The 72,089-nt window shown below is 39.4% G+C and overlaps 2 protein-coding genes and 2 pseudogenes across 2 annotated transcripts in view; 3 read left to right on the forward strand and 1 right to left on the reverse strand.

Moving 5' to 3' along the window:
• The first annotated feature begins 18,096 nt into the window (after positions 1-18,096).
• SPESP1 (sperm equatorial segment protein 1) lies at positions 18,097-57,085 on the forward strand. Its single transcript, XM_045546228.1, has 4 exons — positions 18,097-18,303; positions 41,068-42,036; positions 47,964-48,048; positions 56,989-57,085. The coding sequence occupies exons 1-4, from the start codon at positions 18,240-18,242 to the stop codon at positions 57,083-57,085; spliced, it is 1,215 nt and encodes a 404-aa protein (XP_045402184.1). The 5' UTR covers positions 18,097-18,239.
• LOC123643028 lies at positions 27,224-29,647 on the reverse strand (annotated as a pseudogene).
• On the forward strand, positions 31,069-31,661 carry LOC123623481 (annotated as a pseudogene).
• Positions 57,086-66,403: 9,318 nt separating the features above from the next.
• Positions 66,404-72,089, forward strand: part of NOX5 (NADPH oxidase 5) — a gene marked incomplete at its 5' end in the record, with an annotated part of 14,882 nt that continues 9,196 nt past the window's right edge. Inside the window, 8 exon segments of the mRNA XM_045546331.1 lie at positions 66,404-66,419; positions 67,730-67,823; positions 67,825-67,899; positions 68,102-68,208; positions 68,211-68,257; positions 69,233-69,286; positions 69,289-69,493; positions 70,897-70,987. Of these exon segments, the coding sequence (XP_045402287.1) occupies positions 66,404-66,419; positions 67,730-67,823; positions 67,825-67,899; positions 68,102-68,208; positions 68,211-68,257; positions 69,233-69,286; positions 69,289-69,493; positions 70,897-70,987 (689 nt within the window).

A 72,089-nucleotide genomic window follows, 5' to 3' on the forward strand; every position in this document is an offset into this window, starting at 1 on the left:
CTGCAAGATAAGAAACTAATTTGGTCCCAAATTTTAAAAGATGTAAACACAGTAGACAGAATTGCTATTTTTCTCTGATATTAATATTTCTAGTATTTTAAATTATCTTATTAACTTTCTTTCATGCAAGGAAGGAATGAAACATGTTTTAAAGTGGCAGATAAGATGCAATGACAAAAACAAATGTTAGAAGACTGGAAAAACAAAGTTTCTACAGATGGTTATGGCATGTTTCATAATGTCACGATTATCCATAACATAGACGAAGATCTTGATGCTACACATCTGCAAAATGTTCTCGTTGAATGATTGACAGTGGATCAGCTTTGTACCAGAGGACATCTGTGTAAGCCGTGCAGCATGGCAAGGGGGCCACGTGGAAGGCATGCATGGTTCCTTGGAGGTCCAGATGTATTAATAGATTTATACAAAATTTTTGAAGAACAATTTGACAGTGTATATCAATATTTGATTTTTTTATTTTGAAGTATAACATTTACCAAAAAATGTGTAAGACAGAAATGAAGAGCCCAATGATTGGTCACAAAAGGAACACCCATGTATCTTGTCCCCAGGTCAAGATAAAGGGTAGTGCCAGTGCCCCCAAAGCCTGAATTCCTTCCAGTCCCCTTGGGTGGTTCGCTCCATGGCCTCAAGTCAGTTTTCTGCTTGCTATTGGAGGGGGATCCTCTGACAGTGCCTTTCTGTGCAGCTCGCTCCTCCTTGGTTCTCTGTCCTGCAGAAAGGGGGCACCGCAAGAGGGGAGGAGCAACAAGAAGGCTGGTGCAGGAATGGGTCAGGCGAGACATTTCAGAGAGGCCATGGAACTCAGGGAGAGAGCAGCAAGGCTGGATTTCAGATTGGCTGCTGTTACAAAATTCCACATTTATGAAAACACAGCTCTGAGTTCTTAATATATAAAATGATGCTCCCCCTCAACCAAGAATAGATGCTAAGTCTAACTGAGTCTCATTCCCATTCCAGCTTGTTATACTGGAGCAAGTAGGCAGGTGGTCACAGGTTTTAGGATTGAATAGAAAAATAATTTGGAGCATAGATCACAGAAATTGTGCTTTTTAGCTAGTGCCTAGAGGAGTCTACTTTGCATATGTGTGCTAATCTATTAAATTGCCTTATAAATTAGTAAGCAAATGAACAAAAATGTCAGATTATTCAAGCCAGAAGATTTAACCTTTTCAGAAAGACAAGAAAATGACAACATTCAAAACTTTTTCCTTAGGGGCCTACTGTGAGCTAGACCAAAATTTTATACATTAAAGTTAGAATAATATAGCTACCTCAATTTGTCATATTTTAATAATGAAATGAAAATACTACATTTTTCTTTACTGACTGTGAATTTATATTATAATTCTATTATTTTCTACTCTATGGGAAAAAGATGATAAACTCATACATGTCTGTCCTTGAAAGCAGGGAGGTAAAATGTGCTTCATAATACCTGAATGATTGGTAGCAGCAGGCCAGACTGCATCTATCAAGAAATTAAAAAAGTTTGCAGAAGTGTGTCCCTTCACTGGGTGTGTAAAACACCTCTACCTGTTAATGTTACTGGCTATAGTTTGGGTCACTCCAAAGCATAATATTTTTAGACAATATACAATATCTCTAGAATGTAAATACTGGATCTAGATAGAATTGGCTTTATGTATTACAGATGTTTAGATAAAAAATTTTCAAAAGGTGCATTTTTCTAAAATTTGCTAATTTAGGGCCAGGCGTGGTGGCTCACGCCTGTAATCCTAGCACTCTGGGAGGCCGAGGCGGGTGGATTGCTCGAGGTCAAGAGTTCGAGACCAGCCTGAGCAAGAGTGAGACTCCATTTCTACTAAAAATAGAAAGAAATTATCTGGCCAACTAAAATATATATAGAAAAAATTAGCCGGGCATGGTGGCACATGCCTGTAGTCCCAGCTACTCGGGAGGCTGAGGCAGTAGGATCACTTAAGCCCAGGAGTTTGAGGTTGCTGTGAGCTAGGCTGACGCCACGGCACTCACTCTAGCCCGGCCAACACAGCAAGACTCTGTCTCAAAAAAAAAAATGTGTTAATTTATTTTTGTGGTAAAAAAATACATAATATAAAATTTACCATCCTAACAATTTTAAGTGTGCAGTTCAGTAGTGTTAACTGTATTCATATTGTTGTGCAGCAGATCTCTAGAACTTTTTCATCTTGCAAAACTGAAGCTCTATACCTATTAAACAACAACTACCCTTCTCCCCCTCCCCCCAGCCCTTCTGTTTCTAAGAGTTTCACTACTTTAGAAACCTCATATAAGTGAAACCATTTAGTATTTGACTTTTTGTGACTGGGTTATTTACTTAGCATAATGTCCCCAAATTTTGACCTAGAACAATCTGCTGACTGTGCTTATTTCAGTATATCTATGCCTTTTGGTGGGAAAATAAACTAGTTTTTTTTTTTTTTTTTCTTAAAAAAAGGACAGCAGGTAACGCTGCAATGCCCAGAGCCTGATTCCAATGCTCCGTAAGTATCCTTTGTGGGGCTAATGCCGCTGAGCAGTACTCCTGTCGGTCCTCTTCTCCTCACTTTTCCTTTTCTTGGGACAGTTCTCCTCCATCAATGGCATACCTAATTATTTAACACTCCTCGTCCTTTATATGACAAGATTATCTTCTGTAACAATCAGGAACAATGATTTTCTTGATTTGTTTAGTTTATAACAACTATTTTAAAAGAATAAATATAAATGTTAAAGATATTTAATGTGTGAACTAAAATTTGCAATTACTGACAAAAATAGTATATCTCATGATTTGCACTATTTCAGTGTTTTCCATTTTAAATACAAATAAAAACTCCAAGAAGTCTCAGAGAATGACAGGATTGAAGGAACTTAGGTTCTGCATCTTTGTCTTTATAATAGTGTGGCATCATTGCTCATGTCAAATCCACCATTTCAGTGTAGGGATATATTGTATCACATGAGCTGAGGAATATTCTGCACCAGAGAGAGCAGGAATGATTCCCAAGTATAAGCAGTCAACACATGTGCTAATTCACAGCTTTCATGTATATGCTTAAAACTCAGTAATCACTGCTATTGCTTAGAATGTAGACTGACAATTTTTTTCAGGAGGGATTATTTTATCATTGACATTTCTTGGAGCTGCCAATGAGTAGTGATTATAAAAAGCAGATCAACTTTCAGTTGGCTTTATTACTTTATAAATTATCTTCAATGGTCCCCTATTGCCTGCACCAGGGGCCGGCTTACCTGGCCCTTGGTAATTCACCCTCCTTAGTGTCTTGCATTTTGCCAGTTTAGTGGTGAGATGACCACTGACTCCTTCCACCCCATCAGAGCCTGCCATGGCCCAGGCCTCACAATCACGGAGGGCCTCATATGTATAATTTTAATGTATCATCCACATGAGGATATTCCTATAGTCCCAGAGATAGACTAACAAGAATGAAGGAAGGAGATGTTCACTTGACAATTTTTAACTTACTCCATTAGAGGACTGCTACGTGTAAATTAATATTGTTAAAAAGTCTGAGTTTTTAAAATAATAGCACAAGTATAATGAATTATATGTTTGAGGTGTTATAAATAGGTTATTTTAAAAAATGTAAATGTTAAAATATGCCACAACTTTTTATAACCATTTTGTCATTGCTACAAAATGACAAAATAATAGATGTCACTGAGCCCGTTTGCACTGCTAGGGTGACCAACTGTCTGGGTTTATACAGGCTTAAGGGATTTCCTGGGATGCGAACCTTTCAGTGTTAAAACCAGGACAATCCTGCCCAGGCAAACCACAGTGGTTGGTTACTCTACCTAGGCCCTGTGCACCCTGATCTTATAGGATGGCTGATTTATTAGCAACTGAGCCTGGAAATCTTTTCTGCTGAGGAACAGAACAAGCTAGGCATTTTCCCTTGATGCTGAAACAGACACTTGGACTAGGAGAATTTAGTCTAGAAGCACAATCGCCAAGAGGCTGCCCACTCCTCCCCAAATCAACCACTACCTAACTCATATAGGGCCCTGAACAAGAACAGTAACAAAAGCAATTATGTAATATCCTTTTTAAAGTCACAGTAGAGTGTTTTATAAACTAAAAATAAGACGATATAAAAATTTACAATTTTCTTTAGACCTGGGAGAGATTTCGCTTTCTAAAACTCACCTGGTGGCTGTTGCCACATGTATTGGTATAAATTAAGAAAGACCTGGATTTAGAGTTCCAGCACTGAAATTTTAAGTATCCAAGAAAGTTGAGAAATATATACCTTTGAACATGTAATGAAAATGTCTAGAGAATATTATTATGGCCCTGCTAAAACTGTAGCCCAAGTGAGTTAAATAAATAAAAAATCAATACATGTTACCAACAGCCATGCTATTGTATTGTGGGATTTGTGTATTTGGTGCTGAAACAGACATTAGTAAAAGATAATGGTGGCGTTTTTCATGGATTATATGTTGTCCTCCAACCAATGGTATGGTCTAGAGAATCCATAAATAATGATCTATGGTAGGACTTATATCTTAAAATGAAGTCATTTGTGATCAAGTTTGGTTAATGTCTTTGCTTGTTGCTACAAAAACTAAAACCAAACCAAAACAAAACAAAACAAAATAAAAAAGACTTCTAGACCTGAAAGAAAAGTATCAAAGTGTTAAAAGAACAAAAAGATTACAGAAACTTCATTAACTGACCATGTAAGACCTGGCCATTCACAGCACCAGTAAGATTTAAACTGCAAGTCAGTAAAAAAAAAAGGCAATTGTAGTGCGTGAATGATTGAAAATGGATCAGCTTTATCAATGTGGAGAGTCAAATAAGAAGGTCCCACCACAAAGATGTGGTGAAATAAGCACTCACACTGTCTGTGTTTGTGAGAAAGTAAATTGGTACCAACTTTTTGGAGGGAAATTTGACCCTATGTACAAAATTTTAAATATACATGTACTCTGATTGAGTAAGATCATTTCTAAGAATCCAGTCCACTAAAATATTTGCAGAGATTTGCAAAAATATATGAATAAGGAAAACTTATTGCTGAATATTTATAATATTTGTAACAGTTAAAAGTTGACAATCTAGATGTCTAACAACACATAGAATTAAAAACTTTATTGTAGATCCATACTGTGGAATATTATTCAGCCAACAAAAGAAGGTAGATTTGTATATATTGACATGGAAGTAAATCTGGTATATGTATGGGAGAAGAAAACAAGTTGCAGAGCATCATGCATAGTATGATTTCATTTTCTAAAATAAGAAAATCTGAATAATGTGTATATGTGTGCTCATAAATAATTCAGGAAATACGGTATTCACAACAAACCATCAAGAGTGGCTAGAAAATCAACATGGAAATGGCTACCAAAATCTCTGGGATACAGAAAAAGCAGTGCTAACAGGGAATTTCATAGCACTAAATGTTTACATCAAAAAGACAGAAAAATAATAAATTAACAACCTAATGTCACATCTCAGGGAACTAGAAAAACAAGAACAAATCAAACCAGAGCTAGCCGAAGACGAGAAATAACAAATATCAGAACTGACCTAAACGAAATTGAAATAAACAAACAAAAAAAATATACAAAGGATCAATGAAATGAAAAGTTGGTTCTTTGAAAAAATAAACAAAATTGACAGATCACTGGCTAGATTTACCAAGAAAAGAAGAGAGAATTCAAATAAGCTCAATCAGAAATGAAAAAGGAGACATTATAACTGATACCACAGAACACAAAAGGTCACATGAGACTACCACTAAGCACACAAACTGAAAATCTACAGGAAATGGATAAATTTTTGGAAATACACAAACTCCCAAGCTTGAATCACACACACACACAAAAGAAAATCTTGAACTGACCACTAACAAGTAGCAAGATTGAATCAGTAACAAAAATCTCACAACAACAACAGAAAAGCCCCAAACTGGACAGATTTACAGCCAAATTTTACCAAACTTACAAAGAAGAACTGGTGCCTATCCTACTGAAACTGTTCCATAACATCAAGAAGGAGGAAATCCTCCCTAACTCATTCTACAAAGCCATCATTACCCTGATACCAAAGCCAGGAAAGGACACAACAAAAAAAGAAAACAACAGACCAACATCCCTTATGAACACAGATGCAAAAATCATCAACAAAATACCAGCAAACTGAATCTAACAGCACATCAAAAAGATAATTCACCACAATCTAGTGGGTTTCATGTCAGGAATGCAAGCATGGTTCAACATATGCAAATCAATAAATGTGATTCACCACATAAACAGAATTAAAAACAAAAACCATATAATCTTCTCAATAGATTTAGAAAAAGCATTCGATAAAATCCAGCACCCCTTAATGATAAAAATCCAGAACAAACTAGGCGCAGAGGGAACATATCTCAAAATAATAAAAGCTCATATATGACAACCCCACAGCCAATGTTATTCTGAATGGGGCAAAGTTGAAAGCATCCCTCATAAGAACTGGAAGAAGACAAAGATGCCCACTTTCACTACTTCTATTCAACATAGTACTGGAAGTCCTAGCCAGAGCAATCAGCCAAGGGAAAGAAAGAAAGGGCTTCTAAATAGGAAAAGAGAAGGTCAAACTATCCCTGTTTGCCGATGATATGATCTCATATCTAAAAAACCCTTCAAAAGACTCCTTCAAAAGACTCCTGGATTTGATAAATGAATAGTCTCAGGTTACAATATTAATGTACATAAATCAGTAGCATTTCTATATGCTAATAACAGCCAAGCTGAGAATCAAATTAAGAACTCAGTATCATTTACAATCCCTGCAAAATAAACAAATAAATAAAATAACTAGTAATATACTTAAACAAGGAGGTGAAAGATCTCTACGGAAAGAACTATCAAACATTGATGAAAGAAATCATTGATGACTCAAACAAATGGAAAAACATCCCATGCCCATGGATTGGAAGAATCAATATTGTTAAAATGTCTATTCTACCCAAAGCAATTTACAGTTCAATGTAATTCCCATAAAAATACCAATGTTAATTTTTCACAGAATTAGAAAAAATAATCTTATATTTCATATGGAATCAAAAAAGAGCCCAATTAGCTACACAATCCTGAGCAAAAAGAACAAATATAGAGGTATCACATTACCCAACTTCAAATTATACTACCAGGTTATACTAATCAAAATAGCCTGGTACTGGTATAAAAGTAGACACATAGACCAATGGAATGGAAAAGAGAACGCAGAAATAAAACCAATTGATCTTTGACAAAGCAGATTAAAATATACACTGGAGAAAGGATGCTCCATTTAATAAATAGTGCTGGGAAAATGGGAGTGCCACATGTAGAAGAATGAAACTGGATCCATATCTCTCATCATATGCAAAAATTAACACAAGATGGATTAAAGACTTAAATGTAAGACCTGGCACCATAAAAATTCTAGAAAAAAACTTATGAAAAACTCTTCTGGACATTGGTCTAGGCAAAGAATTTATGACTAAGACCCCAAAAGCAAATACAACAAAAACCCAAAAATAAATGAATGGGATTTAATTAAACTATTAATATAAGGTTTCTTCACAGTAAAAGAAACAACCAACAGAGTGAATAGACAACCTACAGAATGGGAGAACATATTCACAAACTGTATGTTAAGCAAAGGACTAATATCTAGCATCTACAAGAAACTCAAACAACTCAGCAAGAAGAAAAACCAGCCTTACTAAAAAGTGGGCAAAAGACATGAACAGGCATTTTTTGAAAGAAGATATACAAATGGCCAAAAAAATTATGAAAAAATGCTCAATGCCACTAATCATCATGGAAGTGCAAATTAAAACCACAATGAGATACCACCTTATCCCTGTCAGAATGGCCATTATTAAAAAGTCAAAAAACAATAGATATTGGTGCAGATGCAGTGAAAAGGGAATGCTTTTACACTCTTGGTAGAAATGCAAATTAGTACAACCTCTACAGAAAACAGTATGGAGATTCCTCAAACAACTAAAAGCAGACCTACAATTTGATCCAGCAATTCCACTGTCGGGCATCTATCCAAAGGAAAAGTAATCACTATATCAAAAAGACAACAAGCACTCATATATTTATTGTAGCACAATTCACAATTGCAAAGATATGGAATCAACGTAAGCGTCCATCAACTGATGAGCAGACAAAGAAAATGTAAGATGTATATGGAATACTACTCAGCCACAAAAAAAGAATGAAGTAATGTCTTTTGCAGCAACTTGGATGGAACCAGAGGCCATTATCCTAAGTTAAGTATCTCAGGAACAGAAAAACAAATACCACATGTACTCACTTATAAGCAGGAGCTGAGCGATGGGTATACATGGTATACAGACTGGTATAATGGACTTTGAAGACTCAGAAGGGGGAAGGTTGGGAGCAGGCTAAGGGATCAAAAATTACATATTGGATATAATATATACTATTCTGGTGATGGTTGCTGTAAAAGCCCTGACTTTACCACTATACAATTTATATATATATATATATATATATATATATATATATATATATATATATCAAAAAACCACTTGTACCTCTAAATCTATTGGAATTAAAAAAATTATAAGTAGCTTAGAAAAATGATATGAGAAACCTAGGTATGATAGTTTATTTATTCAACAAATATCTGAGTATATTTTTGTAGGTGTTGGAGATAAAGCAGGTAAAAAAAAATGGGAAATCCCTGCTCTCTAGGAGATTACTTGCTAGTGGGGGCATACAGACAGTAATAATATAAACCAGTTGATAAATAGTCTATCAGATGGTGAGATGTGCCATGGAGAGCAATGAAGGAGGGTAATGGGGAAAGGAAATGCAGAGGACAAGGGAAGGTGATTGTTTCAGTAGAGAGGTCAGAGGAGATCTCCCTATAAAATGGAAGCTCTAATTCCTGCCTTACAGTGACGATGTAAGAATATGGGATAAAGTGTGCAAAGCTCCTCTGCCAAGCATTGATGAAGCTGCTGTTATATTTTGTAGATGAGAAAATAGATGTGGCTTATAGAGGTCAATTTCATTCAGTTGCTGCTAATTGGAAAAGCCAGGATTTGAACTTAGGTTTTCCGATTCTGGGATCTGTGGTCTTTCCATTACACCTTTCAGTTGTGTTGTTTCCTATGGGTGTTGATCACACTTGTACAAATGGACAGATGTTGAAGACATTGTTCACCTGTGGATGAACCTAAAATAAAAGCTCATTTTTCATTAAAAAAAAGGGTGGTTAATACTTAGGAATGGGACTAGGAGTGTGTGTCATTTTAATTTTTTAGGATGCACTTATATTACTTTTTGTGTTTTAAGGGAGAACTCCTTTAAAAAAATTTTTTTTAAACCAAGGAGTGTGTTGTCTGTTAGGTCCTGACTCTGAACATTATTATACTTCCTCGCACCAACCACATGAGAGACAAAAGGCAGTGGTGATTGTATATAAAAAGGTACCATGGACCCTGCAAATAAATCAGGCATCTTCACACCATTCTATGTACCGGGATGGAACAACAACAAAAAGCTGATCTATCCTACTGTATTTTGAGGAAAAGTTTTCAGTTAAGTAACATATTAAGGTCACTAATCAAATAAGCTAATACATTGCTTAAAGAATTAAAGTTACATATCTGTATCTATTCATATTGCTCTATTATAAATATAGAGGGGGAAAAAAACAAAGAATGCTTTTCCTTCTTCCCTAAGTTATTTCTTACTCCCTTGGGTTTTCCAAAACCTACATCTGTCTCTCTCTAGATACCATCCAAGTAAGTTTTAAGATATTTTTAAAGCAGGAAGCAGAAGCTGTCTGTGAGTGGCTCTAAAAAAATTTTTATTTCTGGAATGTTCCAAATGGCCTGGGGGAGTGAAGTGGGTCAGGACTAATAAACAAATTTAGCAAAGTTGCAGAGTACAAGATCAAAACACAAAATTCAGTCATGTTTCTATATATAAGCAATCTGAAAAGAAAATTAAAAAATTTTATTTTCAATAGCATCCCAAAATTAAAACACCCAGGAATAAATTTAACCAAAAAGGTAAAAGACTTGTACACTGAAAACTACAAAACATTGCTGAGAGAAATTAAAAGAGACCTAAGTAAGTGAAAAGACATCTGTGTTTATGGGTCACAGACATAAAAAAAATACTCTGAGTAGCCAAAACAATCTTAAAAAAGAAACAGTTGCAGGACTCACACTTTTAGATTTCAAAATTTACCACAAAGCTACAGTAATCAAAATAGTGTGGTACTGCCATAAGAATAGATATATAGAACAATGGAATGGAAATGAGAGTCCAGAAATAAACTCACACATCTATGGCCAATTGATTTTTGGCAAGGGTGGCAAGACTGTTCAATGGGGAAAGAATAGTATCTTCAACAAATGATGTTGGAACCACTGGATAGATCCTCATGCAAAAGAATGAATTTGGACCTCTACATCACACTATATAAAAAAATTAACTCAAAATGTATCAACAATCTAAATATAAAAGCTAAAAACTATAAAACCAATAGAAGAAAATGTAAGGGAAAATCTTCATGGCTTTGAATTTGGCAATGGATTCTGAGATATGATACCAGAAGCATGAGCAACCACAGGCAAAAATAGACAAACAGACTTCATTAAAATTAAAAACTTTTGATATAAAAGACATTATCAAGAAAGTGCAAAGACAACCTACAGAATGGGACATAATATCTGCTAAGGGTCTAGTAGTATCTAGAATATATAAAGAACTCTTACAATTCAACAACAAAAGGAGAAGTAACTCTATCAAAAAATGAGGAAAGGACTTGAATTGACACTTCTCTAAAAATATACAAACGGCCAAAATGCACCTGAAAAGATGCTCAACATCATTACTCCTTTAGGAAATGCAAGTCAAAAGCTCAATGAGACACCACTTCACACTCACTAGAGTAGCTATAATTAAAACAAACAAACACACGAGAAAATAACAAGTTTTGGCAAGGATGTGGAAAAATCTAAACCCTTATGTATTGTTGCTGGGAATGCAAAATGTCCAGCTGCTGTGGAAAAGATTGGTGGTTCCTCAAAAAGCAACATAAAGAATTACCATTTGATCCAACCATTTCAAAGAATTGTCCCAAAGAATTGAAAACAAGTACTCAAACAAACACATTTACAGCCATGCTCACAGCAGCACTATTTACAACAGCCAAAGATGGAAAGAACCCAAATGTCCATCAGCAGATAAAAAGACAGACTGTGGTGTATACATATAATGGAATATTTATTTTGCCAAAAAAGGAATTAAGTACTGATACAAGCTATGATACAGAATAACCTTGAAAACGTCATGCTAAGTGAAAAAAGCCAGTCACAAAAGGCCACACATTGTATCATTCCGTTCATATGAAATACCCACAGTAGGTAAATCCAAAGAGACAAAGGAGATTGCTGTTTTCCAGGGGTTGCAGTGAGAGAGAAATGGGAAATAAGTGCTTATCAGGTATGGAGTTTATTTCTGGGGTAAGAAAATGTTTTGAAACTAAGGCCAAGAGCAGTGGCTCATGCCTGTAATCCCAGCACTTTGGGAGGCGGAGGTGGGAGACTTGCAGGAGTCCAGGATTTTGAGACCAGCCTGGGCAACCTAGCAGGCCCCTGTCTCTATAAAAAATTACAAAAGGAAATGTTTTGAAACTAAATAGAAGTCATAGTTGTGCAACATTGTACACTACAACATCGTAAATGTACTAAATGCCAATTAGTTTATTTTAAAATGGCCAATTTTACATTATATGAAGCTCACCTCAAATTTTTTTTTAAAGCATCAACGAGATGCTGACTTTTACTCTTCTTTGCTCTCCTACTCAGTGTGAGATTAAAGGGAAATAAAGACCTTAAAATCTGGTCTGGCTTTGTGTGGCCACCACTGAACCTTCTATGGGCAGCACTGACTACCAGGGAGACCACTAGCAGTATTTGCCAATTTCAACATAAAAAACTAAGCATTCATCCTCTGTGATTGTAAATATAGCTCACCGGCAGGCAAGTTTTCCATCTTCATTCAATCAATCTATGCTTACTAGGGTCACTGCACAGTGCTGCTCAGCTCTAGCTGTGTAATAGAATCACTTGCCTAACATCTTCTATACCCTCTAATTCTTTTTAGAAATCCAAATGTCCAGGCCCCACCCCAAAAATTCTGATTCAGTTGGTCTGGGATGGGGCTCAGCTCTGTTTTTTTTAATTAATCTTTTATTTTGAGATAATTGTAGATTCGTATGCATTTGTAGGAAATAATGCAGAAATATCCCATGTGCCCTTTACCCAGTTTCCCCCAATGGTAGCTTCTTGCAGAACAAGATGTGTACAATATCACAGCCAGGATATTGACTCTGATACATTTACATCACCAGAAGGATCCCTTGTGTTGTCCATTTATAACCACACCTCTTTTCCTCCTACTTCTCTCCCTTCTCCCATCTACTACTTTGGCAACTACTAACCCATTCATTATTTCTATAATTCTGTCATTCCAAGAATGTTATATAAATATACAATATATAAAAATATAACATGTAATCGTTGGGGATTGGCTTTTTTTCACTGAGCATAATTCCCTGAAGATTCATCCAAGTTGTTGCGTGGATCAATAGTTCATTTATTTGATTGCTGAGCAGTATTCTATGATATGGATGCACCACAGTTTGTTTAACCATTTGCCTACTGAAGGACAGCCAAGTTGTTTCCAGGTTTTTCGGTTATGATAAATAAAATTGCTATGAACATTCATGTACAGGTTTTTGTGTGGACATGTTTTTAGTTCTCTTGGGTAAGTGCCCAAGAGTGCAACTGTTGAGTCACATATTTGTTGCATGTTTAGTTTTATAAGAAACTACCCACTGCCTTGCAGAGTGGCTGTACCATTTTACATCTCACCAGCAGCATTTGGTATTGTTACTCTTTTTATTTTAGTCATTCTGATATGGATATAGTGATATCTCATGGCAGTGGTTTTAATTTGCATTTCCCTAATGGCTAATGATGTTGAACATCTTTCCATGTATGTTGTCATCTGTATGCCCTCTTCAGTGAAGTCTTTGTGTCTTTTGCCCATTTTCTAATTGATTTTTTTTTACTACTGAGTTTTGAGAACTCTTTATATTCTTGATACCAGTCCTTTGTTAGATTTATGGTTTGCAGATATTTTCTTTAGATTTGTAGCTTGTCTTTCATCCTGTCAACAGGGTCTTTCTCAGAGCAAAGGTTTTCAATTCTGATGAGGTCTAATTTATCAATTTTTTTCTTTGATGAATTATGCTTTTTGTACAAGTCTAAAAACTTTTTGCCTAATCCTAGATGAGGAAAATTTTCTTCTATTTTTTTTACTCAAAGTTTTATAGATTTACATCTGTGATCCTTTTTGTATAAAGTGTGAGGTTTAGGCTGATATTCATGTTTTTACTTATCCATGTCCAATTGCTCCAGCACCATTTGTTCATAAAGCTATCTTTCCTTCATTGAATTGCTTTTTCATTTTGTAAAAAATCACTCGGACATATTTATGTGGTCTATTTCTGGATTTCCTATTCAGTTCCATTGATATATGTGTCTATTCCTCTGCGAATACCACGCGGTCTTCATTATTGGTTATTTTTTTAAAAGTTTCTTCACCAATTCTCAGTGAGGTAAGAGAATCATTGATGGAGACAGAAGAAAGGTTCCAAGAGACTGACTAGTCCAATTATCCCTTATCCAGACAGGCACTGTGAAAATGTGCTGTACTGAGAGTCAAAAGATCTGGATCTTATAGTCTTAGCTCATTAGGATGTGGCTGGGTGGCCCAGCTAAGTCATTTAGCCTGAGTCTCAGTATGGAACTGGGATGCTAATACAGTACTTGTTCAATCCACTCTCCCAGTACATTTGTGAGTGTAAAAGGAAATATAGAGTCTAAAGTTTAGACTAAAGCACAATTCAAATATAAAGGGTTATTATTTCACGGATAAGCAAAATGAGATCCAAAGAGATTAAGGTCCTCCTTACCCAAAGTCACCTTCTATTTGATTTGGTGGTGCCTGCCAGAAAGTGTCACATATTATTCAACACATACTTACAGAGCCCACACTCTGCTAGGCACTGTGAAAAGTCCCTGAGGTACAAACAGAAAAAGACATTGTGTCCTTAAGAATCTTTCTATTCAGTGGGGACATGTTTCATTTTTCAAAAGTTAAGTGAATCCAAATTAAATTTGTGTTGAGGACTCTTTTAAAATTCCAGGACACTCCTAGGTGGATGGATCCAAGAAACAATAAGTCATTGTTCTGCCATCTCTGTAAGTCACCAGCTACCCTCTCAGACTTTCATGGGCCGCACATTGACTTTGGTAGAGCCAAAAGGAAAGAGAGGGGGTTTTCCTGGACAGAGCTAAAAACACTCTGAGGCTCACATGCTTGCAACCCCTTCCCAGCTATCCCCACCCACATTCCAGGATTGTTTTGCCATCCACTTATTAAAACAAAAACATCCTGCGAAGCCAATTCAGAGTCCTGGACAGTGAATAAAAAAATGCATTTTGCCTACCTCAGGTGGGGCAGAACCCGCTGAAAGAGAGCACTCCCAAGGGCCAGCCTGCCTCTTCTGTGTGATCCTGGGTCTCATTTTAAGAACTGATTTTAGCCCTGGACAGTCTGCAATGTAGCTGCTTATGAATTAGCTTTAACAGTCAGAGAAAGACTGGACATGCAACATTCCTCTAGATAGCTGGCACTGAAGAAAATCTTATTTTGGAGAACAAAGTCTATTATTATTTAATCATTTTAAACATTATTGCATGCTATTCAGTGCATTTAGAATGCAAAGCATGAGAGTAAAGCAAAACACACAATAGCAAAACTTGCTGTAGCCCAGCAAAATTAAAATCCAGTTTCTAGTCTCATAGTTCAGAGATGCTCTGAAGTAATTCCGTGCACCATCCTTGCCATTGGTGAGGCTCTGCTGCCCCCAGGTGGCTGAGAGCCTTCTCTGACAAAACCACTGGCGCTGTCATGCTCATAGTGATTTTCAGAAGGGCAGTGTGGATGGATGGATGATGGATGGACGGATAGAGATGGGTAGATTCATTCATTTACCTATTAATTTAATATGTTGAATTTCAACTATTTTCCAGGAACTAGGCCAAGTGCTATTAGAAAGTAACATTTGAGATCTGAGATATAAAAAATGCATTGTGTTAAGTAGGCAAGTGCTACAATCAGAGCTGCCCTGTGCATTGGTCCCAGGAGAGTAACTGGGGTGGCAGAAAGGATTGGGGAAGTGATCTCTGATGATGGGGGAAGGCCTTCCCATACATGCCTCTTCCAGAGAGACAAACATATTGCTGGCTAACCATAGCCTATTCACTCAAATCCACTGGGTTAATAAGAAGAAAGAATGAAAAGCAGCAAATGTGGTCTTAGATATACACTTGAAGGAGTATAGGGAAAGTCCAAGGTGGGGACAGAGAGAGGGAGAGTATGTAGAGCCCTTTGCTTCACTGAAAAACACTGTCAAACAGGCCGGGTGTGGTGGCTCACACCTGTAATCCTGGCACTCTGGGAGGCCGAGGCGGGAGAATCGCTCGAGGTCAGGAGTTTGAGACCAGCCTGAGCAAGAGTGAGACCCCATCTCTACTAAAAAAAAAATAGAAAGAAATGATCTGGACAGATAAAAATATGTATAGAAAAAAATTAGCCGGGCATATTGGCGCATGCCTGTAGTCCCAGCTACTCGGGAGACTGAGGCAGGAGGATTGCTTAAGCCCCGGAGTTTGCGGTTGCTGTGAGCTAGGCTGACGCCACGGCACTCTAGTCCGGGCAACAGAGCGAGACTCTGTCTCAAAAACAAAACAAAACAAAAAACAAAAAACCCCAAACAAATAAAACATGAAACAGATTATACCATATTTGACATGGCAGGTCCTCAAAGATGATGCCACCCAGTTTCAGTAAGTGACTATTCTATTGATGGATATGGAAACTGGTGCATTCCCTTTGACACAGTGATTTTGCAATCAGGAATATACTGTCCAGAATTACTTGCAAGATATACAGAGAAAAGAGCAGATGAAGCTGCATGTTATTTGTTTCACCTTAACTAAAGGCATCAAGATGCTTCAAGATGAGAATTTTCTTCTGGAGACTGAAAATTGTGCTGGAAGTTTTCTCTGTAGCTGGATTACTATATCTCCTTTCAAGATTCTCTAAAAGCCTATGTAAAAATTCCCTAACTTTTAATTTTAATTGAACTCAAACAAGCATTTATTGAGCACCTGGTGAATACAAGATTTGGGCTGGGCTGGGGAGGCTGCAATGCAGGGATAACTTAGACCTGGCTAGAGAAGATTGACTTGTAAAAACATAAAATACAGTATTTCAATGAAATAACAGCTATAATATAGCATTATGGAAAGAGGGAATAGAGATGACATGGTAATTCTAATTGGAGAGATGGTGGGGATTCCCAGAAGATGTAGCATTTGAGCCTTAAAACACAAGAGGATTTTAATAGCTCTTGGGGGGAAGTGCTCTTTTCCTGTAGTTTGGAAGAGCATGACTTATTTTTTATTAAGTCTTCACCGAGCACCATCAAGGTACTATGTGAAATAGAGAAGCAAAAGAACTACTATAAATGGGAGATTTAAAAAAAATCACCAAGAAAAGACATATAGTAAGCGATACTGTGTGATTAGTTATCAGAACAGTCTACAGAATGCAGAGGTGAAGAGGAAATGCAGGCTAAATACTTTTTCTGTGTAGTGAATTTGTCACTTTAAACATATTTCAGTAAAGTCAATAGGAGAAAGCATGAGTCATAAGAGACATATTTCTACTATTGGCCTGCCTTTCTCCAAGCATCTAGCTTTTAAAAAAAGTTATTGTTTTAATTTTTATTAATAATGACATGAGCAATGCATAACATATACTATAATTTTGTTCAGAAAAAATTGAAGAGATAAGAAAAGTACTTTGAGTAAAAAGCAAGATTCTCCCTTCGAAATCCCCTGTTCTCCCTTAATCTCGTATCTCTTCCTAGAAGCAAGCATTGTTATCAGCTTGCTGTGTTTCCCTTCAGAATGATTTCTGGTGAATCCTGTAAACATACAATTGTCGTGTGATTTTGCATAAATGAATATATGTATTTTTCTGCACTCTGCGTTTTTTTTCCCCCCACATATTTTGGAGCTTTTTCTATGTTAGCACATAGATCATAGAGTACAGGGAGTTAAAACACTTTTTTTTGAGACAGTCTCTTGCTCTGTCGCCAGGGCTAGAGTGCCATGGTGTCAGCCTAGCTCACAGCAACCTCAAACTCCTGGGCTCAAGTGATCCGCCTGCCTTAACCTCCCAAGTAACTGGGCCTACACACATGCACCACTATGGCTGGCTAATTTCTATTTTTTTTTTTTTTAGTAGAGATGAGGTCTCGCTCTAACTCAGGCTGGTCTCCAACTCCTGACCTCCAGCAATCTTCCTGTCTGGGCCTCCCAGAGTGCTTATAATTACAGGCGTGAGCCACCGCGCCAGGCCTGAACATAATATTTTGAAAAACAAAACAAAAATCCCAAGCCCCTTATGGTGCTATTAACGCCCCTGCCTACCTCTCCTCCCTCGCCTCCAACAACTACTCCCGCCCCGAACTAGCCTGAACTATTTTCAGTTCTGGGGGCGCTCCAAGCCTCCCTCCCTTTAGACAACCTCCCCACCCCTGTTTTGGGGGTCGATCTTCCTCCGCGCTCTACAGAGCCTAGTGCTTCCCCCACTGTAGCCATTTCACGCTGTTTCAATTGCCAAGTTATTTGCGTTTCCCATCTCTGTCTGTCTCTTCCGCGCAGGGACCGTGTTTTAGCCGTGGCTACACCCCTAGCGTGGAACGGGCCCAGCCCTCCGCCCCGCAGCCCACACAGGGTGCAACCCAGCCCCAAGACGTGCCCGATCGCCCCGCGAATGCAGCAGACGGCCACTGAGCATGCGCACCAGCCGGCACGCGGCCCGGGGCGGGAGTGGGTCCTGGCCGCCCACACTCCCCTCCCCCACCCTGCTGCGCTTGCGCGCTGCGGACAGCCGTTGCGGGGCGCCCTGGGCCCTGAAATAGGACGGTCGGAGCCCGCAGCTCCCCTTTCGGCCCTGAGGTAACCTGGCCTGGTGGCCCCAGGACGTTCCCGGCGCATGGCGGAGTGCTGCGGACAACGCCCATGAAGCCCTTAGTCCTCTTAGTTGCGCTGTTGCTATGGCCTTCGTCCGTGCCGGCTTATCCGAGTGAGTGACCGGCCTGAGGGGCAGCGACCTGGGGACACCCCTCCGGGAACCTCCCGGGTTCCGGCTCTTCCTTTTCCCGGGTCGGGCTGCCCTCCCACACCCCGCTGTCCAGGGTTCTGGCCTCGGCGCTGCGGCGTGTCCCTCTCCTCCCCTCGACCCTCTGCGAGGCCGGGGCGCGGCGACGGGAGCGACGGGGCCAGACGGGACGGGGTGCGCTCGGCGCGGAGGGCCTCTCGGGCTGTCGACGCCTCGCCTCCGCCGGCGACTTCCCCAAGTCACCCTCGTCCTCCTCCCTGCGGTCCGTTGCATATGTGATAGAGCAGGGATCGGCAAACTGCGGCCAGCCAGGCATGCCTGTTTTTGTATGGCTGGCCGGCAGAGAATGGTTTTTACATTTTTTAATGTGAGTATGAAATGCACTCCTTCGTGACATGTGAAAAAGGATGAAGTTCAAATTTCATTGGTTATAAATAAAGTTTAATTGGAACACAGCCACGCCCATTCCTTCATGTATTGCCCATGGCTGCTTTACCTGTTGTAACTGCAGAGTTAAGTGGTTGCCACACGTAGTCTGGCCAGCAAAGCCCAAAGTATTTACTGCCTGGCCCTTTACAGAAAAAGGTTGACGCCTGTTGTAAAAGTTGGAGAGCATGAGGATTGTGGGGAGCGACCTGACCCAGGACACTCACTGACCTGAGGATGCACTCCCCTGAGCATCCTTTGGTGCACAGGATTCAAAGCCTCAGTCAAGCAGACTTGTAACTTAGGACTTCACAAGGATCTCTTTTGGCCTTCCTGGAAAGCTGGAAACCAGAAAGGTCAAATTCAAGCTGCTGAGACTTTACTGTATTAACAATGTCACGTGAGCGCCTAGAGGGATTTAAGTATTTAAGTCGGTTATGTGAGGCTTGCCCGTCTAGTCTTAAAAGTTCATTATAGCACTGAATAATGCTGGAGTTTTGTTTAATTAAATCAATAAATAAAACTTAACAGGTAAGTGTGGAAAAAGTCCTGTAGTGCATGCTAATCATGCAAAGCTATATTTTAGAGTTGTTAAAAGGTCTTAGCTAAAAATGACATTTAGAAAATGAAAATACAACACAACCTAAATTATCATGAATAGTAGTGGAAGTTCTGGAAGAAGTAGCCTAGATAACTAAAGTTAGTTCTTCAAATACTAGCTCTTACAATTTTTAGCTGTTTTAAATAAAAATCTTTGTAAAATTTTCCTTCCTGGCCATAAAGGACCAGAACATAATGAAGGTAATATTTTTTCTTGATGTCTGTTGGTCATTATTACTAACACCAGTTACTACATAGCTGTAGATCAGTAGGTCATAACTGACCAACATATATGGAGACTTTAATTGAGGTGACATTAATACTTTTACACAGTGCACTCTGGGACTGCACGGTAGCAGTCCCTGGATCCTCACTTAACTCAGTACAATCTTCTGTCTGACTTCGTAATTTCATGACTTTTTCTTTGCACCTTCTTCCTTGAGCTTTTCTTAAGGCTTATATTAAATGAAAACATACTTCTCATAAAAAAGAATGATTTTGTGTTGAATAAATAGATGATATAAGATGTAAGGAAACTATATACAGGTTGTAGGTCATAGAAGATACCTTGGAAAATGTAATTTACCGCTTTTCCACAGAAGTGGATTAAGGGATTTGTAGGGCAGTGTTACATGGCTACTTTCCCTGTATCTGTCTTATTCTTTTTCTCTCAGTAATTTTAATTTTGTTTTTTAAATAAGTATATCAAAAGAAACCAGGCTTATCATTATGTTTGATTTAAATCAGTTATATATTGTTTTATATGGTCACTATTGGAACAATTGTTGGTGAGTCAAATGAAACAAAATGCTCCATTATGTCAAATATAAGGCACATAGGTTTTTATTATGAAAAATACAACTTTCACAATTTTTTTCCTAGACTAAGATAGTTTTGAGCTTATCTTAATACAAATATCACAGGCATGTTAAGTAAATACATTTATTGAAAGCCTTAGTACTTCTTGTAACTGCTGGTACCTTTTTAACAGGCCCAAGCCAAACTTACTAGCAGTGGGTTTAATCTAAAGTCAGCTTGATATGAATGAAGCTTGGGTAGATAGAAGTTAATACTCCTCTACATACGAACATCCTGATGGTGCTGGATAAACACTTTTTTTACTATATACTTAAACTTTTATATATTTAATTAATTTCCTATATCTAATTTTTCTGTAGTTTTAAATAATTTCCAATTTTTTTAATTTATTTTTTTACTTTCCAATTTTTAAAAGCTTGCTTCTTTAATGTATTTTCTCTGTACAACTTGCTTTACTTCTTAGTGAGAATTCTTTTTGCTTTTAAACAATTCTCAATAACTTCTAGAGTAAAATTAACATAATTATGCATTTAAATAATATTAACTACTAATTTAAAAGTATATAATTTGCTTTTTATAATGTTAAGTCGCCAAATATTTATGGGCCTGAAGCTGCAAATACAAGACTGAAATATTAGCATTGGGGTTTTTTTTTTTGCTATCTCCTGAATAAATTATTTTTTCCAGGTCATCTCTTTGGATAGGTTAGCAAAAATAGAATTAATGGTGTAGGTTTAAGTCTAGGATGACAAAACCTTTTAACTTACTTCTCTAGATAGGTATTAAAAGAGGGCTCAATAATGAGTCTTTGGCCTCTATCATTGTCCTTAGTAAGACCTTTGTCCTAATGAGCCACACAAGGAGAGGGAAGTACTAAGGTAGCAGCTAACAACAATTGTTCAAATCTATCACCAAATGAATTCAAAGGAAAAACAGATTTCTCTTATTTCAAATACATTGTAAAGGTAAAAGTCACTTGGTTCTGGTGCTGCAAGTTCACTTTATGCTGTTTAGTGCCTGAGGGTATAGCATTTAGGGTCTCTCAAACCTGTGAATGGAATGTCAAGACACATTTCATTAATATTTGAGATAATGAGGAGCATGTAATCTAATAAGGTGAATGTTTAGAGAGTAGCCAATGGGAGAGTAGCAGGCAGTTTCGTTAGCCTAGCCATTGATGTTTTATGGAAAAAAATGATTCTTTTTTTGTTCTTTTGATCATATTAGCCCTTATATGTATATACTTTAATCTCCTGGTAATATATGTAAAATTAAACATAAGCAATAATTTTTTATATATGAATAAATACAAATATAATACTAGTTATTTGAAGAGAAAATATTTTCTTTTTTTGGTATCATATATCTGTGGCTTTTTGTAAACACAACATTTATTGAACTTAACTGTAATTTTTTCCGAGGCTCAAATACTCGTACTTGACCGTTTGGAGCTACTGTGAACTGCCTTCTGTGTTCTTTTGGTATGATTCCATATGTTTTTAAAGACTTCTTGTTTTCTGACATTAACTGGTTGTTCCAGGCCCGCTTTGTATCTTCCCTGCTCTGAAGGGAATCAGCTATCCTTCTAAGGAGACATAATATTAACAGAACATTGTCTTAAAGACCAAAGTGCTTGGGATACATACCAGACTTATGGGGTGGGGTGATACTATAATTTTGGTATCTGTTTAGAACTAGAAGAGATATATTTAAAAGTCATGAGTTTAGTTTGGTTCCAGTTAAATTTTAACATTACTCATCTGATAACTTCTTAATTTTTAAGTGTTCATCCAAACTAAAATCGTATTCCTTTTAAAAAATATACTATAATGAGGCTGTTTTGGTTATCTATTATAGCATAAAAGACTGTCCCCAGATTTATTATTTCTCAGGATTCTATAGGTTGACTAGACTCAGCTGGGCAGTTATGCTTTATATCAGCATGGCTGAGGTCACTCATGCAACTGCATTCTGCTGGAAGTTCATCTGAGATGGTATCATCCAAGATGGTCTCTCATCCTCCAGGATCTTTCTCTACATGACCTCTTATCTTTCAGTAATCTAGCCCACGTTTCTATACCATGGCAGATGGCTTCCAAGAAGGAGATTTACAAGCCCCAGCATGCAAGCTCTTATCAAGCCTATGTCGTGTCAGACTTGCCAATATCCTACAGGCCAAGACAAGTCACGTGGGACAAGCCCATATTCAACGTGGGAGGACACTATGGAAGAACATGAATAGCATGAAATGCAAGGCCATAAAGTGACATTTCTTTAACTGTAATACTTGATTAATATCAACATGATTATTTGTTTACTTGTCAACAAAAATTAAAATTTGAATTAATAATAATAAGTTATAGGAAAACTGATGGATGAATAACAAGACATAATGTTTTCTTTGTGACCATTCTTTAAGTATACTTCACTAATGAAGCACAGGTACTACAACTTTGATTTGTGTTGGAAGTACATTACTTCAGCTCAGTTATTTAAGTTCATTTTAATTTGAAGGTGTTAGCATTTTAACTGGCAGTTCCTACGTGGTGACAGCTTTCAGGTATTAATTCTTGTAGCACTTAACTGCTGTAGAATAAGGGAAGTTCATTCTTTGTGATTCCATTTCATGACATGGATGGAAAATACAAGCAATTTGTTCTCTAAAGTTAAGGACATTTAGCCAGAGTCTGGACCATCTATAAGTTGATCGTTGCTTGGGTATGTTTAAGTTTTACATACGTGAGTTCTTTATGGATAAAGGCATTCTATTTTTCACTTTTGTTGTAGTATTATAAAAATCCTGGTTTTATTTGAATCTTTTATTGAGCTTGCATAATTCTTTGTCAAATTGAGTGCAATAAACAGTTGCCATATCAAGGTTACTGGCTAGAGCAAAGTAAAAATGTATAAGTTCTTAAAGTACCAAGATCAGATGTATTCCATTGCTCTTTAACTTTTTGTTAAGTTAAAATTTTAAATTCAAAGTTTTAAAATTCATCTTTTCCTATTTACTCAGCTACCAAGTTTCCCCCATTTTATATAGTGTTTTGCTACTACCTTTAATTTACCATATATTTTTTGTTATCTCAAACCACGTGTTTAAATTAACGATATTTTTGGTTTTCAATCTTAAGTTTTTTAAAACAAATTATATTTAAACACACAGTCAGCATCCATTTTTATATTGAGAGGTAAACTTTTTTTTTTTTTAGAATTCTGTTTTGATGTTCAGCATTTTTGAGTATATCTCTTTTGATAGCCTAGGTATTATATTATAGAAACATAACTTATCGCAGTCTATTGGTGTCACATTTTATTAGTTTGAGTGAAATGTAGAAATATCACCTCCCTTTATGTCCTTTTACCCTTCCCCATTCATAATATATTATTAATCGTCTTAAATATTTCCTTTACATACATTCAGTGTTATAATTTTTGCTTCAATTGTCAAACATGATTTGGGAAACTTAAGAGGAAAAGAAAAGTTTATTGCATTTACCCATATTTTTGCTCTTCTTTTTATTCTTTCTTCCTTTCCAGTGTTCCAGAATTTTTTCATTTGTCATTTACTTTCTGTTTAATGAACTTCATTTAACCATTCTTTTAGGGTAGGTCTTCTGGCAACAACTTCTCTTAATTTTCCTTTATCTAAGAGTGTCTTGAGTATCTTTTCATTACTGAAGGATATTTTCTTTTGATATAGAATTCTGGGTTGATAGTCCTTTTTCGCCAGTTCTTGAAAAATATTCCATTTCTTTCTGACCTCTATGGTTTCTGATGAGAATAAAAATTGTCATTGATAACGTTTTTCCCCTATAGAAGAGGTGTCATTTCTCTCGTTTCTTTTAAGAATTTTCTTCTGTGTCATTAGTTTTCAGACGTTTAACCATGATATGTCTTGGCATGGGTTTCTTTGAGTTTATTCTGTTTGAGGTTCACTTAGTGTCCTGAATCTATTAAGTTCATTTGCCAAACTTGGGAAATTTTCAGCCATTATTTCTTTGAATACTTTTCCAGACTCAGCCTCTTTGTTATCTTCTTCTAAGGCTCCAATGACTTGAATGTTAGATCTTTTGTTATAGTTTCACAAGTTCCTAAGGCTCTGTTCATTTTTTTCCCCCCTCTGTGTTTATTTTCTCTTTGTTGTTCAGATTGGGTAATTGCTGTCATTCTGTCTTGTGGTTCACTTATTCTTTCCTTTGAGGCCTCCATTTTGCTGTGGAGCCTAACCACTGAGTTTTTTTCATTTCAGTTACTATGTTTTCCAGTTATAAAATTTCAATTTGGTTCTTCATTTCTTCTGTTTCTTTGCTGGGACTTTCTATTTTTAATTTGTTTCAGGCATGTCCATGATTGCTTGTTGAAGCACTTTTATGACAGCTGCTGTAAAATCCATGTCAGATAATTCTAACATCTGTCTCAGTATTGGTATCTGTTGATTGTTTTGTTTTTTCCATTCAAATTGAGACTTTCCTGGTTCTCGTGGTGAGTGATTTTTCAGTTTAAACCTGGACATTTTAGGTGTTATGTTGGAAGACTCTGGATCTTATTTAAATCTTCTATTACAAATTTAAATAGGCCTCTGACATGACTTCTCTGGGGGAAGAGAGGTGTTTCCTTGTTACCACAGGCTGGGGATGAAGTCTCAGCTCCTCACTCAGCCTTCTCTACTGGAAAAGAAAGTATTAATTCTTACTTGGTAACAGCACTTCTGTGGGGTAAGGGGAGAAGGGTTGGGGTACCTCATTACAATCTGACAAAGGTGAAAGTAAGTCTAGGTTTCCACTCAGCCTTTGCTGGTGGGTGTAGGGCTGCACTTTTTTTCTGTGGTATTTGGCTGGAATAGTGCAGTTATTGTCTAAAAGTTTTCTATCTTGCTAGGTTGCCCCCTTCCTGATCCTTTGGCTGTGGAGAGAACAGGCTTTTTTCTTGGAGCCTTTTTTGTCTGTGCACATTGATGTTTCTGGGTTGTCGGCTTCTCTAGCCCCTAGTGTGGGGTATATGTGGCCAAAAGAAAACCCAGGGAATTCACTGCTGTGTCATTTTTCAGGTCTGGAAGTCCCTAGTTGGTCTGCTGCCTTCTTGCCACCTTTCAGAGTCTTATGCTTGTTTTATGCGTATTTTTCAAGGTTTTTAACTGTGATTAGTAGGAGCAATAGGGAAAATGTACATGTTCTCTGTCTTCTTGGAAGCAGAGGCCAGATATTATTGTTTTAAATCATTAATTATTAGGGGCTTTTGGAAGAGACATGTGTTTTGCAGGTAAACAAGAATACCTAAACAGAGCATGCAAGGGCATTATGTGATGGTCTGTTTTAATTTTTAATTTTTATCAGAATGTGTTGGAATTAGGTTTACAATGCTTTGGTGTATGTTATTTTTCCAGTTTGTTAGATAAAGTGCTAGTTACTGGAAAGGAGGGAAAAGTCTTAATTGACCCTCACGAAGATATCAGACGTCTAGCTAAATTATTTAGATAGAATTTTATTTGAGTAGTGATTCACAAGACTCTATTTAAATAATTTAGAGAGAATATAAATGAATTCTAGATTTTGAGGGTTTTTCTAAAAATTTTATAGACAATTAACCAATGTTCATTAATTTACTAGCAGCATTCTTTTTAATTCATATGCAATTTGATGCCAAACTTCAAGTTTTTTCTGTTAAAAGTCTTTAGGTAAATACATATGTTAACTAAAATTATTTTAATTTACAAATTCACAATTAAGAATGTCTGAAAATATAACCAAGTTAATGTCAGAATAAAACACAACTCATATAATGTGTTATCAGGGAATTATACACTTAGAAATTATACACAGAAAATTTTAATGGAAAAATTCTATTGTCCTTATGATTTTACAATATTGTGTAGGTTTATAGTAACCATTTTCTGAGACACCAGGTATTTGGCTTGTAACACATTTCAAGTGAAAATCCATATTCACAATATATTTATATGTTTTTCAGTACAGTTCTCAAAAAGTTTAGCTATATTAGCTGAAGTACAAAAATCCAAATTCTGTGTGGATTTGGATATGCCATATTGATGTTCCAGTTTTGTTTCCTGGGGTAGCTACGCAATCACTGTAAATGAAACACACAAAAAATACTTTCTTAAAAAGTAAGTTTTTTAAAAGCCCTAAATTTTACCAATAAAGGTTCTTCTGAAGTTTTCAGTTGTAGCATTAAATAAGGAATCCCCAACTAAATGCTAAAATTACCCAGTTTTATTATAACCTTATATTTTATTACCCTTAGAAGTAAAGATATTACATAGGAAAGTTTCCAAATTTGGGATTATATATCTTTTAAAATTATATTTTCCCCCATTCTTTTACTAAAGAAGAGATGAGAGTATTGTAGTTTTCCTTTTATTCAGCTTAGAAACTATTGCTTTTTTGGCCAAGATTCAAGATAATAAGTTTTTTCCCTCCTTAAACCTTTAGTCTTTTTTCTTTTTTTAGAGAATAAACTTTATTTTATAACGCTATTACAGAAAGCAAAATACCATTTAATAACAACTTGAAGCTCCTATAAATCTGTTCTGGCATCATAACTATACATAGGATCAAAAGCAAGGGAAAATGTCCAATACAGTTAGTAAGTAAAAAGTCACAGGACTGGAAAGTCGAAAGGATCCAGTTTGAAAAATACCCTAGTGAAATTCTCAAACATTAGAAAATTTTCAAAATGTAAGAAATGCTTTTTTAATCTGTACTAATATTTTCTCATACAGTATATTTACTGCCATTGGAAAATTCTATAAATATATACTATAAGAATTCAATGGAAAGAATCTAGAAGAAGGAAAGGCCCTACCTAAGTTAGTCACAGTTTCCTTTCCACACGACAGCACCTGTTCAAGTGAATAGCACTTTACCAGTGTGGGCTGGCTTTGTTCACTGTCTTTTGATCAAAATGAGCCATAAAAAGCAGGTAGTTGTACACAAAGTAAATAGGAAACAAAAACAAAATCCCTTAATTTAAAAAAAAGAACTAAGAATATTTAAAAGTGGTTATAAAACAAAACATTTCACTATGCCAGGGTGCTGTTCTCTGCTCTCTCTGACCACTTAGCCAGCACCTTCTTTATCTGGTCATCATCAGTATCTGCATCTTCTGTGACCACAATGAATTTGTTAATTCTTGTTTCACACATGCCACCTTTTCTCATTTTGGCGATGCATGTGGTGGTGGTTGTCGACACGGACTCAGGTGTGATGGTTTATGCAGTCAATAATGTGCCTGAATCACCACTAGCCTCACCATCAATCTATGGAGACTCAATGGACAATGAAGACTTCTTGGTGGAGAGTTCAGTCCTTTGTGAGGCATCAGAAATTGTTACCATCTCTGTTTTTTTACCACTTGTGGCTTTCCTTCAATGAGCTGCAAATGTTGGGCTTTAGTTGGGCTTCTCACTTCCCTCCTGCTGTCCCCATCTTGTACCATAGTAGTGCTGATGACTTCAGGGCCATGTGCTGAAATCTCCCCAGCAGAGACAGAAGAATTCTTCATAAGACTTTGGTCCACAATGCCAATCAGAGCTCCATCAAGATTCCTGGAGGCCTGTTTACTAGAGGTGTGCTCGAAGTGTGGTGCTGGCCTATCTATGAGGGTGCTTGCCTGGAGGGTCTGTGCTTGGGTCCAGCTGCTGTAGGGGAATTTGGAACCCAAGGTCAAGAACTTGGGCTTTGGTGGCTGTTTAAACCTGTAGAAAATGTAATGCTCTATGCACACTTTCCATAGCCTTTTCACTGCCTGGCAGTTTGGCATTTTGAATCTAACAGTGCTTCCATACTGTTTCATCTCTGCAGACCCAAATCTAATATAGAAGTTACTGGGCATATAGGACATTTTCAAGATTTTTGCCCAAGCCAAATAATGGAGTATGAGCCCATCTCTTTAAATGAGGAGGCCGTCAGCACACAAGCCCAGCTTGTAGTCCATGCCTTCTGAGTCCTTGGCATCATGTAGGTCAACACCATACATGGGAAGTCTTTTTGCATCATCTATGAACCGATAATCAGCTTGTGCTGGAGACAAGCCCCTGTGGGTTTTATACAACTCTGCCACCATCTCTTCCAGCTCCTTAGTCTGTGTGGGGGAAAACTGGTATTCACTGAGGTCAATGCTGCCAGAACTTTGGGGTCACAGTCTCTAAGTTGAGACACAGTGGAGCAGGGCAGGCAGCCAGAGGCAATGTCCTGCCAGAGCTGAAGGCACAAGTATCTGGTGATATCTTCAGTCAATTGAAAAGGATAACAAGGATAAAACCTCACATTAAAAGTGAACAGCCAGAGAAGATTTTGCAATTGTCTCTTTACTTTTTTGCAGGATCTAGCCAGTTTTTCTGCTCAGGGTTTTCCTGAAACATAAGTCCAAGGTAGTCCTTCTCCAAGAGATTGAGGTGTTCACATACTTTGTCAAATAACACTTGTCCTTAGCACATTTCTCTACCTGCCCAAGTGTATCTCACTGGTCCCATGAGATTCTCCACATATACACCACACATCCCTCCGGGTCACAGCTGTATTCAATGCCATCTAAGAGGATCACTTTATACTGGACAGTTTTGGTCTTCTTGGTGGCTTTTTCAGAGGCCTTCTCTGCTTTTAGCTCATTGGTCTGCACTTTCTTGGTCTCTCTTTTTTCTGCTGTTCCTTCTGATTTGTCTTCCTGTATTTCCTGTACCTTCTCCTCTTCACTCTCCTTACTTACTAATTCAGCAGGCTGTGTCTCAGCTGTGCTCATGGAAGGCTTTTCTTCCTCGACTTCAACCTTAATCTCCAGTTGTTTCCTCTGAGTTGTTGCTTCAGTATCACCCTTGGCCTGTCTCTCTTCTTCTGGAAAATCTTCCTCTTTATCTAAGACCTGTTCTTCCACAACAGCATGGGTAGGCTCTTTTTTATCTCCTCCATCTTTGGCCACTAAAAAGGTGTGTGACTTCAGTTTCTTAAGCCATGGGGCTATGAATCGAGAAATACCCCTTTTCACAGATGGATCCTTCTGTCTCTTCTGGTGGCAGACACTGCTTTGGCTTTCAGCTGTAGGAGAAGGCTGGGAATCTTTCTCCTCCTCAAGATCAGACGACTGATTCTGCTGGGTTTCTGCTACTTCTTTAGGTTGCTTCTTGGTTACATCTGCTCCTAACTGGGCAGAGTCCTCCTTCACTTCAGATGCAGAGCTTACTTCAGTAGTTATGGTTACAGCTTATGCTATAGTCCCAGCTACTCAGGAGGCTGAGGCAGGAGGATTGCTTGAGCCCAGGAGTTTGATGTTGCAGTGAGCTATAATGACGCCACTTCTCTCTTGCCCAGGCAACAGAGCAAGACCTTATTTTTGCTAAATGTTCTCTGCTTTTCCACATGCTCCACAATCTTTTCTTCTACATAAAGATCCTTCTGGGCCTATTTCTCAGGGTCAATCTTTTCTCCAAAATTCAAGTACTTTTCCTCATTGGTTGGCTGGGGATGATCAGTGGCAGGATAGTCTGGGTGGCCCTTTTCTTTGTGGAGGTTCTTGGGGAGAAGCTGGTGTGTGAATGTGCTGGAGTTGTTTTTGATGCCTGAACAAGTGAATCACCATGTATGCACTTGAGAACAGCATGAATCCTCGATGTCCTGATGTGATGCTCCTTACGCTCTCCATGGAACTCCTTGCAATTCTTCAGCCAGAAGATGAAGGGAGTGGGATTGCCAGCGGCTGGGGAGTGGGGTCCCCAGCCGCTGGGCAGTGGAAGTGAATGGTGTGGGTGGTCAGCATAGCCGGCAACTTCTTATCTGTCCACTGGCACTGAGTCCATTAAGGAGCCCCTGCTATTGAGGGCAGGGCTTGGTGGGTGGAAAGCAGGTCCCATCCCCAGCCAGCCTGTGTGCCTGGAATCTGGTCTCATCTGTATCTTCAGCCTCCGCCTGCCATCTTTCTCACATCCAGAGAATGGAGCACCTACCCGGTCAGTGCACAACACTCATTTCCACTCAGCTCCGTGCATGTGGGCTCCAAGGCAATACCAGCCACAATGACCTCAGCAGCCCTTATCTATCAAAACTTTAGTCTTTAAGGAACTGGGTATGTTACCGTATAAAATTTTTAATATTAGCATTTTGTTACTGTCATTGCAGCGTAGTGTAATCTTTGGTATGCTACCGTGTTTTAGGAGCACAGAAGCTACTTTTTTCCTTTTTGAGTGTAAGTTTTATCTGGGGAGGAAAAAAAATTGTTAGTTAAAGCAATTAACTCATAATGGCATTTTAACTTTACTGATGAAATTTTTCCAGAAGCAGATAAAGGTGTTATATTTGGGGTTTTTACAAAGAACACGCTGATATATCTTCATTCTTTTAAACAGATGTAGAAAAAATTATTTGTTTTTTACACCTTTATTTTATTTTTATTTATTTATTTATTTTTAGAGAGATGGGGTCTTGCTCTGTTGCCCAAGCTGGAATGCAATGGCATAATCATAGCTCACTGCAGCCTCGAATTTCTGGGCTCAAGCAATCCTCCTGCCTTGGTCTCCCAGAGTGCTGGACCTGTTTTTATACCTTTTACCAATTGTAGTTTTACATATGCAATTAGCTATTTTAATTGGTTCGATAAAGTGTTATTTTTAAGAACTTGAGACTTCCAAATATTTTAAATACTTGAGTAGTTTACAATATATTTGCATAGATAACAGAGTGCTAAGTTTTCTTAGGGTGGTTTGCGAAGTAGTTACTTCAAAAAATAAAAAACAGTAGCAACCAGGAGGAAACAGTAGCCACCAGGCTCGGAGGCGGTGGCGGCTGTGGACCGTGGAGGTGCCGATCGCCGGCACCTGGAACAGCCCAAGCTGGGGTGCACAGCCGAGGGTAACGCGTGCCCCCCGCCGCGACTGACATGGTATTTCCACAAAGCAGGCATTGGGGCTCCTCACACCTGCTCCAGCAACTCAAATTCCCCGTCTCGGACTCCTGCGATTGCGTCAAAGATGAATTTCAGCTGCTGCAGACTTAATATCAGAGCCTAAAGCTGGAGTATGACAAGTTGGCCAGTGAGAAGTCGGAGATGCAGCGTCGCTATGTAATGTACTATGAGATGTCCCACGCCTTGAACAGCGAGATGCACAAGCAGGCTGAAATAGTCAAGAGGCTGAATGGGATTTGTGCCCAGGTTCTGCCCTACCGCTCGCAAGAGCACCAGCAGCAGGTCTTGGGAGCCATGGAGAGGGCTAAGCAGGTCACTGCTCCTGAACTGAACTCCATCATCCGACAGCAGCTCCAAGCCCACCAGCTGGCCCAGCTGCAGCCTCTGTCCCTGCCTCTGACCCCACTGCCTGTGGGGCCGCAGCGCCTTCGCTACCAGCGGTCAGCGCGGGCACCGGCCTCCTGTTGCTGTCCGCACAGGGCCCCCAGGCCCACATCGCCAAGGAAGACATGAACGGGCATGACGGAGACACTCACCAGGAGGATGATGGCGAGAAGTCGGATTAGCAGGCGGGGAGACACCGAGAGTTGGGGAGGGGCGGAGAAAAAGAGGAGACAGAGGCACTGAGCGAAAGGAATGTTTACCGCAAGACACAATATAAGCTTGGGATTGGCTACAATCCGGCAGTATTTATGGTAGCTGCCTATTAGGGCCCTGGCCCTGTTATTGTGTTGTCTCCTAGCTTTGTTCCTGTCTCCTGAGTCCCGGCCTCCTTCCTCCTCCTCTCCTGCAGCCCGAGTAGGTGAATGAATACCTGCTCACAACACAGATGAATGAGGCAAGCTAAGGCCTGGAGGGACAAATGGGAGACCAGGTCAGAAGGGAGCAAAACCTCAAGAAATCCAACACCCCCAGTACTTCCCCTGTTCTGAACAAGTGTAACTGAAAGTCTGCTCGCTGGGTCCCTCTGGACACATGCCACAGCTCCTGCCCTGGCACTGCATGCAAACGCAATGCTAACTGCCCCCTCCCCATCCCGGGTACCCTGAGTCTCCACATTGGGTCCCAGGTCTGCTCCCACCTTCACCTCCGCCTCCTGACCCACTTGCCACCTGCACTAATTCCAGACAACCCCCTGCTCACCTGGTCGTCTCCCCTCACCCACGAAAGAAGGAGCAAGCTTAGCTGGGACAAGCCAGGTGGTGGCAGGTGTCCCAGGATTTCCCTTCACCCCTTCTCAAATAAAGATGAGAGTACTAAAAAACAACAACAACAACAAAAAAAAAAACCCCAGCAAATTTAAATGTGTTAGAACCATTATTTGTATTAATAGTTTAAAATGACTGACTAGACCTAAAAATAATATAATTTTTTAAAATTTATAATATTATTAGCTACAGAAACTGTAGTTCTCACCTGAGATAAGGAAACAAAATCACTCTTAACTCTTTGATAAAAGAAAAAAATCTTGAGTTCTATTTTCATATCCATAATCTTAAGAACTCTTATATTTTCTTATTTCAAAGTAATAAAAGTTAAGATATAACGAAACTAGGAAATATAGCTCTTAGTTTATAAATGTCTGCAATTAGCTTTACTAACTAAAATGAAAATAACATCTATTGGTAAAATAAAGTTTTTTATAAACTCTAGTTTTAAAAGTTTTGGGTTTTATCTATATTGTAATTTCCAGTAATCATAATGCAAAACAGTTACAAGCATGATATTTAAAATATATAACATACATACAATAACATACACAAATTGCAAGTGTGCAGCTTAATGAGTTTTAATAGTTAACTTCCCTGTGTAACCAATGCCAAAATCAACAAACTAAATTTTACCAGCCTAGACCAGTTTACAAGCATGATATTTTAATGTAAGCAAATATTTAAAATCTTGCACAGAAATTTGAGTGACTAGAATTTTCTAAATTTCTGACACTTACAAAATTGAGTTTATCCAAAGAGAACTTACATATGAAAAGGTTGTTCTTGAAACCGTACAGTGAGTCATTAAGTTGACCAAATACAATTCTTGAACATGAACTGCTTAAGTTTTTCACCCATCTCATAAAGTGTACTAATAAAGAGGAGACTTCCCTTATCCTCTATTATTGTAATGCTGCTACCAAGAAAGAATTGTCAGAACATCAACAGTCTCAAAGTAAAATTAAAGAACTAAAATAGAGAATACATCAGACTGGTGTGTATTTAATAACAAAACAGTTCTAAAAATTGCAAATAACTCCAAACAAGATAATTTGACTGTTCATTGCTGGGAGTGGAATGCAGTCAAATTATACAAAGGCAGTTGTAATGATCAACCTTGTTGTTCAGCCAGTACTTTCACTCTAAATTTCAATATTAATAAATTTTTATTTACAGAACCAGTAATTATGCCAGTTTTAATCAAGGTTTCTGGCTAAAATAATAGCTTATAACTTATCATATTACAAAAAGGAATATAATTATAACTCAGAAAAAAGGTTAAAAATTAAGGTAGGTATGCCTTAATGGTAAAACTCAATTGGAAAAGGTCAATAAAAATTAATGCCTTTACAAATGTGTTAATTGATTTTAAACAAGGAGGCCAAGACAATTCAGTGGAGAGAATAGTCTTTTCAGCAAATGGGGCTGGGACACCAGGCAAAAGAATAAAGTTGAACTCTTACTTCAAACAAAAATTAACTCAAGGCCAGGTGTGGTGGCTCATACCTGTAATCCTAGCACTCTGGGAGGCTGAGGTGGGAGGACCACTTGAGCTTAGGAGTTCGAGACCAGCCCTAAGCAAGAGTGAGAGCCCTTCTCTACTAAAAATAAATAAAATTAGCCGGGTGTGGTGGCATGCACCTGTAGTCCCAGCTACTCAGGAGGCTGAGGCAGGAGGATCATTTGAGCCCACGAGTTTGAGGTTGCTGTGAGCTATGCTGATGCCACGGCACTCTAGCCTGGGCGACAGAGTGAGATTTTGTCTCAAAAAAAAAAAAATTAAACCAGAACATAGGTTTAAATGTAAGAGCTAAAACTATAAAACTCTTTGACGAAAATGTAGGAGTACATCTTCATGACCTTGGATTTGGCAATGTTTTCTTAGATATGACACCAAAAGCACAATCAACAAAATAAAACATAGGTAAATTGAAATGTATCAACATTAAAAACTTTTGTACTGCAAATGATATTGTTAAGAAAGTAAAGACAATTCAGAATAGGAGAAAATATTTTCAAATCATAAAAGGGACTGGACTTCAGAATATACAAAAATTTCTGGCCATGTCTGGTGGCTCACGCCTGTAATCCTAACACTCTGGAAGGCCAAAGTGGGAGGATCGCTTAAGGTCAGGAATTCGAGACCAGCCTGAGCCAGAGCGAGATCCATCTCTACTAAAAATAGAAAAATTAGCCAGTCACACTGGCACATATCTATAGTCCCAGCTACAAGGGAGGCTGAGGCAGGAGGATCACCTGAGCCCAGGAGTTTGAGATTGCAGTAAGCTATGATGATACTGCATTGTAGCTGGGGAAGCAGAGCAAGACTCATCCTGACCCTAGGAAAAGGGTCAGAATGGACATTTCTCCAAAGGAGATATGTAGATGCTCAATATCGTTAACCATTAGAGAAATACAAGTCCTTGTGTCATTTCTTTATGACAACACTGTATAGTTGTTATGCACTCACTTTGAACTAAGGTAGCCTGTGTTCAAATCCCATCCTTACTTCTTACAAGTTGAATACAATCTTAAGCAAATGACTTATCCTTTCTGAGTATCTTCCTTTGTTTCTTTATCAAAACACTCCTCACATTCAAAGCTCTTACTTAGTACAGTGCCTGGTACATAGTAATCATTCAGTCAGTGAGAGATGTTATGATCTTTTTAATCACTATCTTCCATTTTTCCCTTCAGATTTCCCAGCACGTTTGTTCCTACAGTTGTTTAGTACCATTTTGTTTACTTTCTTATCATTTCTATATGTGACAATTCTGCCTGTACTATTTCAAGAAGAGAAGTGCAGACAATCTCAGACTTAGCTACAGCCCCCATATTTGAGATTCCAGCAGAGCCTCAAGCCTGTTCAGCAGTTAACTATCCAGCTACAAGAGGCACTGGAGAGTAGCATCATGCTTTCTCCAGCTAGAGATTGTTACACATTCCGGAACATTGCTGTGTTTGCTTGGATCACTAACTGGTAAATATAGAGGGCATATTATAAGGTATACTAGCATATATTAATACTATGAATACCCAAAGTTTAATAACCCAGCTTCTAGCAGAGTTGTTTGTTCTTTGTGAGAATTTGAATTTTGTTCAGCTTTCTAGCACCTCCTGAAGAATGAAGAAAAACAGGTTTCCTTGGTGGCCGGGCCATCTATAGGGGTATTTGAGGCTCCACTGTCTTTTGCTATGTTGCCTGCAAACATTTTTATAAAAATCAAACTGATTTGCAAGAGCAGTCCTGATTAGTAGAACTGAAAAGGTCAACATGAAGTATATAGATGTTTTAGGGGGACAGAGGCAGGAGGTGGAAAATGTGTGGAGAGAGGATAGATTTAACAATAGAACAATATGGAGACAAAGGGAGGAAGAAGGGAGGAAAAGTGACGTAGGAGGGAGGGTGCTCTATTGCTAGGCAGTCATGAATAGGGTTTTTGGTGTTGCCTGAGTAACAGCAGAAGGGGATAATGAGTACTTCAGTATTTTTAGGAATCAGCTAGTATTAAGTATCTCCTTTTCCTGTCCTTTGACACCGTAACTCACCTAATAGCCACCTGGGTATCCTGTTTACTATTTTGAGAAGAAACAAGCTAAATGACTTGAAAATCAAGTGGTTTATCAGATTATAATCTAATGGCAATGTCTTTTTTAAAGCATTTAAACCATTGCTGGTTGTACATTTTGGATTTATTTATGATAGTTGCCCAGAATTAAAATCTTTTTTCAAACAGATTTTAAAAAACATTTTATTATGGAAAATTTTAAACATATACACAAGTAAAAAGAAAAGTATAATAAATCTCCATATACTTATAATCAGCTTCAGCTATTATGAACTCATGATTAATCTTGTTTCATTGATTAGCTCCACTCACATTCCTTTTCCTCTCACCTCCCTGACTCTTCCACCCTAAGTTTTTGGGCTTGGATTATTTAAAAGCAAATTGTGAGCCGGCCATGGTGGCTCATTGCCTCCCCTGAGAGTCTGGATCACTTGAGGCCAGGAGTTTTGAGACCAGTCTGGGCAACATAGTGAGACTCCATCGCTACAAAAAATAAAAAAATTAGCCAGGTGCAGTGGCTTGCTCCTGTAGTCCCAGCTCCTAGGGAGGCTGAGGCAGGAGGATCACTTGAGCCCAGGAGTTCAGGGCTGCAGTGAGCTATGATTGCACAACTGCACTGCAGCCTGAGTGACAAAATGAGACCCTGTCCCTTAAGAAAAAAAAGCAAATTCTAGACATACAGTTTCATTAGTAAATATTTCAGTATGAAGCACTAAAATATAAGGTATATACTTTAAAAAACACAAAAACAATACAATTTTATACTAAAAAGATAATAATTCCTTAATATCATTAACTATCTGGTGAGCGTTCAAACTTTTTTGATTGTCTCTTTTTTCCAGTTTGTTTAACAGAATTGGGATTCAAAGAAAAGATTTATACATATAATTTATTGATATACCTGTTAATTCCCTTTTAATCTATAGTTCTTTCATCTCTGTTTTTCTCCTTGCAATTTAATTGTCATGCATTCTTTAGACCTGGAAACTGGGTCATACATTCTTTAGTTTCTCACAGTCTAGATTTTGCTAATTACATCCATATGGCATAGTTGAATATTTTCCTCATTGTTCTATATGTTTCTAAATATTGCTAGTAACATCTAGGAAGACCTATTGGATTCAGGTTTGACTTATTTTTGCAAGACTAATTTATAGGTGGTATTGTGTTCTTTCATCAGAAAGCACATAATATCTAATTGGGTGTTCTTTTATGATAGAGGCAGGCATTGAAAATTATTGCAAAATTATCATAGTTTAATTATAAATGGCTTCTTTATTAGCTGGAATAGTTTTTAAATTGAAACTTTTCTTCCATTTGAGTTGTTTCTCCATATGCAGTTGGGTCTACTTCTGTATTTTATGTTCTTTTCCATTCATCCATGTATGTGCCAATGCTATACTATATTTATAATATATTTTAATATCTGGTAGGGCTAGCTTTTGTTTTCCTGGCTATTCTTATTCTTCCAAATGGACTTCATGATCAATTTTACTAATTCCAGAAAAAAATTAATGATAATTTTAGAAGCATATTAAATGCATAAATTAACAGTGAGAATATGACATCTAAGCATCTTTATGATGTTGAATTTTCTTGTCTGAGAACATGGGATATCATTCCATTTGGTGAAGTTTACATTATGTCTTTCAAAAGATTTTATTATATTTCTGTTTAGTTTGCTGTGACTGCTATAAAAATTACCACAAACTTAGTGGTTTAAAACAACAGAAGTTTATTCACTCACAGTTCTAAAGGCCAGAAGTCTGAAGTCAGTCAAAATCAAGGGTATAGGCTGCCTCTGGAAAGCTCAAGGAAAGACTATGTTCCCTGCCTCTTCCAGTTTCTGGCAGTTGCTAGTATTCTTTGACTTGTGGCCACATCTAGTCTAATCTCTGCCTCCCTCCACATTACCTCTTCCATGCACGTCTCACATCTCTCTCTCTCTCATAAAAACATTTGTGATCGGATTTAGAGTCTACCCAGATAATCTAGGACAGTGGTCCCCAATCTTTTTGACACCAGGGACCGGTTTCATGGAAGACAATTTTGCATGGACGGGGGTGGGGTGGTGGTGGTGGAGGCAGAGCTCAGGTGGGTGATATGAGTGATGGAGAGCTGGGGAGTGGTTGTAAATACAGAGGAAGCTTCACCTGCTTGCCCGCTGCTCACCTGCTGTGTGGCCAGTTCCTAACAGTGCTGGTCCATGGCCCAGGGGTTGGGGACTGCAGATTCAGGATAATTGCCCCATGTCAAGATCCTTAATTTAACCACATCTGCAAAGACCTTTTTTTCTTATAAGGTAACATTTACAGGTTCTAGGATGATACCTTTGGGTGTTCATTATTTAGCCTACTATAATTCCTCGTATAGATTTTGGGCATGTTTTTAAAAATCTGTGATTAGATATTTTGTTTCATTTTTTCTGTTACCTAAATGTCATCTTATTTCTCATATCATCTAACCAGTTTATATTTATATATTGATTTTGGTATGTTGATTTTTATAACTTGCTATTTATGAAATTCTTACTAATTGTGGTAACTTTTCAATAGATTTCTTTTGTGTTGTCTAGATTTATAATTATATCATCTGTATATAGATAGTTTTACCCCTTTTTTCCCAATTCTCATGTCTCTAATTATTTTCCCTTGTCTAATTGCATTGATTGATATCTCCAACATCATGTTAAATAGTCATGGAGATTTTAGGTATCCTTGTCTTGTTCCTGTCTTTAGCAGAAAGTCTTCTAGTGTTTCTTACTAAATAAGATCCAAAAGATACTTTTAATGTTCTTTTTAGGTAACATTATATTTCCTATATATTTTTTAGGGAAATTTGTATTTTAAAATGAGAAATGTAAGCAATTACCTTTATGGGGAATAATATCTTATTAGTGCTCTGTAGCTTTTAAAGCATTTTTAAATATCTAATTCATTTGGTTCTGTGAGATAGAAGGGCAAATATAGTATATTAATTTTATTGTTAAGTAAATGTTCAGATAAATTTAGTAATCACCTAAAGTCATGATGCTATGAAATGGTAGAGCCAGGACCAGAATCAAAGGTTTTATTTTCATTGCACTAGGCTACATATTCATTTTCCTCAATATTTTCCTTTAAGAAAACTCTGATTCAGGATAATGCATTTTATAAATATGAGTATACATAAACAAGTTATTTTCCTTTTTAAAATGTGACTTTTATGTAATTTTTGCTTGTCAATTAAAAACAAAAGAAACTACTTGGTATTAAAAAAATAAAAAATAATAAGTTTTAATGGTTTACTGTATTAAATGATTGGGAGGTATGCATGTGCTTGTGTGTGTGTTTAGGGAGTCAAACATTATAGATAAAATCCAGAGTCCCCTTTAATTAAAAACCAAATTCAGTCCCATTCTCTCTCCTCAGAGGCAACTGCCCATATGAGTTCTAGTCCATTAAAAAATTTTCAATTTGCAGACAAAATATATGATACTGTGTGAGTGATTTTTAAAAAATTATTATAAGGATAATGTCAAAATCTACCTTTATGTTCTATCTACCATTTTCACCCACCACTCATTGTGTAGACCTTGGAGTTTACAGGCTTTTCTGAGCACGACATAAAATGCAGAATCTTTTTTTAGGATCTAGATCTCCAGCCAAGTCTGGTGTCTTTCCCCAACTCACTGCCTCACCAAACTGTTCTCTTTAAGAATTTTTAAAAATTTAGAAATATACTTTCAACTTTGATTAAACTTCCGTCTGGTCTTTCTAAGTTGTAACAGAATAGTTAAAGAAGAGAGAAGAAACATGTAAATATAAAGCAATTTTTGAGTATTTTGTGCTTACCAAAAAGCCGAATGAAAGTACCTCCTGAACGGTTGTTATTTTATTTAGCCTGCAGAGGGATGGTTCAGGTAGGAGTGTGCCTTAGAGTTTGGTAAAAAGTGACTTACTTCCCTGAATTAAATCATTTTGTATCCATGATAGTGGCAAAATCAATTTAAAATTTCATGTAATTCGAAACCCCCTGTACTTAAAATACCCCTGATTCAGGAGTAGAAGAGTTTAACAGAATTCCAGAATATCTTATGCAATAATCTTTTCTGTTCTCCACATTGGATGTGAGAAGCTTTACCACTCAAATGCTGCAAAATACCAGTATAAATAGAACTGCCATTTTGTTGTTAAAAGTGAAGTGTTGATGATTTAGACCAGGAATTGGCAAACTTTTCCTATAAAGGGTCAGATAGTATTTTTAGCTTTGCAGACCATGTGGTCTCTTGCAACTACTCTACTGTTGCAGCCAAAAGCACCCATGGACAATACATAAACAAATGATTGTGTTCCAATAAACCCAAGACTGGCTGGGTTCTAGTAAAACTTTATTTACAAAAACAGTTGAATGAATATGACCCACAGACTAGTTTGATCTTTGTTATGTTGAAGTTAGTAGTATACTGGTAAATGTTTAAAACTGGCTTTTGGTAGAGAGAAGGAAATCCTGATCTGTAGCATTTGCTCATTTACATGGTGTAAATACTCCCACCAGTCGATTTCAAGCTGCCAATTTGACATCACTGAAAAGGGAGGTAGAAAGACATGCACAGTGGCACACTATTACGTTGCATCTTCATCATCCATGTACACTTGATATGAATAACCTCAAGAGCATAGGTTACAGTAAAATAAAATAATTAGGATGTGGTGAGTTTGGGATATTTATTACCTTTGTTTTTAATATAATTTGATTTGATTGAAACTTTATATAATTTTTAATGAAATCTGTGTTCAACATCTGGTTAGTAGAATTCCTAAAAATTTGATAATTCACTCTAGTGAGCCAGTATAAGCCTATTCCAGCACACCACTGTGTTAGAGGACATAATCAAGAATTTTGGTTTAATAAGTTGCCTGTTGAATCATAAGGTATATGGGAAAATAAGAGCAAAAAATAATATGGAGAATTGTGTTAATACACAACTTTCACACTAATTTTGCTCATCTATTTTAATAAGAACCTGAAAAAATAATTGCATTTATTTAAGTGAGAATTGACCCTATGTCAGAAGTGTGTTGCTTCTTGGTTCTTTATCTCAATTTTTAAGCGATAGCACATGGAATAAATTTAGGTCAGTAGATTCTGTCGATGTGTCATTTACAGTAATAAATATTACTTATTATTTGTTTGATTTTTTTCCCCTAAAGGCATAACTGTGTCGCCTGACGAAGAACAAAACTTGAATCATTACATACAAGTTTTAGAGAACCTAGTACTAAGTGTTCCCACTAGGGAGCCAGGCCGCGAGAAAAAATCAAAGTCTCCAAAAAATGCTTATTCTGTAGTATCGAAGATATCAAAATTAAAGGAGATAATTACACATGGAGAAGCTGAGAATGATGTTTCAATTAATCCTGTCAGTGGAGAAACTACACCTTTCCCGACTAGCGGCTTCACAGAGGGAGTAAGGAGGAAAAAACGCACTAAAAGTACAGCATTCTGGTCGATCAAACCGAATAACGTTTCCGTTGTTTTACATGCAAAAGAACCTTATATTGAAAATGAAGAGCCAGAGCCAGAGCCAGTTAGGAAACAAACTAAGGCACCAAAATTGTCACCAACTGTTACTGAAACATCTACAAGTCAATATGTCACCTCAAGAAGATCACCTGTGACCACTTTGAGTAGAAACGCTGATTTGGAGATCACTACAGAATCAGAAGATGTTCCTCAGCTCTCAGGCGAAACTGAAATAGAAACACTTGAAGAACCAACAACTGAAAACCACTCACAGACTTTGAATAATGATGAGATTTTGAAAAAAATTTCAGATATTAATTCACAGGTGCGACAGGCACTTCTTACTGACAGCAGCAATCCACAATTTAAAGAAGACATTCGAGCCGCCAAAGAGCACCTAAAACGAAGCCTTGCTCTAGCAGCAGCAGCAGAACATAAATTACAAAAAATGTATAACTCTTACTTATTTTCACTAGGAGAAACCAGTAATGAAATGAATGACATTGAAACTGTTATCAACATGCTGTATAATTCTAGATCTAAACTATATGAATATTTGGATATTAAATACGTTCCACCAGAGATGAGAGAAAAAGCTACTACAGTATTCGATACATTGAAAAAAATATTATGTGTAGGTAAAGTAGAACCTGGAAGTCTTATTAGGAAGTTATTAAACAATAATATAAAAATGTTAAACCTACTTGATGTTGCATGACAAAGTTGATTTAAGGAAACTGCATTCATTCACAGGAGATATAAGCATATTAGTGATTTCAAAAATTGTACAAAAATATTTTCTATTGTAGTTCAATGTGCTAACATCTTTATATGTCATATGTTCTGAAAAATTTTCACACACACTAAAACTCTAATAATTTACAATAAAATTTTGGTTCAGGAGTTTGTAGTTCTTTCTCATTAATTTTAAAAGTTGTGAAGATCTAATCTTCAAAATGTTTCAGCTTTAATTTCGCTTGAATAGATTAGTTAAATTTATCGATTTTATGAGTTAAGAGGTTGTGTGCACTCTATATATGTAGCCAGTTTTAAATAATTGTGTATACAGTAAATGTAAAAGTTTTGGGTATATGGTCTTTATTACTCCTTCAAAGAAACCCTGGGGCTTGTATGAGAACTTTTATTTGGATACATGTGTGCCTCCTTTGAAAGGTGAATGATATATCATGACACATCCCTATTCTTTTGTTGTTAAGCACTTTTGGAGTATCAGTGAGGGACTGTAACCTGGATATGTAATGAAGTCATTCTAACTGTTTTCCTCTTTTTGTTTGTATACCTACACATTTGCACTTCGCCACTATTTTGTCAGGGGTATGATTGATACCATTAAGTTTAACTGTAATTTTATAATTATGGTTCAGGTAATTCTGTTCATGATTTGACCAGTATTATATTCAAATTCATTGATTTATTCATTCATCAAGCCAGTTATTTATAGTTTAACAAAGATTTATTGACTTCTACTATGTGCAGGGTGAGATACTAAGCTTTGGGGGTACAATAATAAGACCTAGTTCTTTCTCTCTTTGAGATTATACCATAGCAGGAAAGATAGACATTAAACAATTTCAACAATTTTAAAATTTCAGTTGTGACAAGTTGTTAATGAAGGTGTGAGATATTTGACCTCACCTAGACCAAGAATGATGGGAAAGCTACCCAGAGAAAGTGGCAATTAAAGTGAGGTCTGAAAGATGAGGTGTAAGGAGAAAGGAGACATTCCAGGCAGAGGCAACAGCATATGTGAATGCTCTGAGTTGAGAATAAGGATGGTAAGTTAAGAAGTACCTGGAGTATGAAAAGGCAAGGAAGAGCACATACATATACACAGGGGGCTGGTGACATACAACACTGAATCAGAATAGATTCTGCAGGGCTTTCACTGCATATTGAATATTTTAGCCTTTATTCTGTGATCAATGAGATGCCATTAGTAAATTTTAAACAAAGGATTGGTATGATCAAACTTATGTTTTTTAAAAAAAACCACTCTGGCTATGGTTTTGGCAGTAGGTATAAGTAGAAGGACACTGTGCACAGGCCAAATTTATCTCAAAAGTAAATGGAAAGAAGTGGCAATTAAGAGAGTCAACAGGACTTGGTGATTGAATGGATATGGGGACTGAACTAGTTGCAGAGATCAAAAAGAATTCCCACACAATTAACTGTATTGTAAAAAGCATTGAGACATTGGTTTTGATTCATAAAAACACTTCAGTGTATACTGTTTATTTTTAAAAATAATTTTACCATGGAAAATTCCAAACATTTGCAAAAGTAAACAATAATATAACAAACCCGTGTACCTGTCAACTTAAAACCTCAGAGAGAGAGGCTTTCTAGAACAAAAGATTTTAGGGAGGAATAGAAAAGAGTTACATCCTGGGGTGTTCAAATCATGAAAATTATAAGCACATACCTGAGGACAATTAGGACAAAGAAGAGTTTTTAAAGACATAGAGAAGTTTATGCAAACCCTTTTTAAACAAAGCTCATTGGGGGAGGTAACACTTGGTAGGCAACTGTCCTGGTCAGAGCATCTTATCTGAAAGGCTGAAGGCTGGGGAAATTCCTGAGATAAATTCTGAATACAGGATACAAACAAGATGTGTAGGTATTTCCAGGATGTAAGCATGTGGGTCTCTTCTTTATGACCTCCCAGACTCCCAGTTTGGTTAGGGGTTTGACACAAGTGACTCAATTTCGTTATTGTTAACTTCCACATACCCACCATCTGGTTTCAACGATTTTCTACTAATGACCAATCATCTTTCATCTATACCCTTATCTCCCCCGTTCCTATTTTATATTGAATTAAATCTCAGGTACTTTATCATTTCATTGGTGAAGCTCGACAAGTTTTTTAAAAACACAACCACAATATTACACATAAAAATTTGATGATTTTTAAAATATCATCAAATATCTAGAATATGTAGTCAATATTCAAATTAATAATTGTCTAATAATTTTTTGAATTTTGAGTTAGTTTATATGAATCAAAATCAAATAAAGTTCACACAATAAGATTGACTGGACTCATAAGTCTCTTTTAATTTAAAGATTTCCTTAACACCTCTTTTCTCCCCTTGAAGTTTACTTATTGATGAGCTCAGTCATTTGTCCTATAGTTTCCCACAATATTAATTTTGCTGATTGCATCCCCATAGTGTCATTTAGCATGTCCTCTGTATTGTATTTTCTGTAAATTGGTGGATGGATCTAGAGAGGCTTCATCAGAATGAGGCTTGTTTTGTCCTTTTCTTTTTCTCTTTTCTTTCTCTCTCCCTCCATCCCCTTCTCTCTCTCTCTCTCTCTCTCTCTCTCTTTCTCTCTCTTTCTTTCTTTCTATAAGATGGTGTTTTATTCTTCCACCTGGTTGTGTCTCTCTGTGTATTCTTAGCAGATTTTGATGATCATTGCCTAGACAGATTAATTGATCAGGTGATACAAAGTGGAGATATTCCTTCCCTTAGTATTAGGTTATTAAGTATGAAATGTCCGATGTCCTTAAGTACTAAGTTTGACAGTTGATATCTCTGACATTTCACTTTGATACTTCTTGTTTTATTTTTTATTGTGAGGGCACATCCTCAGTGTTTCAAATGCACATTTTGGCTTGTGATTATCTTTAAAAAATGTTTAGAGCAATTTTCGTGAAACCATGGATAAGTAAAAAATTCGTGTTATTTTTCGAGTGTGAGTTAATGTTGTGGAACCAATGCAGCGTAGACAGCTTGAAATATCAACAAAGTGTTTGGGAAGGATGTGGCTAATGAACACTCAGTACACTGATGGTTTGAGAAGTTCTGTTCCGGTGATTTTATTCTTGAAAATGAGCCACATGGGTGACCTAAGACCAAAGCGCATAATGATGAACTGAAAGCTGTAGTGGAAGCGAATCCGTCTCAACCTATGGGTGAATTAGCAGCAATGTTTGACATTGCTATTCTAATATCGGACCATTTGAAACAAATCAGCAAGGTAAAGAAGCTGGACGGATGGGTTCCATGTGAATTAAACAAGCGTCAGAAGAGAAATCATCTCAAAGCTTGCCTTTCTTTGCTGTCACAACATAAAGGCGAACCATTTCTATAAGGTATTATTACATGTGATGAAAAATGGATTCTTTTTGACAATTGCAAGCATTCAGCACAATGGTTGGATATAGATGAAGTGCCAAAACACAGTCAAAGGCGAATATTCATCAAGAAAAGTTAATGGTGTCTGTTTGGTGGTCCAGCACTGGTATTATCCACTACAGCTTCATGAAACCTGGTCAATCGATTGCAGCAGATGTCTGCTGCAACCAACTGGATGAAATGATGAGGATGCTCGCAATTAAGCAGTCGAAATTGGTCAATAGAGACAGGCTAATCGTCTTGCAAAACAATGCTTGACCACATGTCGCACAAACAGCACTGTTCAAACTACAACAGCTGGACTTGGAAACTGTCTGTCATCCACCATTTTCACCAGACTTTGCACCAACTGACTACCACTTCTTCCAAGCTTTGGACCACTTCTTGCAAGGAGAAATATTCAGTTCTCAATAAGCTGTGGAAAACACCTTTCATAATTTCATTGCCACTCACTTTCCAGGCTTCTTCGCTGCTGGCATAAACAAGCTACCATTAAGATGGCAAAATTGTGTCAATAGTTTAGGTGCATACTTTGATTAATTGTACTGCTTCTTGTTTGAGATATAATAACCTATATGTTTGATTCAAAACTGGACATTTCATATTTAATGAACTAATACCTGAAATATGTCTATAAAGAGAAACTTTTGCTTATCTATTATTTGATCCTCCAGTGGTCCAGTGTATATTGGAAAGACATCAAATGTTTGAATCTTTCTCTGTTTAACAATTTTCAGAACAGTTAATTCATAGAATCCTCCAAAGATGATCTTTTTTTCTTTTTTACATTAGTAGTCTGTATTTGTTTAAAGCAATTTTACGTTTACAGAGAAATTGATCAGAAAGTACAGAGTTTCCATATCCTCCCTCCCCTGTCCCACAGTTTCCTCTATTGTTTACAGGTTGTGTTAGAGTGGAACATTTGTTACAGCTGATGAACCTACACTGACACACCATTGTCACCTGAAATCCATAGTTCATGTTAAGATTCACTCTTGGTGTTTTACATTCTATGCATTTGGACAAATGTGTAATGTCGTATATCCACCATTATAGCATCATACGGAGTAGTTTTATGTTTTTTTAAAAAATCCTTTGTGCTCCACGTATTCATCCCTCCCTCTCCATTAACTCCTGGAAACAACTGCTCTTTTTACTATCTCTATAGTTTTGCCTTTTCTGGAATGTATATGCAGGTTGAGTATCTCTTATCCAAAATGTTTAGGACCACAAGTGTTTTGGCTTTTTGATTTTTTTGGATTTCGGAATATTTGCATATACATATCTTGGGGATGCGACCCAAGACTAAACATTTCATTTATGTTTCATATACACATTCTACACATAGCCTGAATGTATTTTATACAGTATTTTAAATAATTTTGTTATGAAACAAAGTTTGTGTACATTGGACCATCAGAAAGTAAAGGCATCATTATTTCTGCCACCCATGTGGACAATCTGTGGTTGTTTGACATCGTCATCATTCCTGACTTTGAATTTATATACTACTGATAAGCAATCATTTTCTTACACTTATTTACATATGAGTATTTAATAATTAACAGCAAAAAATATGACATACTGTTAATAAAGGGAAAAATTTGTCAGGTGTGGAATTTTCCACTTGTGAAGTCATGTAGGCATTCAAAAAGTTCTGGATTTTGGATTTTCAGATTAGGGATGCTCAACCTGTAAATTGGAATCCTACAGTCTGTACCCTTTTCAGACTGGATTCTTTCACTTGGTAATCTGCATTTAAGTTTCCTCTGTCTTTTAATGGTTTGAAAGCTTATTTCTTTTTGTTGCTGAATAATAATTGTTTTGTCTAGATATACAACAGTTTATCCATTCACCTACTGAAGGACATCTCAGTTGCTTCCAAGTTTGGGCAATTATGAATAAAGCTTCTATCAGCATTTGTGTGCAGGTTTTTGTGTGTACCTGTGTTTTCAACTCCTTTGGGCAAATATTAGGTTGGTGCAAAAGTACTTGCCATTTTAGCATAGTTGAAATTTACCATTTGATATTGGAATACATGCTTAAATAAATGTGATTATGTTATACATCATTTTAATGCACATTTCTCACTTTATGTTTTTTGCTGATGACTTACTACTTGCTTCTTATTTTATATGTATTTTAGACTATGGAAATGATGTTAGACAAAAAGCAAATTTGAGAAATTTGAGTGATTTTCTTCTTCCAGTTCAAAATGGGTGGTAAAGCCCTGGAGACAACTCACAACATCAACAACACATTTGGCCCAGGAACTGCTGAACATACAGTGCAGTGGTGGTTCATGAAGTTTTGCAAAGGAGACGAGACCCTTGAAGATGAGCGCAGTGGCCAGCCGTCGGAAGTTGACAAAGACCAGTTGAGAGTAATCATTGAAGCTGATCCTCTTACAACTACAGGAGAAGTTGCCGAAGAACTCAACGTTGACCATTCTATGGTTGTTCGGCATTTGAAGCAAATTGAAAAGATGAAAAAGCTCAATAGGTGAGTGCTTTATGAGCTGACCAAAAATAAAAAAAAAAAAAAAACATCGTTTTGAAGTGTCATCTTCTCTTATTGTATGCAACAACAAACCATTTCTCAATGAGATTGTGATGTGCGAGGAAAAGTGGATTTTATACGACAACTAGCAATGACCAGCTCAGTGGTTGGACTGAGAAGAAGCTCCAAAGCACTTCCCAAAGCCAAACTTGAAGCAGAAAAAGATCATGATCTCTGTTTGGTGGTCTGCTGCCAGTCTGATCCACTACAGCTTTCTGAATCCTGGCGAAACCGTGACATCTGAGAAGTATGCTCAGCAAATCAATGCGATGCACCGAAAACTGCAACACCTGCAGCTGGTATTGGTCAATAGGAAGGGCCCAATTCTTCTCCACAACAATGCCCGACCACGGGTCGCACAACCAATGCTTTAAAAGTTGAATGAGTTGGGCTACGATATTTTGCCTCATCCACCATATTCACCTGACCTCTCACCAACCGACTACCACTTCAAGCATCTCGACAACTTTTTGCAGGGAAAAACACTTTCATGACCAGCAGGATGCAGAAAATGCTTTTCAAGAGTTCATGGAATCCTTAAGCATGGATTCTTATGCTACAGGAATAAACAAACTTACTTCTCGTTGGCAAAAATGTGTTGATTGTAATGGTTCCTATTTTGATTAATAAAGATGTGTTTGAGCCTAGTTATAATGACTTAAAATTAATGTTCTGAAGCCGCAGTTACTTTTGCACCAACATAATACCACAGAGGGTGATTGCTAGATCACATGGTAAGAGTATGTTTAGCTTTGCAAGAATTGCTTAAATTGTCTTCCAAAGTGGCTATACCATTTTTTCATTCTCACCAGCAATGAGCGTTTCTGTTGTGCATGTTCCACATCCTCATCAGCATTTAATATTGTCAGTATTCTGGCTTTTGGCCATTCTAATAGGTATATAGTGATTTCTTATTGCTGTGGCCTATTTTTTTATATTAAACTTTTAATTTTGTGATAATTACAGATTCACATGCAGGTAAGAAATAATACAGAGATCCTTTGCCCATTTCACCCAATAGTAATATCTTTAAAAACTATAGTGTAATATAACAACCAAAATATAGATATTGATACGAGGTACAGAACATTTCCATCACCATAAGGATTCCTTATGTTGCCCTTTTCTAGCCACGTGCACTTCCCTCCCATCTTCACCTCTCTCTAACCATTGTAACTGTTATTCTGTTCTCCATTTCCATAATTCTGTCTTTTCAAGAATGTTATATGAATGTTATTATACAGTACATGATCTTTGGGGATTGGCTTTTTTTCACTCAACTCAATTCTCTGGAGATTTATCAAGATATTTTCAAGTGTCACTTCACTTTTATTGCTGAGTAGTAGTCCACAGGTTATTTACACATTTACCTGTTTAAGAACTTCTGGGTTTTTCCCGTTCTTGGCTATTACCAACATTAGTTTACATATTTTTGTGTGAACATAAGTTTTCATTTTTCTGGGATAAATGCTCACGAGTACAATTGCTGTGTTGGATGGCAGTTGCATATTTAGTTTTATAAGAAATTGTCCACTGTTTTCCAGAGTAGCTATACCATTTTACATAATGACCAGCAATGTATGAGTTTCTCTGAAAACTTGACAGCATTTGGTGTTATCACTATTAAAGTTTATTTATTTCAAAGTATATACGTCAATGGTTTTTAGTACAGTCACAAAGTTGTACAACTATCACATCTAATTCCAGAACATTTTATCACCCCCAGAAGAAACCCTGTACCCATTAGCAATTACTCCTCATTCCTATGTCCCCAATGCCTTGGCAGCCACTAATCTGCATTCTGTCTGCGTGGATTTGCCTATTCCGGACATCTCATACAATGCAGTCATGCAATATGTATTCTTTTGTGATTGACTTCTTTCACTTAGCACAATGTTTTTGAAGTTCATCCATATTGTAGCATATATCAGTATGTCTAATTTTTGTGACTGAATAATATTTCATTCCATGGATATACATTTTGTTTATGCATTCATCAGTTGATAGACATTTGGGTTGTTTCTACTTTTTGACTATTGGGAATAATGCTGCTGTGAACATTCATGTACACATTTCTGTGTGGGCATATGTTTTAAATTCTCTTGAGTGAATATCTAGGTGTGGAATTGCTGGGTTGTACAGTAACTTTACTGTATAACATTTTGGGAGCTGCCAAACTGTTTTCCAAAGGAGCTGAATCACTTTACATTCCCACTGGCAATGTATGAGACTTTCAGTTTTTCCACATACTCCCCAACATTTGTCATCTTCTGTCTTTTTTATTATTGCCATCCTTATGGATGTGAAATGGTATTTCATGGTGGTTTTGACTTATATTTTTCTAATGGCTAATGATGTTGGGCATATTTTAATGTGCCTATTGGCCATTTGTATATCTTCTTTGGAGGAATGTGTATTCATAGCCTTTGCCTATTTTTATTTTTTAAATAAAAAATATAAACTTTACTTCTCTACATAAGCTCCATCAAATTCAAGACACTTTAAATTTTTTTTATTTTTAATTATATGAGTACAAAGTATTGTATATATTTATAGGGTACATGTGATGAATTGATAGAGGCATACAATGTGTACTAATGAAATCAGGGTAATGGGGTATCCACCATCTCAAGCATTCATTATTTCTTCGTGTTAGTAGTATTCCAATTCCACTCTTTCAGTTATTTTAAAGTATACCATACTGTTGACTATAGTCATTTTATTGTGCTATCAAATATTGTTCATTCTATCTAACGATCTAACTATATTTTTCTACCCATTAACCATCCCTAGTTTATCCACACCTCCCTGCTACTCTTCCCAGCCTCTGGTAACCATCATTCTAGTCTCTGTCTCCATGAGATCAATTGTCTTAATATTTAGCTTCCACATATGAGTTGAGAACATGTGAGATTTTTCTTTCTGTGCTTGGTTCATTTCTCTTGACATAATGTTCTCCAGTTACATCTTTGTTGTTGCAAATGGCAAGATATCATTCTTTTTATGGCTACATAATGTTCCATTGTGTATATGCACCACAATTTCTTTATCCATTCATCCATTGGTGGACACTGAGGTTGATTCCATATCCTGGCTATTGGGAATAGTGCTGCAATAAACATGGGAGTGCAGATATCTTTTCCATATACTGATTTCCTTTCTATTGGATATATACCCAGCAATGGGATTGCTGGGTCATATGGTAGTTCTATGTTTAGTTTTGTGAGGTGTCTCCATACTATTTCTCCTTTCAGTTCTATCAGTTTTTGCTTCACATGCTTTGCAGCTCTGTTGTTGGGTGAATACACATTTAGGATTGTTATGTCTTCTTTGTGCACTGAACATTTTATCTTTATATAATGTCTCCCTATGTCTCTAGTAATTTCCTTTGTTTTGACTTCTACCTTATTTGGTATTAATTAGCCATTCTTGCTTTCCTGTCTTCATTGGCTATCACCTGAAAGCCAGAGAACAAGGGAGCCTACCAATGCTGTCTGGAGAGGTCAGCCTCCTGGGTCACTTAGCAGGGTGGAGATAGACAAAGAGTAGATCTGAAGAGGCAAATCCAGTACCTATTGCTTAAAAGCAAATAAAATAGCTTTGAAAGGACCAGTCTAGAATTGTCTCCTTGGCAATGGTATATCCCGCAACTCACATTCTGGTCATCTGGCCCCTTTCATTTTGGTGTCATCCTTTTTGGTGTGTGGGACAAGGATCATGTGGGAGTTGGCATATTTGGCTACTCTTTCTTTCACTGTCAATGTAAGTAATAAATTGTCTGAATCTGAAAGCAGCTCACTGTATCTTTACTGGCTGAGTCAGTTGGGCCTTGGCCTTGCCACGTCATGGGTGTGGTTGACATAAAATACTCCCTTCCACCTCCAAAATCTGTAGGTCCAAGTTCTAAGTGATCACTGTGGTTCTGTTGAGTTTTAATATTATATATGAAAGCTCCAAATTATCACATTTGTATTATTTATCTTTTAATATACAGTATGTGCTACATGGAATTTAATTGGGAGAGCTCTCAGTAAAACAGTGGACCCTGCTACAAATGGACTCAGCTACACCCGTTTGTTTTGAGAGTAAGTTCTTAACAGTAAATAAGCTAACAGAAAATAAGTTCTAATAGTAAATAAGTTCTTAACAGTTCTTGACTCCAAAACCATACAGTTCTAAAATCCATCCTCTATTCCTCACCCAGGGGAGGTTCTCACTTGCAGGTCTCTCCTTTGCCCCAGCTTCTATCACCATCTGGGTCCTCCACTCCTACATCAGAACTCTTTTTGTCTCTCCTGCCAGATTTCAGTACCTTTCATCTCTCCAACCCAATTCTACATCAAGCTTTGGGTCCACCTTCACAGGTCAAAATATATAAAGAGACTCTGATAAGCACTTGTCAGTCTCCTTAGAGTCTACATGTAGCAGCTCAAAAAAATTGCAATAGCTTTGACTGTATAGATTATGTTGTGCTTTCTTTTTAATATAAAATTTTTACAGCAGTGTACCATCCCCACTATGGAAAGAGAATTTTCTCTTTTTGTGGAGCATGTCCCAGGAGTTATGGGAAAGACTTGGTCTCCCAGTTCCATCTCTAATTACAGTAGTAATCAGATACTTCACCATCTGAACGTCAGCCAGAAATCTAATAATGCTATTTAGGTAATGTGGTCTGGGGAGAGCCCTGAGGCCTAGAGCTGGAGAGGCAGCGGGCCGTGGAAGAAGACGAAGTGGGTGCGTGGGGGCAGAGGCAGACAGGCCAACCTCGCACTCTGCAGAGGCCGGTTGGCCAGGAGAGAAAAACTGCAACCTCTCTTTCCAGCACCTGCAGAGGCTTCTAGAGCCCTTGCTGGGTCTTGGTTTGTTAGTAGCTTGTTTACTTTGTAGCTGGTGTTAAGTTTTTGTAGAGGCCCCATTTCTTCCTCCTCCTTTAGCCGACCCTGGTTCTCAGCTCATCCTCTAACCACCTTTTGCAGCTGCCTCCTTGGGGGACCTCACCAAGCTTCAGTCTGGGAGGGGAAGCCCTCCATAGTGACACTCACTCCTAAGTTTGGAAATGACATTTAGATAAATCTTGATGGCTAGAACCTGTTGGGAATAGCATTGCTGATACGGGTTTCCCAGGCGCAAATGCTGAGACGTGACTTTGTACACAAGTCACTTATGAAGCTCCCAGGGGACACTGGTAAGGGGATGGGGAACAGAGAGGGAAGGGGGAAGCCAATCAAGGAGCAACCTCAGACAGAAGTCCCAGGATGGTGGCTTCAGCCTGATCCCACAGGGGGAGTCTGGAGCGTGAGCGATGTATCAGATGTCCCAAGCTGAGGCGAGGGAGCTGGGCTCTCATGCTCCCAGCACCCACTGGGAGAGAAGGAAGGAAACCCCCAGGCACTCCCAGCATTCCGAGCTTCAAGGTGAAGCTACTCCAGCAGCCTAGGCCAGCTGTCCCCAGAAGTTAGAATTGAAGAAATGAGGAAAGGGGCTCTGGGTGGAGCACCCACATGGTCCACTACAACCCAGGATCTCTTCTATTAATAAATCCTAGGGAGATCAGGGCTTGGTAGACACAGAACATGTAAAGACAGCTGAGACCCAGACTAACTATTGCACTATGCTGTCACCTGTGGAATGAACCAGGCCCAGCTGACACACAAACTACTGCTGCTCATGGCAGAAGCATTTGGAAAGATTATTGTTCAAAAAGCGCTATATCTTCCATTTTAATTAGGCTACTAATTTTGTCACATTGCTATTATATTTGGCTGGAAAGGGATGGGGTATCACCCCATAAGGTGGGACGGAGGGCAGGGAGAGTCTGTGGGGAGGTCAAGGCTTGGAGGGGGTCAGCTGACAGGCTGCACAGGCAGGCATGTACACTGCCCAAACAGAACAGAATGTGAGACTGGAGAGGCCGCTGGGGGTCATTTAGTCCAGTGGCCTCATTGTACAGATGGGGAAACTGAGGCCCAGAAAGGAAAGACTATTTGTTTCTTTAGCTTACATTTATTGAGCATCTCTCTTTGCTGGGCCTTGTGCTAGAGGCTGGGAATGGAATTCCAGGATGGAGGATCCTCCAACCTTGTTGCTGTTTTAATTTTTTATCTTGAAATATTAAATAGCTATAGATTCACAGGGAATTGCAAATACGGTACAGCAACTTCCCATGTACTCCTCGCCCAGCTTCCCTCAATAATAGCTCACATAACTACATTACAATATTAAATCCAGGAAATTACACTGATATAACCCCATAGACCTTGTTCAGATTTCCCCAGTGTTGACATGTTCTCATTTGTGTGTGTGCGTGTGTGTGTGTGTGTGTGTGTGTGTGTGTGTGTAGTTCTCTGTAATTTTATCACACGTCCAGGCTTGTTTGACCACCGTGACCAAGATAGAGAACTGTTCCATCGCCCCAGAGGAGCTTCCTGATGCTGTCCCTTTAGAGTTTCACCCCCCTCCCCTGTGCCTAACCCTTGGGGACTACTAACCTGTCATCATTTCAGACCTTGCTTTTGGGGGGGCTCTCATCCTAAGGAAAGATAGATGCAGATACAAACCTTAGTAATATAGGAAATATTATATATAAATATATAAAAATATGAATGCCTATATAAATATAGGAATGAAATTATACCATGACTCTTGGGTGCAGTTAATGTAACATTTCTGAGGGTGTCTAAATCAAATTAATCCCATTGACAGGGGACCAGAAATGGGTCCTTTCTGCCATTGAAAAGGATCGGGGTGGTGCTGGATAAGCTGACACAGGATGATCTTCACAGCAGATGGTGAAAGGCAAAGGACGACACAGCATACTCCTGTGTGGGTGTGTCTGGGTGTGTATGTGTGTGTCTCTGTGTATGTATGTGTGTGCACGCATGTGCACGTGTGGTTAGGCAGCTTTGTAACCGCATATGTCATGTGTCTGTCCACACACAAAGCCCCAGTAATGGTGTTACCTCTGGAAAGAGAGGCCAGGGGCTGAGGGAGGAGGAGATTCTCTTTTCCTGTTTACTCTCTTGTTCTGTTTCAGTTTTCACCATGGGCATGACTTGTTTTCATTAAAAGAAAATTAAACCTTTTTGGACCCTCCTCAGTAACCCTGACCAGAAATCCTACATGGTCAGATCCTTGCATTCTCCTCTCCCCTGGGTTTGTCAAAGGCCCTGCAGGGACTCAGCAGTCTGGAAGAGTCTGCAGCTTCTAGTCACCATGGCAGCCGTTGCTCCTGGTGACCACGAGATGCAGGCCGGGCCTTCCCAGCACAGTGTGCACACCCCCACACCAACCTAGGTCCTGCATGTTGAGATGTCCCTAATGGTGCCAGTGCGTGGGTGACTTGGCATGGGCTTATTCCAGGACACTGTGTGTTCAGCACTCTGTGCTGCATGCCACACACTCACACAATGCAAATGTTCTCTACCTGGAAACATCACCCTTCTACCTTGCTATGCAAAGTCCCCATTCTCCTCCCCCTCTGGGGTAATCTGGCTTTACCCCCAGTGGTCTCTGAATGCAGAGTGCTGCACAGAACTTGTCTTCCAGGCAGGCCGTTCCCACACCAGAACCCCTCCAGGCCCACCAACTTCCTCTCCCCGACCAGGAACAGGAAGAATTGTTTATTTCTCCTTAGGGGGCTGGAGAACGCTTATTGCTGTGGGAAGAAAATCAGACTATCCTCAAAGGGCTGGGGCTCCAGAGAGCTCTGTTTTTACCCAGTAAATCAACAAAAGCAATACATGACATAAATTAATTTCTCAATGAATTATTGCTAGACACTAAATTTTCAATAAGTTCTTCTCCTTCAATTCAGATATGTTCTGATAGAGTAAAAGTAAAGGGCAGTGAAAACTAGAGGAGAAAACTAAAAGAGCTCTCTTGGGGAGAAGTGGGCTGGAGAAGGGAACACGTGTGATGGCACCTGAAGGTTGAGTAGGAGTTCACCAGGCAGAGAAATGAGGGGAGCTCTCAAAACCTTGGTGCCTGACTCTGTCCAGACATTTCCCAAGCTGTACCAGACTGCCATGGTCTCAGCCCGCCTATGTCTCCAGGATTTAAAGAGCAGGTTCAGGTGAACTCAGAGCCTGGAGAAAGGCAATGCCTTGTCAGCTGGCTCAGATGTGTTTGGTCAAGATGGGGCCGGTAATGTGCCAGCATGGACCAAAGCTTCAGATGCGCCACTGCTTCTCTTGTGGAACCAGTGCTCTGGGAACTTCTGGGACTGCGGCCCTAAAGTGAGGTCTTGCCATGCGTTCATGCTCTGGTTCCCGTGGGTGCAAATGATGTAGGATTAGAAGAAGGAAAGGGACGGAAAGGAAAGAAAAGAACGGCAAGACCAGTTAGGGAAAGGAAGGCAAAGGCAAGGCAAGTGTGCTTCGGTGAGGATTTCAGGCCACGAATCACGGTGGGAAGCAGAGACAGATGCTCATCTGGCCAGGGTGCTGACTCATTCCTGCTGCTAGGCAGAGTTCTACAGAGAAACAGAACCAATAAGATATAAATATATATATATGTGTGTGTATATATATATGTGTGTGTATATGTGTATATCTATGTATACACACATATATGTATACACACATATGTATGTAAATAAAATATGTGTGTGTATATATGTATGTGTGTGTATATATATGGAGATTTATTAGGAAGAATCGGCTCACATAACTATGGAGGCTAAGAAGTCCCCTGATCTGCCGTCTGCAAGCTGGACACGCAGGAGAGCTGGTGTGTAGTTCAGTCCAAATCTGAAGGCCTGAGAACCAGGGGAGTCCACGGTGTCAGTCTCAGTCTGAGGACAGGAGAACACAGGTGTTCCAGCTGAAGCAGGCAGGAGAAAGGAGTGACTTCTTCCTTCTGCCCTTCATCTCTTGTTCCGTTCAGGTCCTCAAAGGATTTACTGGTGCCCACCCACACTGGGGAGGGCCGGATTGCCCAGCAGGCTGGGAACTTCCCTACCCAGCATCCCAGCCTGGGCTGAGAGCGCAGCTCTCCTCTGGGGTAGGGGTGCTCCCTAAATGCACTGCAGCTGGGACCCAGACCGCACTCTCCTCTCAGTTCTGCCCAGGCGGGCTCCCTTGCTTCCCAAAATTAGTTCACAAATCTCCCCACCATGCCCCCAAGCATTGACAATTGAGTCCTAGGGATACAGCATCTGGCCTGCGTACTGGCCCCTGGGTCCCCAGAGATAAATCCCTGACCATGCCAGGGAGAAGCATGCTCATCCCGAGTTGCCTATGAGGTGCTCAAGCAGGTTTGCTGTCCCTCCACTTTGGGGTGTGCCCTGCTCTGATGGAGCTGCGGGGCACACAGCACCAGGGAGGGCCGGTGAGCAGGGAGCTGACAGTCTGAGCACCCCTTAGTCTGCTGCAGGACTTTAAGAGAAAAGGTTTGAGTAGCACTCTCAGAGGAAACCTCAGTGTGGTGGCTCAATTGTCTCTCTTGGCAGCCGCAGGGAGGGGAGAGGAAAGGGGAAGGAAAGAATCTGGCTGGAGGAAAGCCAGCACTCTGGTCATCTCTGTCCCTCTCTCCAGAAGGCAGCTCACCTGGAATGTCCACAGATCCCCCAGGACCCACTGGACCCCTGTGGCTCCTGCAGTCTGGGCCGGAGTTGGGAAATGTTTGTGTGGGAATGAGCAAGCCAAAAACTGAGGGGCGAAGCCCCCTGAGGAGGACAAAGGCGCATGGTGAGTAGAGAAGCAATGTGATGCCTGCCGTCTCTGTTCCAGCTGGTGGTGACTGGAAGCGGCCCAGGAGGCTGAGCCTGGTGCTTTGTCCACAAGAAGCTCCCAGTTCACTCGTGGCAGTAGCTTTTGGGCTTATGGGGGTAGAAAGTCTCTTCAGCAGCTTGGGAGCCTGCTGACTGCCAGAGATGCGAGTGAGAGAGAAACAAACCGCTCCACCCGCCCTTTGTGCCGGACCCCAAGCCTCTGGGGGTGGGGGTGGGTTGATCTCTGCAACCGATATCTTGTTCCCGCTCCTTCTGCTCTGCAACTTCTTCCCGTGGAGTCTCTTATAGGTTCTGGCACCCTCTCCTCAGAATTACACCCAATCTATGTTTATTTGTTTATTTGTTTTTTCTCTTTTATCTAAAACTTTTCCTTCATACTGAGACACTGTGGCAGCTGGTGTCTCTGGTCAGCCATCTTTTCTGTGTATTTTCTTTTACATATTCAGTCATCCCCTGCAAAGTTATCAGTGTCAATGTAGCATTGGCACAAAACTTTTAACTAATCTCTTAACCATATACCATTGTTGTCAATTTGTCCAGTAATAAATTGTGGCACTTTTTTTAAATGTCCATTATGGGATCCAGCCTAGAATTATGTATTCCATTTAGTTGTCATTTGTCTTTAGTTTTCTTTAGTCTGGAGCAGTTTCTCAGCCTTTCTTTTTCTTTTTTTTTTTTGTCATGGCAAATTTTAAAGAATATATTCAATGCGCCATTTTTATAATCTCTTCTCACCGGGAAATTTTTTGGTGGCACTTATCTTGCTCAGACTTTAAAGAATGTTTTCCCAACTGTGAGTCCTAGGGAACTTAGAGGCTGTCAGGACCAGATTTGTTATAAACAAACATGGAAAACAACAAAAAGCAACAATGCCAGAGATGCAAAGCCCTGTGGAGAGACTTCTCTGAACGGAGAGACCTCCTACCGTCAAGGGAAGGCGATGAGAGGAGGAGGGCTTGAGGTGCCCCTCCTTTTTGGGTAGAGACAATGGGGAAGCTGTGGATGCAGGAGGAGACAGGCAGAGAAAGGAGCTGTCCTTACTGCTAAACTCTCACCACATGGAAAGGAAAAAGGATCAGTGTCTGGGGCCAAAGCGGATTTACCAGACTCAGTGAGGGAGTGTAGGCAAGCGGTGCAAGGAAATGGCATGGGGCTTCATTTCAGCAGTTTATACTCTAAATAAGGATGCTTTAAGGATTACAACTGTTAAATGACTGGCTAACATGGGGAGAGAACACAAACACACATACACCATCAACAATAGTGACATCTTTGTTTTAGAAAGTATAGAGGAACCAATAGGAACTGGGGTGAAAAGTTAGAAAGTAGATGGGACAAAAATCACAAAACCTTTCATGGAGGAAGTAACCATAGGTGTGATTCAAAACGAAAGGCTTTGCTAAATAGAATTTCACTTGTGTTCGTTAGAGGTTACATCATTCTGAGGAGAAGCCTGCTCCCTAAATCAAGGTGGGTTTGGCTGTGCGGATTGTGGTTCAGTGCGATTGCTCTGTAAAATTGAGATAGCATTTTAAACTGTTGGCAAGGTGAGAGAGAGTTTGCTAGAGAGAAAGACAAGGGAGCAGCAGGGTGGAACACTGTTTGGGTGGAGGGGGCTGGATTTGAGAGCTGTTAGGGGCAGAATAGCCTAGAAGGGATTTGGAGAGAAAGAATTCCTAAAAGTTTTTCAAGTTGTTTGCTTTGAGTATGCCATGCCCTGCCTTACTCTTTGTCATACAGGCTACTCTGCCCTCTAGTGATGTTTGGTAAACACGGATCGTTTTGAGGAAATAGAGAGGGGGCTGCTGCAGAGTGTATTTCTGGCTGTGTGTGGGCAAAAAACGTTCTGTGTACGGGAAAGCTGTAACTGGGGACGACTGAGGGTGTCAATCCCTGAGCACATCAGACTTTCAAAGATTATATGGGGTCTAAAGGAAGAGAGATGAGAAACAGCAGGTCACCGTCCCACTGGGGAGGCAGGTGTTTCATCAGGTGATTCAATCAACCCAGTATTTTAAGTGCTGGGATGGAGGATTGTGCAGGGGTGGAGGGAGCCTGCGGGAGGGTGAGGCCAGACAGGGCAATGAGGAACCATTTAATTATTTTCTCCAATTTTAAATTTATTAAAGTATTGATAGACTACATGAACATGTGATTATTTTTTAAAGAAAAATAAATAAAATTCTCATTATGATCCAAGCCTAGCTTTCCTCTTTATAACTTATCTTTCTTTTCAAATTTAAAACTGGAAGCAGTGTATGGAGGGTAGTCTCTCCTTACCTTTGTGCACTAGGAGGGGGAATATAGTAGGTAGAGTAAACTTGAGGGTCCTACAGCAATTCTTGAAGAAGTAGAGAGAGCAAAAACTACCAAGAGGCTTCCATTACCTCTGAGGAGAGAGACTAGGTTAAGAAAAAGGGTATAAAATGATAGCTGATGTTTGGAGGTCTCCAAGAATTTGAGGCCTCACTACAGAAGGGGTCAGTGTAGGACCATCCTTCTGTACAGCGGTTTCAGGGGCCCTGGCTTGAGCTTCAAAGCCCTCTGGACTTATGACCTTGAGTGGGCTTGTGAGTTCTGTAGGGATAAGAGAGTGTAACTTGCTGACAAAATGTTCTGCATGAAGTCCATCCAGTCCTACATAATGTAGGACACTGCTTCAAGGTTCTGTGCCATTTTAAGGAATAATAGATATGACCTGTATTCCGTATGGGTTTGAAAGGTAGGAAGCACTTTACACATTAGCTCATGGCATCTTTCAACACTCAAACAGATTGTTAAACCATTTCTTATCCAAGAAGCTGAGGTTCACACTGCTTACTACTTTACCCACGGTCACAGCTGAAGTGTCACAGATCATGGATATTGTTGCTTTGGGATGAGTTGGTAGATTGACTTGAAATTGGCAGGGACAGAGTTTAGTTATACATTTTCAAGTTCAAAACTTATAAGCACCAGTGTGGAAGTAGAATTACTAGTTCATAGGAAATGGCCAGGTTATTCCACACCTCACCGTGCATGCGGAGTGTGCATGTCTCTGTGAGTGTATGTAAAAGGCACGTGCCAGGTCAGCAACAAGGACAATCTGACTGCAGCCACGAACCCTGAGCCTTCTATACACGTGTTCCTCAGTGCTGTTGTCTTGACTACCTTCTTCCAGATGCTGGCATGGAAGCCCCTGGCCAGAACAGAACATTGATGGTGATTTAGGGATGATTTTTTAGGATATAGCCATGGACTTCACCCAAAAAGACTGGGCCTTGCTGAACACACCCCAGAGAAAGCTATTCATGGACGTGATCTGGGAAACATCAGTCATCTGACCTCCACAGGTGCCTATCAGCATTCATTTATTAATCAACAAACATCACACGCCCTGCTCCTGGTGGGGGGGAAGATGAGCAGTTGTTCAGTAGGTGTAGAATTTCAGTTTTGCAAGATAAAGATGTTCTAGAGATTTGTTGCACAAGAACATGCATATAGTCGATACTACCGTATACTGCCCCTAAAAATAGGTAATTGGTAAATTTTATGTTATGTGCTTTTTTTTTTACCACAATAAGACAGACCCTTGAAATGATACCTCCATCCATTATTCCTCAATGTACCTCAGGGTTATTATTAATGCAATGGACCAGAGAGAAGCCATGGATCTGACAGGGGTCCAGAACTCATCAGGCAGCTCCTGCCCTCTCCCTAGCATCCGGATGAAAGTTTCACTTACATGATCCATGACCATTCCCCCAGCTCTTCCTTTTGAAGACCATTTCATTCAGAACAAAGAGTGGAAATTTTAGGGTAAAACCAATCAAATAGATCTTTAAGGGGCAGTGTCTCTGCCACGATTGGTGTATGTACATGAGGAATTCTGAAAGTGGAACCCAACTCGTATCTGCAGTATTCTTTCATTCCCTCTGAGATCTCTCTGTTCATGGTGACAAAAGGCTCTTGTCAACAAAACTCTAATTCCAATTCTAGGGAAGAACCACCCCCGACTCAAGATTCTGTGGGATTTTCATGCCCAGTTAACCACAATCCTTTTCTCTTTTAAGGCTAGTTTCATTTTTTCCATGAAAACACAGAAAAAAATAAGACTAGATTCATGTCTATTTCCCTTATCAATGAAGATGTTAGCATCAAATGGTATTTTAAAAGGAGGAGAATGTATGCAACATCATACAAAATGTGTGTTTATTTATCCACGTTTGCATTTATCCATATACTTATTTTACACTAATATAATGGTTAATATACATAATATTATATTCTTCATTTTTCAGTTAATATTATTTTCTGATGGAACCAATTTTATTGCCTGAAGGAGCAATGTTGGAAGGGGCAGGAAAGATTGTATGGAACAGGAAACCCTAGACACAGAGGGGCGGGACAGGGAGCCAAGGGAGGCCAGGTCCCGTGTTGGGCACATTCAGTACACATTTCCTCAGGCCATGGACATGGAGGCCAGGAGAGAAGAAGAGATGGGCTGAGGTGTGCTGGAGAGGAAAGACCCTGAGGTAAAGCAGGGGCCCAGGACACAAAGTGGAGGGTGTAGGAGACAAAAAAAGGGGAAGACAAATTCACCAAATCATTCCTATTTGGGAGGCCCCTGAGGAGAGCCAGGGGCTCAGGTGAGGAAGGACGTGAGCAGAGCACAGGTGAGGCCCCACAGGCAAGTTCAGAGAAGCAGGCACTGGTTTGCGTGTGAAGGGGTCAGCAAGTCCTTCAGCATCCTCAGACGTAAAATGAAAATTAAAACAAACCATATTAGAGAGAGAAAGAGAGAGGTAGGTAAATAAAGATGGATATACATATATTTAGATATCAATATCAATATTTATATTTAAAAATAAATGTAATATAGATGGCTATAGATATATATCATTGGTTTTAGTATATTTTATCTGAACCCAGAAACAAGCCATATATAATATTATATGATATTTAGAAATTGGAGTTAATGCAATAAACTAAGGAAACTAAATAAGCATTACAAATATCATAGAGCAAGAGAGAAAATTATTAATTTGTAAACATCTATGTCATGTTTAGATAGTTTTCTTCCATTTTTCTCATAGTTTTAATTGAGAATAAAGGTTGAATTTTACCAGATGCTTCCTTCAGCATTTATTGACACAATAAGACTATTTTTCTTGTTTGATTTATCGTGAATTATGATAGATGTCTTAATATTGAACCATCCTTATATTACTAGAATAAATCCTTCATGATAAAGGTGGATTATTGTTTTTTTATGTAGACTTCTGGATGTAACTTGGTTTTATTTTAGTCAGAGTTTTGTATCTCTATAAGTTAAACTTGTATAGAATTATCTTTTTTGGATGCTGTCTTCATTGGGTTTCAGTAATGCTAGCTTTGTAAAAGAATTGGGAATCTTACCATCTCTTTCTATTGTTTAAAATGGTTTGACATTGGATTCATCATTCTTTGAAGATTAGATAGAACTCAACTATAAAAACAAGCTGGTCCTGACATTATTTTAAATGATTGGCATTTAACTGCCTTTCTAATTTCTTAAATAATTATTAGTCTGTTGAGATTGTTACCTCTTTTTTAAATTAATTCATTTCTCTAAGTCTACCAAACATTTGCACACAATATTCTCATCTGTTTGTAGCCCCTTCCTTATGGGAGTGCTATTGCCTTTCTCAATATTAACATTGTATATTTGGGTTTTTTCCTCTCTCTCTTTTTTCCTTAATCATGCTTTTCTACTTAGTCTTTTTAAAGAACCAACTTGTTTTTCACTATATTGAGGTATAAGTAATGTACAATTAACTTCATATTTAGAATGAACAATTTGATGAATTTTGAAATACAGTAACCCTCCTTATCTATAGTTTCACTTTCCATGGTTTCAGTTACCCGGGGTCAACCATGGTCCATTATCACATGGATTAATGTAATTATTACATGGAAAGTTCCAGAAATAAACAATTCATAAATTTTAAGTTTCACACTGTTCTGAGTAGCATGATGAAATCTCATGTCCTCTCTTTCTGTCCCACTGGGGACGTGAATCATTCCTTTGTCCAGCAAATCCCTGCTGTACACACTACCCGCCCATTAGTCACTTAGAAGCCCTCTTGGTCATCAGATCAACAGATAACAAGAAGAAGAAGCTGAGTACAGTACACAGTAAGGTATTTGGAGAGAGAGAGAGACCACATTCACATAATTTTTATTTGAGTATATTATTATAATTGCTTTATTTTTTATTAGTTATTGTTAATCTCTTATTGTGACTAATTTATAAATTAAACTATCATTGGTATGGATATATAGGAAAAAAACATAGTATATATAGAGTTTGGTGCTATCCATGGTTTTATGTGTCCACTGGGGTTTTCAGAAAGTATTTACCATGGATAAGGGGGACTACTGTATGTACACATCTGTAAAACCATTGCCATAATAAAAACAAATTTATCATTTTGACTTTTTTGGTTTTCCAGTACCTTAATTTCAGATTTTATATTTAATAATGTATCCTTATATTTGTATATGTGTGTATTTATTTTATTCTTTCCAATTCCTTAAGTGAAAATTAGCTCATTTATTTTTAATCTTTATTTATAAATAAAGTTAATTCTCTTTATTCATAGTAGTTATGTTCTATGAAGTCACTGTAAACACTGAATTAGTGAATTCTAACCCATTCCTCCTAGAAGGAAATACAGGATTAGGTTCCTGTGAGCCTCTGGGCATAATACTTTTGTCAAATGATCAATACATAACCTTGTTTTATGTGTGTCTCTGTTTAAAGACACCTTACTTAATATATATTATCCATTTGTTAACATTGAACTTACGGCCACACACTTAACTCATACCTGAACAAAGCTTATCTAACACACTCATTTTCTTCAGAGGACACATTATAGCCTTTGTTCTCTTAGAAACACTACACAAAGACCATATGGTCCTCTCAATAGATGCAGAAAAAGCATTCAACAAAATTCAACACCCTTTTATAATAAGAATGCTTAACAAAATAGGCATAGAGAGAGCTTACCTAAAAATGATATAAGCCATATATGACAAACCCACAGCCAACATGATACTGAACGGGGAAAAATTGAAAGCATTTTCACTTAGAACTGGAACCAGACAAGGTTGCCCTCTATCACTGCTTCTATTCAACATAGTGCTGGAAGTCCTAGCCACAGCAATCAGACAAGAGAAGGAAATCAAGGGCATCCAAATGGGGGCAGAGGAGGTCAAACTATCTCTCTTTGCTGATGATATGATCTTATATCTAGAAAACCCCAAAGATTCTGCCATGAAACTACAGGAATTGATAAACAAATTCAGCAAAGTCTCAGCTTACAAAATCAATGTACAGAAATCAGTAGCATTCCTATACACCAACAACAGTCAAACTGAGAACCAAATCAAAGACTCAATACCCTTCACAATAGCAACAAAGAAAATAAAGTACCTAGGAATATATTTAACTAAGGAGGTAAAAGACCACTACAGGGCGAACTATAAAACACTGAGGAAGGAAATAGCAGAGGACGTAAACAGGTGGAAAACCATACCATGCTCATGGGTTGGCAGAATCAACGTTGTTAAAATGTCTGTACTACCCAAAGTGATCTACAGATTCAATGCAATCTCTATTAAAATGTTAACATCATTTTTTGCACATGTAGAAAAAATAATTCTACACTTAGTATGGAACCAGAGAAGACCCCATATAGCAAAAGCAATCTTAAGCAAAAAGAACAAATTGGGAGGCATCAATTTACCAGACTTCAAGCTGTACCACAAGGCTATAGTAAATAAAACAGCATGGTACTGGCACAAGAACACAGACATAGACCAACGGAACAGAACTGAGAACTCAGATGTAAAACTATCCTCATATAGCCATCTCATCTTCGACAAAGCAGACAAAAACATACTCTGGGGAAAAGAATCCTTGTTCAATACGTGATGTTGGGAAAACTGGATAGTCACATGTAGAAGACTGAAACAGGATCCACACTTTTCACCTCTCACAAAAATCAACTTACAGTGGATAACAGTCTTAAACCTAAGGCATGAAACTATAAGAATTCTAGAAGAAAATGTTGGAAAAACTCTTACAGAAATTGGCCTAGGCAAAGAATTTATGAAGAAGACCCCAAAGGCAATCACAGCAACAACAAAAATAAATAAATGGGACCTGATCAAATTAAAAAGCTTCTGCACAGCCAAGGAAACTATCACAAGAGCAAACCAACAGCCTACAGAATGGGAGAAAATATTCGCATGTTACACATCTGATAAAGGGCTGATAACTAGAATCTAGATAGAACTCAGGAAAATCAGCAAGAAAAAAATCAAACAACCCTATCAAAAAGTGGCCAAAGGACATGAACAGAAACGTCAAAAAAGATAGACTAATGGCTAACAAGCACAGGAAAAAATGCTCAACATCTCCAATCATCAGGGAAATGCAAATCAAAACCACAATGAGATATCACTTATCTTCAGTGAGAATGGTCTTTATCAAAAAGTCCCAAAACAATAAATGTTGGTGTGGATGTGGAGAGATGGGAACATTCCTACATTGCTGGTAGGACTGCAAACTAGTACAACCTCTGTGCAAAGCAATTTGGAGATACCTCAAAGAGATATAAGTAGAACTACCATTTGATCCAGCAATTCCATTACTAGGCATCTACCCAAAAGAACAAAAGACATTCTATAAAAAAGACACTTGCACTTGAATGTTTATAGCAGCACAATTTACAATTGCAAAGATGTGGAAACAACCCAAGTGCCCATGGCTACATGAGTGGATTAATAAAATGTGGTATATGTAGACCATGGAGTTCTATTCAGCCACAAAAAACAATGGTGATCTAGCGCCTCTTGTATTATCCTGGATAGAGCTGGAGCCCATTCTACTAAGTGAAGTATCCTAAGAATGGAAAAACAAGCACCACATGTACTCCTCATCAAATTGGTATGAACTGATCAACACTTATGTACACATAACAGTAACATTCATCAGGTGTCGGGCAAATGGGAACAGGGAGGAGGGGATGGGTATATTCACACCTGGTGGGTATGGTGAGCACTGTCTGGGGGATGGACACACTTGAAGCTCTGACTCGGATGGGGCAAGGGCAATATACATAATCTAAACATTTGTACCCCCGTAAGATGCTGAAATTTTAAAAAAATTTTAAAAAATTATTACCAGCTTCTTGTTAGAGTGGGTTTTATTGTTAACCTCATAAGGGCTGATGAAGTTCACACCAGGAGTGGGAGACATGTGACTCACCTTCCTGAGCACTTGCTCTTGCATCATTGACATTGCTGTCAATCTGCAGCTTCTGTGTAGGGAATCTTTCCAGCTACCCTTCCTGGGAAGAGTAGTTATAATAGCTTAGTTTAGTTAAAGCCAGGTACTGTAATCTGCAAGTCCACAGACCGGGCACACAAAAATACACTGATAGCACATGAGCAAGCAAGGGAGGGAACCCGTGTTAACCCCTCTGCATTTTGGAAAGCCTCCTCTTCCCCCAAGACGCCTGGAGAACTACACATGGCATGTACCCATCTAACATATGAACTAAATGAGGGCACCATGTCAACCCAGATGTTAAATATTAGGAAAAGCTTGTGTTTCTCCTGTGATAAAAAGTAATACAAGCAGACATTCTGTAACATTCTCTGCCCACCCTATTCTGGAGCCCCTTCTTTGGAGACCCCAGCCATGGACCCAGGGGAGCAGCAAAGGCTTGGGGGCAGGGGGTGGGGCGGGGGCCTGTCCAGGAAGCACAGCCAGCTCCGGAGGATGCAGGGAGACGCGGTGGCGAAAGGACAAGGTGGAGGGAGAGAGACAGTTCGGGGGCTCTGCCACTCTGCCTGGCCAAGTACTGATGCTCAGGCGTTGCTCCACGTGGCTGCAGGCCACGTGGCTGGCTCAGGTCCTGCCACTGGGCCAGAACATCCAGTTCCACCAGCTCATGGAGTGTGGGAGTTGGGCTGTCCCTCGTGAACAACGTGGCCCATGTTGTGAACTTCAGCGAGTGGCCTGGGGGAGTGTTGGGGGGACTGGGCAGCTCCCAGCCTAGAACACGGAGCACAGCCCCTGCGTGTCCTGCCGGCCCAGTGGGCGGAGAACGGGTGCCCGGATAAGCCAGCACTCTGGACAAAAGTCCCTGCCTGCGCGGTATCTAATGGGGTGGGGCAGGGCTCCCAAAGGGAAGGCAGAGTGGGAAGAGCTGGTCTCGTGCTTGTCTCCAGCCTCCAGGCTCAGGCGGAGGTCAGCCCCGTCCAGTTCTGGGAGCTGCTGCTCACCAAGGGGCCTGGCTTTGGCTGGCTGCGCGGCTCGTCCCCGAGGGGCGTCGCTCTCTGCTCGCTTGCTCCAGCTCCTGCGTCTGCACGAGCGGCCACTAGGAGGTGCCCCAGGCCCGTCCCTTTGCCTCTCCCCAGGTGGGGCTCCCACCTTCATTTCCTGCCGGGTCCCCTGTGTTCCAGACCCCAGGAAGGTCCCAGGCGGGCCTGCATATTGTTTGCATGTGATTTGGGTTCTGCCACGGGGCTGTAGTTTATCAGCCAGGTGAAGAGGTTTTGCTAAGGAAGATCCTGCCTTTATGACAGTTTAGCCCTTTGTGCTAATTGGATTAAGTTGGGCTCGGAACAGCAGAGAAAGGGGAAGGAACACTGGCTCACCGGGTTTCAAATCCCCACTCCCCTACTTACTCACTCAGCCTTTCTGAGCCTCAGTTTCCACATGTGTAAAATGGAGATATAATTCTCCACCTTTGACGTTATTTTAGGACGTACATGATAGAATACATGTGAAGCCACTGCCTACATAGCTGGCACATACGTGCTCTGAAAATGTTCCATCTTCACTATCCTCGAGATGCAGGAAGTCACAAAGGATTTGGTTTGGAGACCCTGACTGTCCCCTGGCCTGGCCCCACCATGTTGGAAGTAGACAGACACAGCGCAGCTACCCTGGGCCAGCAGCAAGCCTTTGAAGTGGGAGTCAGCATTCTTGTTCCTTTGACCAATGTCTTCTGCTCTTTTTTCGCCACTCCCAGGAAGCTGTTGCTGTCTTTCCTTTCCTCCTCCTGAGGATGGGTCAGGGGATGGGGACACTGATGCTCATGACCCCTTGGGGGCACTCCACTCTGCCCAGAACGTCCTTGGCAGATGGCTCAGATGTTTGCCTCTGGTATCAGCGATCCCGCCTTACAACCTCCCTTGGCCAAGCCCCCGGAACAGAGAATTAATGAAGCTTCCTAAGCCCAACCTCTTACTCAACCCCGTCCCCAGTAGAGGGTCAAGGCTCTGGGCACTGTCCTGGCTTGGGAGATGGCCCTGAGCCCTGGCTCTGTTCCACCCCTAGCCTATAAGCCCTGGCAGTTTACCCCTCCTCCTTCCCCACGGGTGTCCTATTGGACCCACCCGTCCTACCTCCCCCCATGTGGCTCCTGCTCATCTTGCATGGGCCCAACTTCTGGAAGTGGCTGCTGGTCCCTGGCACCTTGTTCTTTCTGGAGAAGGCCATCAGGCTGCCAGTGTCCCACATGGCAGCCCTGTGCATCATGGAGGTCAATCTCCTCCCCTCCAAGGTACAAGGGGAACCCTCCCCATCTCACCCTGAGGAGCAGGTGGCAGGGTGGAGTGAGTGGATACCTGTCAGCCCCTAAGGAAATAGGAAGAGTGTAGCTGCAGCCCCAGGGCTGTGGAGGAGACAAGCAAAATGCAAGACCGGTCCAGCCCTCTGGGAGCGAGGCTTTAGGAAGAGGAATGACAGGCAGGCAGGACACCACTAAAGGCCAGGACTCAGTAGAGCATTCTCACTCAACTCAGGATATACATTAAGTATCTACAAGGTGGCAGGCCCTGCACTAGGTCACAGAGACACGGAGAGTCTCAGGCACTGTCTGGGGGAGTCAGCCCTTCCATTACAGTACATGGCTATGTTGGGGGGAAAAGAAGTAGCATGTCTGGAGATATTAAATCCTTTGTCTTTGGGAGGTGAGAGAAGCCTTCAAAAGGAGGGAGGAGATGCCGTATCAGGATGTTGAGGAATGCATGGGAGTTTGGTGGATAGACAAGGTGGGGAAGAGTACTGCTGAGAGGAGGAACAGCAGGCTAGGGCACAGCGCTGTGAAAGGGTACACTGTGCTTGGAGGACCACAGGTAAGTTGGCTTAGCTGGAGCTGAGTCACCAGGGAGCAGCTGGAGTGGTAGCAAGGCCTGGTCATGAAGGGCCTCCTGAGCTGGGAGCCCTGCCCCGCGGCCATGGGAGCTCCCGTGCGTGGTGGGAGGACATGTTGTATTAAGCTGGGGCAGTTTCTATTCCAGCTAGATTTCTTTATGGAAGAAGGCTGGGAGGGGACCCTTTGGTAGGCTCTTGTGAATGTGAAGATGGCAGCTGAGAGCACAGGGGCAAGGCCCGCCCCTGAGGCAGTGGCCGGGGGATGGAGGGGGTGCACATCACAGAAAGACTCGAGGTGACTGTGTTTGGGGGTTCGAGGGAGGACAGAGTCCAGGACGTGTCCCAGTCGTCTGAGTGGTGCCATCTATGGAGAAAGGGAAGGCAGGGCAGGGCAGCCCAGCGCTGGACAAGGTGAGCGTGAGGATGTGGGAAGCTGAGCGATGAGAATGGTTTGTGTCTAGGCTCTGGCCTCAGAGAGGCTCGGTTGCATTCATATCCCACGGTTTCCTGCCTGGGGGCCTGGACAAGTTATTTAACCTCTCTGAGCTTCAGCTTCTCATCCATAAGGTGGATAAAAAATAATATCCATTGCATAGTGGCCATTCTGTTCCTTTTCTTGGTAGAGGAGCCTGAACCCTTCTTAAGCTAAGGTTGACCGTCAAGAAGGATCGCAAGTTCTGTGCCAGAGAGATCAGCTGTCCAAGTTCCATGGCCAGGGTTGCTAGTTTGGTCCTGAGGATGGACATTCAAACCAGGACTCAGCGGCTGAGGCCCAGCACCAATCCCTCCAGTGGGACGGGCCTGCTCCCTGTTGCAGGCCAGCTCATACCCCGTTTCCCCTCTCACCCTGTCTCTGGCTCAGACACCATCTGGCTACACATCCGGTCCCAAGGCCAGTGGATAAACAGGTTGTATGACTCCTTCAAGGCATCAGACCCTTGTTCATTCATCCCGTTAGCAAACAGCAATTAAACACAGCACATACTGCTTTCCAGGTTTTTCCCTAGATGCCAGAGACAGAGCAGTAAGTGAAATAGATGCAGTCACTGCTCACCTTCCGGTGGGGAGACAGACAAGGAACAAGCAAAATAGACGTGTAATACACCAGGTGATAATAAATGCTATGAAGAAAAATAAATCAAGAGCAAGGGGTAGTGAAAGGAAAAGTGCGATTTTATTAATAGATAGGATGGCAGTTCACAATAATGAGAAAATGAACATAATCAAAATGCCCAGCAGGGAAGTAGCAAAATAAATTACTGATCATCCTTAGAATAGTAAGTCACCTCAAAAAAGATTACGGGAATTTAAATGTGTTAACGTGGAAAGCTAGTCAAGATGTGGTAAGTGGAAAAGGCAGGTTGCAAAGTAGTATGTTCCATTTGTATAAAAGAATATGTGTGTGTGTGTGTGTGTGTGTGTGTGTGTGTGTTAGAAACAAGTCTGGAAGGGCACAGAGAAAAGGTTTAGGGTAGTTACATGGTCTGATACTTTCTTCACTTTATTGTGTAATCATTCCTAACATCTGGATTTTTAAAACTAGCATTTATAGATTTTATGATTGAAATAATAGAGCAATTTCTGTTTCGAAACAAAGCAGGGTTTGCGGTTCCAGCCCCTCCATCCCTGCACCGCAGCACAGGGTGTGGTGGCCTCTGACAAGGGTGTGTTGTGGAGTTGACATCCTACAGGCCCCAGGGAGCTGCGTGGCCAGGGGACAAGGCCTGGCCTACGGGAAGTCAGAGGGAGGGACTCAGCACGAGCACGGTGGGGGCCGCTTCCAAGCGGGGGATGTTCCTATAAGACTGAGGGGCTGGGGCTGGAGGCCGGAGGGTGGACTGCTTTGCCTTCCCAGGGACAGTGGGTCCGTGGAACCCAGAGGAGAGGCCCTAAGGGCCACACATCACCTGGGTGTTTCTGCAGCGGGTCACCTGCCTACCGCCTTCCTAACTTCTGCACATTCAGCCCACCGGTAATATTTTCAGCTTAATCTTTCTCTTACATCCCACCATTACTTTCAACCTCATTGTATTTCAAAAGGACTATCTAGATTCT

This window comes from Lemur catta, chromosome 1, assembly GCF_020740605.2.
Source record: "Lemur catta isolate mLemCat1 chromosome 1, mLemCat1.pri, whole genome shotgun sequence".
NCBI lineage: Eukaryota > Metazoa > Chordata > Mammalia > Primates > Lemuridae > Lemur > Lemur catta.

Excerpts from the sequence above, each read along its gene's own strand:
- SPESP1 (XM_045546228.1), top strand. The coding sequence starts at position 18,240 with ATGAAGCCCTTAGTCCTCTTAGTTGCGCTGTTGCTATGGCCTTCGTCC. Across the intron at positions 18,304-41,067 it reads GTCCGTGCCGGCTTATCCGA|GCATAACTGTGTCGCCTGAC; the intron begins GTGAGTGACCGG and ends TTTCCCCTAAAG. Across the intron at positions 48,049-56,988 it reads AAGATGAAAAAGCTCAATAG|GTCCTCAAAGGATTTACTGG; the intron begins GTGAGTGCTTTA and ends TGTTCCGTTCAG.